At 36.4% G+C, this 72,089-nt stretch overlaps 1 pseudogene; it reads right to left on the minus strand.

The window, feature by feature from the left end:
- Positions 1–36,533: 36,533 nt before the first annotated feature.
- LOC103108441 (synaptophysin-like protein 1) lies at positions 36,534–37,252 on the minus strand (annotated as a pseudogene).
- Between the last annotated feature and the right edge of the window lie 34,837 nt (positions 37,253–72,089).

Raw genomic sequence — 72,089 nt, forward strand, 5'->3', positions numbered from 1 at the left:
GCCTTAGTCTTTTTTGTTATTGGATTCATTTCATTAAAGATGTATTTAAAATTTATGCAGAAAAGAGTTCTGCCAATGTTTTCCTCTAAGTATCTGATAGTTTCTGGCCTAACATCCAAGTCCTTGATCCACTAGGAGTTTACTTCTGTATGTGGTGAAATATAGTGGTTCAGTTTCATTCTTCTGCATGTTTCAATCCATTAATTCCAACACCATTTGTTGAAGAGACTCTGCTTTCCCCATTTAATAGTCTGGGCACCTTTTTTTTAAAAGATTTTTTTATTCCCTTTTGTTACCCTTGGTTTTTTATTGTTGTAATTGTTGTTTTTACTGATGTTATCATTGTTGGATAGGACAGAGAGAAGTGGAGAGAGGAGGGGAAGACAGAGAGGGGTAGAGAAAGATAGACACCTGCAGACCTACTTCACCACTTTGGAAGTGACTCTCCTGCAGGTGGGGAGCCGGTGGCTTGAACTGGGATCCTTATGCTGGTCCTTGTGCTTCACACCATGTGCACTTAACCTGCTGCACTACTGCCTGGCTCCCATCTGGGCACCTTTGTCCAAGATTAGACACCCACAGTTGTGGAGGCTTACTTCTGGGCTCTCAATTCTATTCCACTGGTCAGTGTGTCTATTCATGTTCCAGTGCCAAGCAGTTTTGATGACAATGGCCCTATAATACAATTTGAGATCTGGGAGTTTGATGCTTCCAGTTCTGTTCTTTCTTCTCAAGATGGTTTTGGCAATTCTAGGTCTTTTCTGGATCCAGATAAACATTTGTAGCATTTGTTCTATTCTCATAAAAAGTATAGTTGGGATCTTGATGGGGATAACATTAAATTTGTATATGGTACTGGTTAGTATATACATTTTGATGATGTTAATTCTTCCAACCCATGAACATGGAATGTCTTTCCACTTCTTTGTGTCTTTTTCTATTTCCGTGAGTAGTGACTCATAATTTTCAGTGTACAAGTCTCTCACTTCTTTGGTTAGGCTTATTCCTAAATATTTTATTGTTTTTGTTGCTATAGTAAAAGGAATTGATTTCTGGATTTCAACTCCTTCTAGCTTAGTGTTTGCATAGAGGAATGCCGCTGACATTTGAATGTTAATTTTATAGCCTGACACCTTACTGTATTGCCTGCTGATTTCCAAAAGGTTTCTGCTGGATTCCTCAAGTTTTTTCTATGTATACTATCATGTCATCTGCAAATAGGGAGAGTTTGACTTCTTCTCTTCAAAGATATATGCCTTTATTTCCTTGCTCCTGCCTGATTGCTATGGCAAGAGCTTCCAACACTACCTTGAATAGTAATGGTGATAGTGGGCATCCCTTTCTAGTACCTGATATGAGGGGAAATGTTTCCAGTTTTTCACCATTGAGTATGATGTTGGCTGTAGGTTTGCTATATATAGACTCTACAATCTTCAGGAATTTTCCATCTCTTCCCATTTTCTGTAGTGTTTTGATCATAAAGGGATGTTGTATTTTGTCAAAGGCTTTCTCTGAATCTATTGATATGGCCATATGGTTTTTGGTCTTGCTTTTTTGATTTAGTGGATCATGTTGATTGATTTAAGTATATTAAACCAACCTTGCATCCCTGGGATAAACTCCACTTGATCATGATGAATAATCTTTTTAATATACTGATATATCCAGTTGGATAGAATTTTATTCAGTATTTTAGCATCTATGTTCATCAAAGATATTGGTCTGTAGTTTTGTTTTTTGTTTGTGTCCCTGTCTGCTTTTGGTATCAGAGTGATGTTGGCTTCATAGAAGCTGGAAGGGAATATTCCAGGTCTTCAGTCTTCTGGAGGACTTTTAAAAGTTGAGGTATTAGTTCTTCTTTGAAGGTTTTGTAGAATTCATTTGTAAAACCATCTGGTCCAGGACTTTTATTTTTAGGATTGTTTTTGATAACTTTTTCAATTTCATTAGCTGTCATGGGCCTGTTCATGCTGTCTAGTTCCTCTTTACTTAATTTTGGAAGTTCGTAGGTATCTAGGAACTCGTCCATTTCTTCCAGGTTCTTTAGCTTGGTGGCATATAGTTGTTTATAGAAGTCTAGCATGATTTGCTGAATTTCTGCGGTGTCTGTTGTGAGATCGCCTCTTTCATTTATGTTCTGATTTATTTGGGTGTTCTCTCTATTTTGTTTTGTGAGTCTGGATAAAGGATTTTGTTCACTCTTTCGAAGAACCAGCATTTAATTTTGTTCATCTTTTGTATGATTTTATTATTTTCAATGTTATGTATTTCTGCCCTGACTTTAGTGATTTCTGTCCTTCTGGTTGCTTTAGGGTTCCTTTGTTCTTCTTTTTCTAGGTCTTTAAGATGTTCAGTCAGGCTCTTTATTTGTGTTTTTTCCTGTTTCCTAATGTGTGCTTGTATGGCTATGAACTTCCCTCTCAGTACTGCCTTTGCTGTATCCCAAATATTTTGATAGCTTGTGTCTTCATTTTCATTGAACTCTCAAAATATTTTGATATCTTCCTTTATTTTCTCTTTGACCCAGGAGTTGTTAAGTAGTGTACTATTGAGCTTCCACATTTTGGGACTATTAATAATCTGTTGTTGATTGTGAAGTGTTAGTTTAATTCCACTGTATTCTGAGAAGGTGCTTGGGATGATTTCAATGCCCTTGAATTTGCTGATGCTGTCTTTGTGCCCTAACATATGGTCTGTCCTAGAAAATGACTCATGTGGACTTGAGTAAAATGTGTATTGTAGTTTCTTGGGATGAATGACTTTGAAAATACCCAATAGTTGTAGTTTATCTATCTCTTCATTTAGCTCCCTCATGTTTTTATTGATTTTCTGCCTGGATGATCTGTCAAGTTGAGAGAGTGTGTTGTTGAAGTCCCCTAATATGACTGTGTTGTTAATATATTGCTGTAAATTTTTCAGTAGATGTTTGATGTATTTAGATGGCTTCTCATTGGGTGCATAGATGTTAATAATTGTTAAGTCTTCTTGATTGACTGATCCTCTGAGCATTAAGTAGTGTCCTTCCCTATCTTTTTAAATTTTATTTATTTTAAAGTCTATCATATCAGATATTAGAATAGCTATTCCTGTCCTATTTTTGTGGGCCATTGGCTTGTATGATAGTTTTCCATCCTTTGACTTTGAGTCTGTCCTTGTCTTGTTGAGTTAGGTGGGTTTCCTATAGACAACATATTGTTGGGTTGTGTTTTCTGATCCATCTTCCTAACCTCTGCCTTTTAATAGGGGAATTCAGGCCATTGGCATTCATTAATATCAGAGTGAAGAAATTTTAACGCCATTCTTGTAGATTTTTAGAGTGTTCTGATATTTGGCATATTTATGGTCGTCTGAATGTTTATACGAGACCTTTCAGAACTTCTTTCAGGGCAGACTTCGTGATAGTTGATTCCTTCAACTGTTGCTTGTCTGAGAAGATTTTTATGCCTCCATCTAGTCTGAATGATAGTTTAGCAGGATACAGTAGTCTTGGTTGAAAGCCTTTCTCATTGAGTACTTGATAGATAGCTTGCCAATCTCTTCTGGCCCATAGTGTTTGTGTAGAGAAGTCTGCTGCTAATCTTATGGATTCTCCTTTGTAGGTGAGTCTTTGTTTTTCTCTTGCAGCTTTCAGGATCCTATTTTTATCGTTATTCCTTTCCATTCTAAATATGATGTGTCTTGGTGTCTTTAAGTCTGGGTTATTTCTATTTGGAACCCTTTGGGCTTCTTGAACCTTTATGTTTTTTATGTTGTGTAGACTAGAGAAGTTCTCAGCTATTATGTCCTGAAGAATGCTTTCTTCCCATCCCTCTCTTTCTTGCTTTGGTAAGCCAATAATGCCTATATTATTTCTTTTAAAGTCTTCCCATAGGTCTGTGTTGTTGTTTTCAGTAACTCTTAATCTCTTTTTGAAATCTCTTACTTCTTTTTAAGTTGTCTCTAATTTGTCCTCAATCTTTCTTATTCTGTCATTAGCCTCATTTATTCTATTCTATCTCCCCGCTACTGTTTTCTGGAGTTCATCTAGATTATTACCCTGTTCTGAAACTGTTTTAGCTTGTTCAGCTAGTTGTGTTCTTAGCTCAGCTATTTCTGCTTTCAGATGTCTAATAAGCTTGAGATAATTAGTGTTTTCTTTCAGGGTCTCATTCGTTGTTTCTGCATTTCTGATGACAATTCTTTCAAACTCTTTACTTACTCCTGTTATTATTTCCTTAGCTAGTGTTTGGGTGTTGACCTCATTATTTTGTGCTTCAACCTTTGGGGGGCTTTTGCTGGAATCTTGCCCTGCTTCATTTCTCCAATATTTCTTCTTGTTGGTTTAGCTATTTTATATAGTATGCTATGAGGTCCCTCTCTCAGTTCTTTTCAAATTACTGATCACTCTTGCCTGGATTGAGTTGTGTCTAAGTAAGGTAATTAAAGGTTTTTTTTCTTGCCTGTAGACTATGAGAGCCTGAGGACTTTAAGCTATAAGTAAGCTTCTTAGCTTAATCCCTGATTACTGACCAAGAGATAAAGCAGGGTGAGGCAGAGATAATCCAGTGGTTATGCAAAGAGACTCTCACAGCCCCACTGCTAGGCCACCAAGGTATAGAGCTTCTGAGTTTTCTCATTAGTTCTCAATCCCCTGTTGTCAGCACAGAGCCTTGCCCCTGCTGCTCCAGATTCTGAGGGCACTAGGAATGGAGACACACATTTGCATTTGATGAGTCTTAGGAGAGTCCTCTCCTCCCTTCAGCTGTCATTTGTTGAAGAAACAGACTGGAGGTGGTGTCTCAACTTGCAAACTGCCTGACTCTTACCAGTCACTTAATCTCTCCCTAGGCTCCTCTCTGTCCATGAGCAACATGTGTTTGCACTCACTGGTAATTTGGTGGGTTCCTGAAGGCATTCTAGTCCTATCTTGTTGTGGTCCCACGTGGTCTCATTTGGTATTCCTAGTTAACCCAGGAGAGGAGAGGAGAGAATCCCAGCTGCTGCTGCTCGGTATCCTAGCCTCCCAGATTTTATATTTAATTTGCTTGGTAAAAGAGTGTTGGAATTTGAAGATATTGACATTCAGTGTGGATTTTAAAGCACATGTTAAGTGACAGGTAGAAGTGCAAATAATGAAACTGAATATCTCTACTAGTTGATTTCACATTTTTATAATCAACTAGTAATATCTGGGCACCACATAAATATAAATGAAATATAAGTATAAATATAAATAAATATTAAAAAAGCAAGAATCAAGACATCTTAATAGATATGTACATCTTGAATATGGTCTTTAAGAGACAGTTAATTATTTGGTGACATAATGATAGATTTCATAGAAGAAGGATTTTCTCTTGTGTGGTAATAGTTTAGAGAGGATGTTTATCATAAGGGAGAGTGGCTATTGCAATAGCAGGGAATACAATGTACTAAGTGTTGTGGCTGGGCAGTGGCACACTGAATCAAGTGCACATAGTACAATGTACAAAGCACAGTGATGAGAAATACAGTAATGTATATACTAAATAGGGAATCATTGATACTGGAATAGTATTTTTCAAATGTTGGTTGTACATGTAATTCTATAATGATTTTGTCATATTTTGTTTTCCCAGTACATACTCACCTGCTATATTTTCTATTATGCTGTAACATTTTCTTATTTAAATATATTTACTTTTTTGTCTGTTTTATATAAATTTTTAATTTGTTATTAATAGTTACAATTATCAAATTACAATTCATAGTCCCACAGCACATCCATAACCAAATGTATTAACTTTTGAAGAATTTTATCATGATCTTAAATGCCTTTGAACATGATATAATCATAATACTTACATATTTTAAGAAGTAAACCCATTCAATTTAAAATAATAGACACTTTTAAATTAAAAGCATAAAAATATGTATCTAATATATAAGAGAGCATGAATTGACCTGCCATTGCCCATGTTCATTGGGAAAGCAATTACAGAAGCCAGACCTCCTTCTGCACCCCATAATGATCCTGGGTCTATACTCCCAGAGGGATAAAGAATAGGGAGGACATTGGGACATTGGATTCGGAGTTCTGGTGTTGGTAATTGTGTGGAACTGTAACCCTCTTATCCTATGGTCTTGTCAATATTTCCATTTTATAAATATTTTTTAAAAATAATATTAAGTGTGTGCACATATTTATATGTAATATGTAAATACAAAATATCTATAGATACACTCTAGCTGTTTATGATTATAGTAGAATATTTTACAGTTAATTGGAAACAAATATGTAATTCATAGTTCTTAGTTCAAAATAAGTGGAAACATTATCAATAAAATGACTCAATACCTGCTTGGAAAGGGTAAATCATCCTAATTACATTCACTAGGAACTTGAGGTCCTGAATAGTGATTTTCACTCAAGTCATTTATTGGATACATTTGGTAAAATAATATTTTTAAAGTATTTTTATATTGGTATAGCTGATAATATTGACAAGGAAGATATTAAAGTAAGTTTTGTAAAGTATGACTAAGGGAAAAATCTCTAAGGAATACCATTTTTGTGTTGGATTCCTTAAACCAAGCTTCACATTCTAGCTGAGTCAATAGCACAAATCTCTTTCTTTGAGATGAGAAACTAGAATAGTGTTATTCCAATAAATACCTAGGAGTAGAATTCCTTAATCATATGGCCAATGCAGTTATAATAGTTTGAAAAATCTCCATACTGTTTTCCATAGGTTCTGGACCTATTTACATTTCTACTAACATCACACATAAGTTCCTTATTTTATACATCCTTGTAAGCACTTGTTTATTACCTTTTTCATATGGGTTATACTCACAGGTAGGGGAGAATGGCTTTTAAAAATCAAAATGGTATCAATTTACCTTATGTTATTATGCTTATGATATAAATGGTTAAGTCTCAGTGACCCACCATCAAAACTCTGAGTTTCCTTTGCAGATTGATACCCCTCTACTCTTTTCCTCCTAGTTTCCATCCTAGTTTTCACATCATTTAAGAGTTATCTTTGATAGTATTTTTATTCATTCATTAGTTTAGACTATTTATATTCTATATAAGAAAGAAACTGTCAGTTAATGATTTTTCACTTAATATTCATTGTGTTCTTCCAAAAGGCAATATATTTTTCTTTCTTTTTTTCTTACAGCTGAATAACACTCTATTGAGTACGTATCACATGTATTTATCCAATTGTATGTGGATGATCACTTCGGCTGTTTCCATGATTTGGCTGTGAATAGTGCTACTGTGAAAATAAAGGTACACATATTTTAAATTGGCATTTTTCCTATTACTCTTTACCTAGGAGTGGTCTTAAGTGGATCATATGTATTTCCTTTTGTTTTTTTACTTCACATTTGGCATATTCTTTATTTACTTCTTCAAAGTATACAACTCTTCTTGAAAATACAAATACAAACACACAGGGGTGGGAGATTTTTCTAGTTTGTCAACAGTAATGTTATTTCTTTATTAAGTTTTTTAACTCTAGGCGATTAACATTTTGTTATATTTTTACAATTATTTGCTTTGTTCTTTAGGTAATCTTGGTTAACAAGACTATATATTTTTTAAAATGTAATTTCATATGTATTCATAATGTGTTATCTCACCTCACTCATTATCAAACCATCCATATGCCACCAAAGTCTAGGGATGCCCAATTCCTTTTAATCCCATTTGATAGCCTCAGTTTTGCATTTTAAGTTAAAATAAATGGCATTATAAAAAAAATTAGTACTTCTTCTAGTAGCAACAACTTGAAAGCACAAAACCACGATGAAAACTTACCAAAAATTCATGTAATGTTGCCTTGATCATTATCAGAATTGCATACATATAAAGAAAATGTAGACAAAGTAGAACTTAGAAAAATCTTAGGACACAGTCATCTTAAGCTAACATTAGTGCTAGTTGTCCCATTTTGCCTGAATTCACAAAACTGCTATGTTAACAATATTTTGACTGACTGTGTTCTCTTTAATTTGACAGCTTACTTTATTGAGACTGAAAATGATACCATGATTCAATGCTATCATATTTCGGTGTTCACAATAATCTTTGGATATACTGCTGTTAGTTGACCTACTTTTACTATATTCATTTTTTGCCCCTATAAAACTCTCCTGTCTGTTACCCACCCTCCCTCCTTTAGTTCATCCCTATGGAGGCTGACTTAAAGAATAAATGAGAAAACCCAGCAGAAAAAAGATGCATACATAAGGCTATAGCAGGAGATCACAAACAAAATCAATAATGGGTTGGGAAACATGTATTACTTCTCTTATATATTGTTTTCTTACAGATTTTTCTCAATACATTTTTGATGTGCAATTGAACCTTAGCACAGGAGAGGTAATGGTACACAAAACTGGGTCTTAGAACATTTTAGAAATTCTTAGTATTTTTCTGATCATCTGGTAACGTCTATAAAGCAAGCAGAAACAAGGGCTATTTGCCTTTAAGACTAACTACACTTAATATTGGTGGGCATTCAAACACAGTACATATTGTTGGTTCTTATGACTCCCACACCAAAAAGTTCTTAGATATACAACTATATGCAGACTAATGCATAGAAGCAGAAAAGTTAAAATCAGTTATAGTGATTTGAGCAAAGAACTGGATGATATAGTATATGGGAATTAGTATATAGGATTTCCCTATTTTAAAAGTCTAGTAATAGAATAAAACAAAAAAAGTCTAGTAATAGATTAACAACCATCCACTTCTTAAATAGAAAAGCAATTAGAACTTGTGACATTGATTACACATATCTAAATTCACAGCTTGACATTGCTTACAAAAAGTACTTTTTAGTTCCCTAGCTGTGCTGTCATGTGTTTGTTTATGTATATATCACGGGGCCAAGATTCTAAAATGACCTTTTTATAAATTATTGAGCTAGCTGGAGGGATTTAGAGCTCACTTGCCAAGTGTTGCAGGAGGTATTACCTTACTTGCATCAGCAATCTTATCTAAAGCAGAGGACACTGGGGAAGTGGAGAAGAGATGGGTGGAAGGGATATTGAGGTCCTGGTGTGCCTACTATACACCTATCAAGGAAGATGAGTGGTTGCACATATGTGTTAAAGACTATACTGTTTCTGCAGGTGTCTATCTCCCCCCCCCCACCTCTCCTCCTCTCTTAATTTCTCTCTGTCCTATTCAACAACAACCACCACCACAACAACAATGGAAACAATAACAATAATGACAACAACAAGGACAACAATAAGGGCAACAAAAAATGGGATAAAAATGGCCTCCAGGAGCAGTGGATTTGTGGTGCAGGCACCAAGCCCCAGTGATAACTCTGAAGGCAAAAAACAAAAGAAACAAAAAAACTATACTGTTAACTATTAACCTCCCAATTGGAAAAAAAAAAAAAGTAAAAATGTTAAACTCTTCTATTGTTCTTCACATCATCTTTAGCAGTTAGGAACCCAAAAGCCATAGTTGTTTCAATATATAAAACTGAAAAAAATTATTTATTTATAAAATGGAAACACTGACAGACCATAGGATAAGAAGGGTACAATTCCACACAATTCCCACCACCAGAACTCCATATCCCATCTCCTCCTCTGATAGCTTTCCTATTTTTTAACCCTCTGGGAGTATGAACCCAGGGTCATTATGGGGTGCAGAAGGTGGAAGGTAAATTTTAAGGGGGCCTGAGAGTGGCACACCTGGTTAAGGGTGCTTAGTAAGAAGCGAAAGGACCTGCGCAAGGAATCCGGTTGGAGACACCGGCTCCCCACCTGCAGGGGGGTAGCTTCACAAGTGATAAAGCAGATTTGCAGATATCTATCTTTCGCTCTCCCTATTTTCCTCTCCCCTCTCAAATTCTTTCTGTCCTATCCAAAAAAAAGGAGAAAAAAAATGGTCGCAGAAGCAGTGGATTCATAATGTAGGCACCAAGCCTCAGTGATAACCCTGGAGGGGAAAAAAAAGAAAAGAAAAGGAAGGAAGGAAGGAAGGAAGGAAGGAAGGAAGGAAGGAAGGAAGGAAGGGAAGGAGGAAGGAAGGAAGGAAGGAAGGGAAGGAAGAAGGAAGAGAGAGAGTGAGAGAGAGAAAGGGAGAAAAGAAGAGAAGAGAAGAGAAGAGAAGAGAAGAGAAGAGAAGAGAAGAGAAGAGAAGAGAAGAGAGGGAGAAAAGAGAAGAGAAGAGAGGAGAGGAGAGGAGAGGAGAGGAGAGGAGAGGAGAGGAGAGAAGAGGAGAGGAGAGGAGAGAAGAGGAGAGAAGAGGAGAGGAGAGGAGAGGAGAGGAGGGGAGAGAAAAAGAAAAACTTTATGACCCACCTGGCCATAAAGTAACAGGGTTCAAGCCGGTGGTTCCCACCTACAGGCGCTGAAGCTTCACAAGTGGTTAAATAGAGCTGCAGGTGTCTCTTTGTCTCTCCTCTCTATCTCCTTCTCCCCTTTTAATTTCACTCTGTCTCTACCCAATAATAAATAAAATTAAGTAAAAAAATAAAAAATAAAGTTTCAGAAATCAAACCTAAAAATTATATACTTATTTAAATATGTTTTGTGTCTTTTATTAAAAGTTTGTATTTGTAGGGAGATAGATAGTGGTATACCCAGTTGAGTGCGCAGATTACTGTGTATCCCTGTCCTACTAATATAGAGACTGTCCACACTCCTGCAATCACTAGACTTGCCTACACTGCTTGGGAACCAAGTTGAAGGCCTCCAAGTATTTCAGATTGCCTTTTTAAATTTAGTTTAGTTTAGTTTATGTATAAAATAAAACAGAAAATATTGACAAAACCATAGAATAAAAGGGGTAAAATTCCACACATTTCCCACTACTAGAGTTCCATATCCCATCCCCTCCAGTGGAAGCTTTCCTTTTCGTTTTTTAAATTTTTAATTATAAAATGGAAATATTGGCAAGACTATAGGATAACAGGGGTACAATTAAACATGATCCCCACCCCCAGAACTCCATATCTAGTCCCCTCCCTTGATAGCTTCCCTATTCTTTATCCCTCTGGGAGTATGGACCCAGGATCATCATGAGGTACAGAAGGTGGTTTCTCTACTTCTAGGCTTTTTTTTTCTTTTTTATTTAAGAAAGGATAAATTAACAAAACCATAATTGTGTTTAACAAAACACAATTCCCACCACCCAATCTCCATATCCCACCCCCTCCCCTGATAGCTTTCCCATTCTCTATCCCTCTGGGAGCATGGACCCAGGGTCATTGTGGGTTGCAGAAGGTAGAAGGTCTGGCTTCTGTAATTGCTTTCCTGCTGAACATGAACGTTGACTGGTCGGTCCATACTCCCAGTCTGCTTTTCTCTTTCCCCAGTAGGGTGGGTCTCTGGGGAAGCTGAGCTCCAGGACACATTGGTGGGGTCTTCAGTCCAGGGAAGCCTGGCCGGCATCCTGATGACATCTGGAACCTGGTGACTGAAAAGAGAGTTAACATAAAAAGCCAAAACAAATTGTTGAGCAATCATGGACCCAAAGCTTGGAATAGTGAAGAGGAAGTGTTAGGGGGGTACTCACTGCAAACTCTAGTGTACTTCTGCTTTCAGGTATATATTTTGCACTAGTTTACGGATACGTGTGAACATATGCTCTCTCTCACAGAAACTGGTGTATATCTAGGTTTTGGGACTTTGTTAGAAAGTGAACCACCTGAGATGGAATTAGAGTATACTATGAAAGGAAAGGTCTCACCCGAGTAATGAAGCTGAAGGGTTGTCATTCCACACGTGAAGTCTCTGGACACAGTCTGGAGTGAAGCATGTTGAGGTGGCAATCGTTGCGTTGGTTAGCTTGTGATCGGCAGATGCAATACTATTTGATATGGATTGGGAGAGGCATACGGGAAAGTGGGCCCTATCCAAGGGTTCCAGGACTGGGGGAAGTAGAGGCTCTATAGTGGAGATGTGAGGTTCCTGCTGTCTTAGGGTTCAAAAGACAATGGATAGTTAATGTTATTATCACATTAATTGGTAATTGGGTTAACTTTGAAAAGTCCTTTTGTTAGGATATGTTAAGTGAACTAAGCCAGAAAGATAAAGATGAGTATGGGTTGATCCCACTCATCAACAGAAGTTGAGTAAGAAGATCTGAAAGGGAAACTAAAAGCAGGACCTGACCAAATTGTAAGTAGGGCACCAAAGTAAATACCCTGTGGTGAGGGGTAGACATGCAGCTTCCTGAGCCAGTGGGGGGTGGGAGTGGATGGGAGGGATGGGTCACAGTCTTTTGGTGGTGGGAATTGTGTTTATGTACACTCCTAGTAAAATGTAGTCATATAAATCACTAGTTAATTAATATGAGAGGGGGAAAATCAATTGTATGTCTCAAAGTTTTCCAAAACACAAACTGAATCTTTTTAATATATAGGCTGTGTAATTGATATACAGACTCTCTCAAAAGCCTAGACCAAGTAGATCAGAAGCAACCACTAGCACAGCTATATACAAGATAATGGGTACTGTACAGCAAACCCTAACAAAAGGACTTCTAGGCTTATTTTTAAAATTCTTTGTACATCAGATAGAGACAGAAAGAGCCCCACCCTACTAGGGAAAGAGAGAGACAGACTTGGACTATGTATCAACCAGTCAATGCCCATGTTCAGTGGGGAAGCAATTACAGAAGCCAGACCTTCCACCTTCTGCAACCCACAATGACCCTGGGTCCATACTCCCAGAGGGTTAGAGAATGGGAAAGGTATCAGGGGAGGGGATGGGATATGGAGACTGGGTGGTGGTAATTGTGTGGAGTTGTACCCCTCCTATCCTATGGTTTTGTTGATGTTTCCTTTCTTAAATAAAAAAAAAAAGAAAGATATCACATTTCTTGAGTACCCCCTCCCCCAACAGTAAATGATGTGCTCTACAAGATAAATTATCTTCTGACTCACTTAATATTTTAATTTTTTACAAAATGGATTTTAGGCAAAACCAGAGCAGCATTCAAAAAAAATTTCTTTATTATGGGATTAATGGTTTACAGTTGACAGTAAAATACAATAGTTTATACATGTATAACATTGATCATTTTCCATATAACAGTTCAATCTCCACTAGGTCTTCTGCCTATGTTCCTGGAACTAGTCCCTCTCCCCATCCGCCCCAGTCTTTTACTTTGGTGAAATACACCAATTCCAGTCTAAGTTCTGCTTAGTGTTTTCCCTTCTGTTCTTGTTTTTCAGCTTTTGTCTAGGAGTGAGATCATCCCATATTCACCCTTCTATTTCTGACATTTCATTTAACATGATTTCTTCAGGCTCCATCCAAGATAGGGTGAAAAAGGTGAAATCACCGTTTTAATAGCTGAGTAGTATTCCATTGTGTATATACACCAAAACTTGCTCAGCCACACATCTATTGTCAGACACCTAAGTTGCTTCCAGGTTTTGACTATTACAAATTGTGCTTCTATGAACATAGGTATACACAAGTCTTTTTGGATGGGTGTGTTTGGTTCCTTAGGATATATGCCTGGGAGAGGAATTGCAGGGTCATAGTGCCGGTCCATTTCTAGTCTTCTGAGAGTTCTCCAGACTGCAAAGCACCATTTTAACATATGCAGTGGCTGAGAGTGAACAGGCTACTTTGTATACTCAAATACTTCTCTATACCCTCTGGGTCACCTCCCTGACCACTAAAATTTAATATTGAATAATTTCAGATTTTCTAGTTTTGAGATTGTATAGTATCATTTTGTTGATCAGTTATTTTGTAAAGAACATTATTTTGTTATCAATTTAGATTATTAGAAGATTTCATTGGAGTTAACGTTTTTCTCTACAACAGGAATTTGAGAGTATCTGCACAATATTATGTGTCTCCTCTCTGACTCTATGAAAAATTGCTCTCAGATTTCAATAACAGAAGAACATAAATTTTTCCTGAGCATGTGGCTTACTTTTAATTCACATATTTTGTATATCTTGGCATTATGCCGTTTTTGCTTTAGCCCCAAATAGTTATATATTCAAGGGCTTTCCATTTCTTCTAACCACTCCCAAGCATTGTTGTACATTTGTTGATCATTTTCAAAATGTATTTCTCCTTTGAACTATAACATGCTTATAATCATAAAGCTATATTCTGAAGCTAACCATTTAGCATTATTTGGTCAAATATTAATGAGGAACTGGTGAATATGAACTTAAATCAGGAAGAGCAACATTGGAGGCAAAAATAACCTTTAAAAATGCGACTGTGGTCTGAGGGAGACGATAGTGTTGTTAAGTCAAATGGTATGATTAGAAATAGAAGAACATTTCAATTATCACTAGAGGCAGAATATAACATATTGGACATGAAAATGAAACAAAAGGGATAATGATACTTTAACTTCTCACTTAACCTCTGGAAGTCCAAAGAAGGAAGAATGCTATATTATGATAGAAAACATTTATGGAGGTTCCCGGAAGATGGCGGACTGAGAAGCTGCTAGCGGCGTGAGCTCTGATCACATCTTCTGGAAATGGTAGGATTTTCTGCCTTTAGCAGGCCAGTCAATAAGGGGTCCTAGCAGTGACACCAAGGAGGTGACTATAACTTAATTTGGGTTAAGAATTAGAGTAAAGGTGGCATGAACTAGTGGGCGGCTGCTCCAGACGGCAGCAGGCTAGGCGGGTGCTCCGGGCATTGTCCTCAGCCCAGGAAGGCGGCTCCTCTGCTGGTTGCAGAGCTCTGCTGGGCGGCCAGCAGAGGGCCCAGAGGGAGCACTACAGCTCGGGGGCTTTCTTTTGGGAGTCTCCAGGGACCACCACGACCCTGAGGGCAGATCCAAAGACTTCTTGAGTATAGCTCTCATTGTATCAAAGGACTTGGAGCTAGTTTTCATTTTCGAAAAATCCTTTAAAAAAGTCTGGAGGGGGTGGTTTTCCGGAAGATGGCGGACTGAGAAGCTGCTAGCTGCTGAGCTCCGAACACACTTCCTGGAAACAGTAGGATTTTCTGCCTTTAGCAGGCCAGCCAATAAGGGGTCCTTAGACACCAAGGAGGTGACTATAACTTAATTTGGGTTAAGAATTAGAGTAGGGAAAAAAGGGGAAAAAATTCTTTTTTCTTCCTTTTAATTTTCAAGCATACCTCCTTCCCGCCCCCACCCCATAAGCAATCCCTGGGGACCAGCTCCTAGCAGGATACCCCACACCACCAAACAGGGTGCTTTTTTGAATTCACTGATACACATTTGGGAAGTTCCTTGCACTGCTCTTTAATTACAACTCTTTTTCTTATCTTCTCTCTTTTCTCTCTCTTTTCTCTCTCTCTCTCTCTTTTTTTAATCTTCTCATACACTTCTTCCTTCTTCTTTGCCTTTCTGAATTTGTGAATTATTTTGGGGAAGAAATATGACTCAGAGTGTACTCTCTATGTGTGTATCTCTGCTCTAGTTCTCTTTCCCCTCTTGTTACCCCTAGAATATACAGTGGATAGTAGATTTGCATAATTGTCTATTCTTGCTATCCTCTCTTTCTTTTCTCTTTCTTCACTGGGATTTGGTTACTATTTTTTCACAAACTGGAGAAATTGTTTGGCTAACTGGTAATGATTAAACTACTTCAATACTTACTTCAGTTGCTACTGTAATTCCTGAGGTTGGTGAGTGTAATTGTCATAAAGGTATTTAGTACAGTGTTACTTGTACTCAAGACACAACTGAGGAACAACGGAGCAAAAAAAAAAAAAAAAGAAACACATAAATAAAAAAAATAGGTAGATTTGTATGTTAACTCTCTTTTCAGTCACCAGGTTCCAGATGCCATAAGGATGCTAGCCAGGCTTCCCTGGATTGAAGACCCCACCAATGTGTCCTGGAGCTCAGCTTCCCCAGAGACCCACCCTACTAGGGAAAGAGAGAGGCAGACTGGGAGCATGGACTGACCAGTCAACACCCATGTTCAACAGGGAAGCAATTACAGAAGCCAGACCTTCTATCTTCTGCAACCCTCAATGACCCTGGGTCCATGCTCCCAGAGGGCTAGAGAATGGGAAAGCTATCATGGGAGGGGGTGGGTTATGGAGATTGGGTGGTGGGAATTTTGTGGAGTTGTACCCCTCCTACCTTATGTTTTTGTTCATTAATCCTTTCTTAAATAAAAAAAATTAAACATTTATTGAAGAGTAGGTCTTATACAAGAGAAGCATGGTAAACTCAAATATGTTGAAAGTATTTAAACATCCACTTCACAGATATTAAGTTTTATTTTTTTTGGTATTTTTAACATATTTGTTATTGGGCTGTATCTTAGTGACAGAATAATAATACCAGGCACAGCAGTTTTATTTCTTCCTGGCATATTAAACATTGTTTTTATTGCTATCCTAAAAAAAAAGACATCTGCAATTCCTTAGTATTCCAGGAACTCACCATGCAAGCGCCCTTTATGAATCCTACACAGTTGTCTATTGAAATGTTTAAGAACATCTGTCTGTAAGTTCAAGGAACTGTCAGCATGAAGTTGCAGAATTGTGTAGCAGTTTAGAAAAACATTTGTGAGAGAACACACACACACACACACACACACTGTATTTTCAATACTAGTGCTGTTGCTTTGTTGCTTGTTTGTAATGATAAGCCTGGCCACTCAGAGAACACATCTTTTTACTCAGAGAAACACTGAGAAAGAGGGTGATGACACACTTGGTTAAATGTATATGTTTCATTGCACATGGATCCAGGTTTGAGCCCCAGCTTCTACCTACTGGGGTAAAGCTCTCTGAGTGGTGAAGTAGTGTTGTAGGTGACTCTCTATCCTTCTCCTTTTCTATCATGCTTTTCCCTCTAGCTTCTGGGTATCTCTATCCAATAAATAAATAAGGATAATAAATAGAAGAGAAGATAAGGGAAGAGAAAGAAGAAGGGAGGGAAGGGAAGGGAAGGGAAGGGGAGGGGAGGGGAGGGGAGGGGAGGAGAAGGGAAGGGGAGGAGAAGGGAAGGGGGAGGAAAAGGGAAGGACCATAGAATAGCAAACATTTCAAGCAAAATGCTTATTAAAATTTTTCATCTTCCAGTGAAGAAACTCCTGCTATAGTCAAAGCCAAGTGAAAATATTAGTTTCCCAGGCTTCGGGGTAAGGATCTGCTTGCCAATGTCCATGTCCAGCAGAAAGCAATTTCAGAATCCAGACCTTCCACCTTCTGTGCCCCATAATGATCTTTGGTCCATATTCCCAGAAGGATAAAGAATAGGGAAGCTTCCAAAGGAGGGAGTGGAATCTGAAACTCTGATGGTGGGAACTGTATGGAATTATACCCCTGTTATCTCACAATCTTGTCAATAATTATTAAATCACTAATAGAATAAATTAATTAAATAAAAATATTAGTTTACAAGGGTTTAATTGACAAAAATTTTAATGTCAGTTGAACACTGTGCTAATTTTGACACTACCAGAATCCCAATTTCCATGCAGTTGGTAGACTGAAGAAAATAGCACATAGATGACATTTGCTCAATTTTTTCTAAAGGGATTTCAATCTCCAATGAATTTTTCTGCCAGGTGTTATGCACATTTATTTCGAACAGATGCTCTATGGCCTGCTTCTTTCAAATGTCACAGTTACTCTGGGCATCCTTCCCTAAATTACTTCTTTCTCTGACCAGAGCTTCCCAACTGGAAAGTAGTGGAAGTAGAGACAAGGTTTAAAACTATGCTTGGAATGACTCAAAAATCTTCTTACTTGGGCCTAGTAGATTTTCCTGATGACATCAAACACCTTTTTTCTTTCTCTTGGTAAAGTTTATTTTAGGTTCTTTCTATTCACTGTAATGTGGAGTTGTTTTCAGACTATGGTAAAAATTAAATATGTATATATATATATGGGTTTGAACCTGAATACCTCATTGAACCTTAAGTGACAACACTATTGGAACTTCAGTGGTGGTGGAGTGGGGCTGTGTTTTCTCCTTTCTTTTATTTCTGTCTCTTTTTTTCTCAATAGATTATAGAATGACAATTTTTAGGAAATAGTTTAGAACCCATTGTCTTATGATAGACAAAAATTGCAAGTTAATGAAGAATGCTGTGTGCTGACACGTCATGGGGGAGATAATAAAATATATACAACAAAAATATTGTTAATCATTTCCCTCAACTAGGTGATTTAGTTAAGACATTGGAAAAAGTCTACTTTCCATCCACACAATTAAAACTCTATATGATTTACCCACTAACCCTCAAGTCTCTTGCTCATTGTCACTTGGTATAATTAATACATACAAAATAGTTGATCTGTAAATATTTAACATATTTCTAAATGCATGGTTCTAGTTTGATATGATTGAAAAATTAATACTTGTAAATATGAAAAATTATTTTGTGACATAATCCCAAAAATATATTACTATAAATTTAAGCAAAAGCAGTTATCCAGGGTAAAAAGATGGATTAGAAACTGTCAGTATTATTAAAATCTAAATTTCATTTGATTAAAATAACTGGGCTGGAGAGGCAGCAGAATGGCTATGCAAAAAAGACTATCATGCCTGAGGCACCAAAGGTCCCAAGTATCCCAATTCCCAGCATTACCATAAACATGAGGTGCCTCTGTATTTCTCTCATTAAATAAATAAATAAATATATTTAAAAGATCACTTATATCAGTGTTATTTTAATTTAGGGTGGCTTTAAGGTAGTTCTAAGGTTTTTAAGAAAATTTCTTTGTTCATATTCCAATATAAATCATGAGACAACAGTGTCAATTTATTTCAGTCTCACTTAGAAGTAATGTAATTTCTTTTTTATATATATATTTTTATTTTTTATTTAAGAAAGCATAAATTAACAAAACCATAGGGTAGGATGGGTACTATTCCATACAATTCCCACCACCCAATCTCCATATCCCACCCCCTCCCCTGATAGCTTTCCCATTCTCTATCCCTCTGGGAGTGTGGACCCAGGGTCATTGTGGGTTGCAGAAGGTAGAAGGTCTGGCTTCTGTAATTGCTTCCCCGCTGAACATGAACGTTGACTGGTCGGTCCATACTCCCAGTCTGCTTCTCTTTTTCCCTAGTAGGGTGGGTCTCTGGGGAAGTTGAGCTCCAGGACATATTGGTGGGGTCTTCAGTCTAGGGAGGTCTGGCCGGCATCCTGGTGACATCTGGAACCTGGTGACTGAAAAGAGAGTTAACATACGAAGCCAAACAAATTGTTGAGCAATCATGGACCCAAAGCTTGGAATTGTGGAGAGGAAATGTTAGGGGGGTACTCACTGCAAACTCTAGTGTACTTCTGCTTTCAGGTATATACTTTGCACTAGTTTACGGATACGTGTGAACATATGCTCTCTCTCACAGCAACTGGTGTGTATCTCGGTTTTGGGACTTTGTTAGAAAGTGAACCACCTGAGATGAAATTAGAGTATACTATGAAAGGAAAGGTCTCACCCGAGTAATGAAGTTGAAGGGTTGTCATTCCACACGTGAAGTCTCTGGACACAGTCTGAAATGAAGCATGTTGAGGTGGCAATCGTTGTGTTGATTAAGTTGCAATTGGCAGATGCAATATTATTTGATATGGATTGGGAGAGGCATGCAGGAAAGTGGGCTCTATCCTAAGGTTCCAGGACTGGGGGAAATATAGGCTCTATAGTGGAGATGTGAGGTTCCTGTTGTCTTAGGGTTCAAAAAGACAATGGATAGTTAATGTTATCATCACATTATTTGGTAATTGAGTTAACTTTGAAAAGTCCTTTTGTTAGAGTTTGCTGGATAGTACCCAGTATCTAGAAGTAATGTAATTTCTAACAAAATGGCAATTTTTTGCTAGAACAAATTCATTTTTGAAGAGAGATCAAGTCTTAGTATTGTGAGTAACTGTTTACAAGTGTCAGTGTAAAACCTCAAGAGGTGATTAATATTTTCTTCATGAATAGTTTCCTGTGATGAAGAAAAGCTATATATTGGTTGTCTATAGGTTGACTTCAGAAGGTATAGTTTTTCTCTACCTGTTAAGATGATATCTGTTAAGAGCAGGGGCTTCAGAGTCAAATATAAATGTTATTCTCTCATTTATTAAAGGACAGTGGTAGTAATACCTATTATAATTTCTGAATAAGAAATGAGATCATCTATATAATATGCACTTAGAAAAGTACAAAAGTACTCAATATTTCCTATAATAATTATTACTGTAAAATTTAATTTAGAACTCATTCTTTTTCTAGTATCTATGTATGTAAATCACTAAATTTGTTAAAATTATAATGTACGTGTAGCAACAGTAAAAGAGGTGGGTAAGAAAAGCAATTCTGTGAGCATAGGTAAATATACTAGAGTATTTGAAATGTTGAAAATACTGGTTTTATTTTTATTTAAGCTGATGCCAGGTAGTTTGCTACCTTAGAAAAGTCAAATTACCTCTTAAACTTATAAACAGTATATCAGATATTTATCTTGAAGGTTACTTTGCCAAAACCTATAATCTTGAGTGACCTTTAAATCTCTAGTGGCTGCCCTCATTCTAAAACCTCTCTTGGCATAAGTATTTCTATCACCACAGGAGTTATCTGTTTGGCCCTTGTAAAACAATACATATATATATATATATATATATATATATATATATATATATATATATTGAAATTATGTTCATCTTGTCTTACCTTCAACTATAGACAGAGTCCAGAACTTAGATGCCCCCCTTTCTTAGTATTGGTAGTTCCTTCCTTAGAGTAGTTACTAAATTGTTTTTCTATTTTCAATGTTCATTGAATAATACAGGTTAAGTTGAAACACTACTGAAAGCAGAGTCAATGAAACTGAAAAGAAACAAGGAGAACACTTAACCCATCTTATCACAGCAGATTAATTCTAGAAGTGATTGGGTTGTTTAAGTAACATTTTATTTTGTGTGCAATAAAATGATTGCATATTATATCATTGTAATGTTTCAGTACTTAACCTATTAAACAGAGTCATCTGCCTTCTCTTTGAGAAAACAAAATACATCTGTCCTGTGCTTGGGTAACTCTAAGTACTTGAATGCAAGATGATCAGTTTTTGAAATCTGTCAAACAGTTCTCTTAAATAGCTAGTCTTCACAGGAAACCATCCCTTCAAATAAGATTGCCCCATCATTTTTATCCAGGAGTTTCTCTCTCTGAAAAAAGAAATATTCTTGTTCTTTTGTATATATAATACCAACTGGACCTTATAAACAAACCAACTAATAAGAATTGGAAATATAAACAACTATGGATTTATTTAGCATTCAAGACTGTCAAGCTTAAATGTAAAATCTCTGCTATCATAAACAGAAATATTTATATCTGCTGATAGGTAAATAAGAGACAACGCTTTCTATTGAAAAACTATTTTGATCTGATTGCATCTCCAGATTCACAAATTCTTTTTTTCTTTTATAAATATATTTAAAAATTTTATTTATATAATGGAAATATTAACAAGACTGTAGGATAAGAGGGGTACAACTCCACACAATTCCCACCATCAGAACTCTGTATCCTATTGCCTCCCTAGCTTTTCTATTCTTTAACTGTCTGGGAGTATGGACACAGGCTCATTATGGGATGAAGAAAATAAAGATGTAGGATAGGAGGGGTACAACTCCACACAATTCCCACCACCCGATCTCCATATCCCATCCCCTTCCCTGATAGCTTTCCCATTCTCTATCCCTCTGGGAGTATGGACCCAGGGTCGTTGTGGGTTGCAGAAGGTGGAAGGTCTGGCTTCTGTAGTTGCTTCCCAACTGAAAATGGGCATTGTCAGGTCTATCCATACATACTCCCAGCCTGTCTCTCTCTTTTCCTAATGGGGAAGGGACCTAGGGAGGTGAGGTTCCAGGACACATTGGTTGTCTGCCCAGGGAAGTCTGGTTGGCAAATTCTCACAGATTCTATAAAGTTTATGTTATCAACATTCATGGAAGATGAAAGGAAAATATAGTTTCTTCCATTAGGTAGAGTAGAAATGATAGGCTTCATGTCCCCTACTTCTTTCCATCTTTAGATCATCATCAGCATCAGGACATTCTGAGAGTTAAGGAGAATGATTATTTCCTTAAATAGACATGTTCTTTCTCATTATTCAGTACTTTGATTACACATGTCCATCCAATGCTTTCTTAGCAACAGCTACAATAAATACTGAAATAAAGGAAATAGAATTTCTTTGAATACTATGAAAAAGTTACAATGAGCAATATTTGTTTAAAGACCTGAAACTAAAGTGCCTCAAAGGAAATATAAGCTGTGGATGTAGACCTTGTCAAAGCATTATTTAAGACGCAAAAAAATCTGTAAGTCTCTCAAACTAAAAAGCTTCTGCACAGTAACAGAAATAGTAGATTATTAAAAAGACTAGAAAAATAAATGCTAGATGGGGAGAGAAGGTAACTCTTTTCCTCTGTTAAAATAAGTATAAACTGGAACAAATACTATGAATAACAAACTTTTTACTTAAAAAATGAAAAGTAAGTAGGTGGTGCCACGCCTGGTTAAGTACACACATTAAAATGTGACAGGACCCAGGGGTGAGTGGCGGGAGAGTACAGGTCCTGGAAAAGGAAGATGGAGGACCTACTGGGGTTATATTGTTATGTGGAAAACTGAGAAATGATATGCATGTACAAACTATTGTATTTACCACTGAATGTAAAACATGAATCCCCCAATAAAGGAAAAAAATAAAAATAAGAGAGAGAGAACTACTGTGAGGCTGGGTGGTGGTACACTTGGTTGAGTTCACATGTTACAATGCCCAAGGACCCAGGTTCAAGTCCCCAGTCCCCACCTGCAGGAGGAAAGCTTTGTGAGTGTCGAATCAATGTTGCAGCTGTCTCTCTGTATATCTCTCTCTCTCTCTCTCTCTCTTTATCACCCCCTTGCTTCTCAATTTCTGGATTTCTATCAAATAAATAAATAAACACAAAAATTTAAAAAATAAAAAAGAGAAGGAAATGTTGCTATTTGGCATCAACTTGGAATGAACCTGGGCGGCATTATTGAGAAAAGATTCTATTCAAGTATGGATACCTCTTCCCTCAAAAAAGAAAAGCATATTTGTGAGTGACCAATAATTTCAAGCTAGTGAAAACATTAGCTCTAAGGGTAAATGTTGATTTGGTAAATAAGTTGTGAAGTTGGAATAAAAACAAGGCCAAGCTCAATATCCCTTGATATCTATTGTAGAATTTTCTTTCTTTCTTTTTTTAAAATAATAGCCAGAAGTTTTTGAAGTAGGAAAGTAACAGTACTTAATTTTAGGTTACTTCTTTTAAGTGGTAACAAGGAAAATGAAGCTAATAGAGGAATAGGGAAAGGTGGCTGCATCAACCCAGAACATAAAAGTTAACAGTTTTGAATTCACATTGAGATTAACTTTTCCTGAAGAATCCATACATCTCTATTTTCCAGATCTAAATACATTTTTTAGTATTTTGGGCAACTACATATCTCCAAGTCTAAGTGATGAATTATCAGAATCATACTCCCAATATTTTAGAAATAAAAACACGAGACAGGAAAAAAAACAACAACTGTGATTTCGATGTGAGAGGGATGAAATAAAAGAAACAAAAGCTTAATGATACTCAAAAATATTATAATATCATGATTCAAACTTCATTTTTAAAAAAGTCTTTTGTTTTATTATTTCTCTTAGGTAGCAACAGAGTGGTCAAGAGGCAGAAACAGATTGAAAGAGGCCACAACAATGATGCTTCCTTCAGTGCAGTGAAGGCCAGATTCATACTTGGTTCATGCACATGGCAAAATAGTGTGCTATACAAGTGAGCTATTTGTCTGGCCCTATACTTAGTTTAGATGAAAAAAGTTTTTGGTCATTCCATATAAAGAAGTTTGCAGTGCACCATGTATACTTTATCTCTAGGTATAATACTTTTACCTTTTTTTTTTTCTCAGTAGCAACAGAAGTTGAACCACTCTTCTCTTTTTTTCCCCACATTAAAATATGAACCAGAGTCTCACTATGTAAAGCAGATGAAAGTTGAGCAGTTCAATTAGAGGCCAGGGTGCAAAACCTTCAGTTCCTTCCTGATGGTCTCATCTTCATTTCCCTAGTAGCCCTTGAAGTGACTAAGTGGAAACTTAGACTCTGCAAAGCATTTGTAAACATTTTCCTTAATGTTGATGATTCTATTGCCTGGTTTTATGAGAACTAGTTTAAGCATAGATGAGGCAGAGTACAATAAATATAACTGAGTGGAAAGGTGAAGTGGTTTAGAAAGTGGCTAAAAGAAAATAAGGGCTTTTTTATTTTAATGAAGTTTATTTTATTACTTTGCAGTTTTGGTGAAGTTTCTGAGTTTGTACTCATGCAAAAAGCAATTATTGAATGTCTCCTGCAGGCAGAACAATGATCTAGCCTCAGCTTTTATTTTTATAACCAGGACACAAAACATCATGCCCTTTCTACCATTTTTTTCTAAGAAATTTCTCCCATAAAATGTATGGCGACAACTAGACATGACTGGTAGAGACAAGAGAAAACAAATTTATTATATTTAAAATCAATTGACAATCTTTTATGCATATCTTTATGAATATTTTTGAAATTTACAGTCAGTTTTAATCATGCAATGGGTTTTCTCTCAGCGCAAATAAATGCCTTTGGTGGTGAGCAAGAGCCAAGAATTATTGTGACAACAGGGGAGCATTTTTTTTTTATCTTTTGTTGTTTTTGATCTTTTATTTAAGAAAGTAGCATGCTGATATTCAATGTCAAATAAATTTTAACTGGTTGGTTCTTCTAGGATTTTCTTTCCTCTCCCTAGATCTTTCCTGCTCTTTTTATAATTTCCCCTTCTCTCTATAGCTTTGTATCCAAAAACGTAAAGTGTCATGGTTAATTTGAACTCCTGTATATCATAATGTATTTTCTGGAGATTCAAATGCTAGTTGTAGATTATTGAATGACATATGATTTGATGCACAAGTAAAGGTACATGTTCTTTTTGACTTATACAAGTGCGCAAATGGGTAAACTATTTCTAAAGTTGAAGGCACTTCTTGTTATAGGTACAAAAGAACCTCTTTTTTTCTGGACCATTTCAGTTGAAAGAGAAAAAATTAAGTCAAAGATTGTATGAGAGAGAGGAGAAGAGAATAAATGTGTTGAATAATAAGAAACAAAATCACAGAAATAAAACTTGCTTTATACGGACCCAAATAGTAATTTTACAGCAGTTTATTTGTGTTTTTCAGAGACTTTTCAGTGTGTTGGGTTCATTTTCAACCTGCCTGCTGCCTTTGTGAAATTATACCTTGTAGCAGTTCCACATTTATATCTTATGAATTCAGTATGATTAGTAGAATGGCTGTACTTCTCCTTTTCCACCTCCACTTCCTCCCTAGAACCCACTGATTTCTAGTTATTGTTGTTAGGAATGATCAAACCTGGTGCCTTTCATATACCTGCTGGGTTTATTGCCACTGAGTTGTCTTCGCATTTTCTCAGCCCTTTAGTTCATCTTTTTAAAAGATCCATAAAAGACCTTGGCATCTATTTTCTTTAGCCTATACAAGGTCATGTGCCCGTTTCTGGTCTATCACTTTGTCTAGGGCCTGGGTCACAAATCAGCTCTTCAGAGTTGGTAGTCATATTAGCACATCATGAAATTAATGGTGTACTAGATAATATAATTGTTTGTGAAGAAGTACAGGGTGTACATTCCCAAATATTGTAGTGTTCTGTTTATAAGAGGGAAATGTAACTTCTATATTGTATAAACAGCTCAGTTGCTTTCCTTCTATTTAATTTCTCTATTCAGACACCTTTTACTGCCCTATGATCTATTCTTCCTTTGTTATTGTCTAAGGGGCAAGGATGTGCTTGGCCAATTATCTCTATTATAATCACCTCTTAGCAAAACATGGCATAAATCTACCAGTTGGGTATAAAGAAGATCCTTTTGCTCTCATACACTCCCACTTTCATCAGACTACAGTGACACCAGAGAAAAAAAACTATACACATTTATTCTCTGAAAGTCTTATGTGGACCCAGATTTAATGGATCAAAGGCCTAAAGGTATTTCTATATCATGTGACACCTTGCTCATTCTGATGTCTGAAAAATTACCATAGCTTTAGAAATTGGAGTTTTTCATTCCTGCAGATTGGTACTGCATAGGTACTTGGACCCATTCTGTGCGTTGATATTTATATCCTATGTTATAAGTCTAGTGATTGGTTGGGGAACTTGAGCAGAGGTAACATACTGGGATTACACACCCAAAACCCCAGAGGTCCTAGGTTAAATTCACTGTGATGCTATGTGGCAGAGTTCGTATTGCTCCTCTTTCCTCATGAAAATATCTAAATCATGTTTTTTTTTTAAAACCAGTCACCTTTTAATTATTTACTTTCTATTGTCTTTACAATAATTAGAACAAGTTTTTATGTTTGTTCTGTCTATTTTTCTACCTTGTGTTTTTTCTTTTAACTTCTTTATTCAGTCAGATGCATAAAAGATATGCATTCTTATATTGACAATTCTTGTCATGACCAAAAGCAAACAAAAACAAAGCAACAGCAAGATGTGTTTCACATACAACCATATTGTAATAGGAAAATCTTGTACAATAGAAAAAAGCAAGATATGAATAAACCTTCTATTCAAAATATACCCAAATGTGTACTTTATTAATACAGATCTCAAGTTTCTTGTTTACAATGCAAAATTCCTTAACCATCCATTTGTGAAGAATGAATATTAAGACACATGAAATCTAATTCTTCTACATTTACACAATATCAACATGAAACTCAAAATAGCAACTTCAGGGGTTCCCGGAAGATGGCGGACTGAGAAGCTGCTAGTGGCTTGAGCTCTGACCACAATTCTGGAAACAGTAGGATTTTCTGCCTTTAGTAGGCCAGTTAATAAGGGGTCCTAGCAGTGACACCAAGGAGGAGACTATAACTTAATTTGGATTAAGAAATAGAGTAGAAAAAAAAAGGGAAAAAATTCTTTCCTTTTAATTATTAAGCACACCCCTTCCCCCTCCCACCACCCCCCCCATAACCAGTCCCTGGGGACCAGCTCCTAGCAGGCTCCCCTGATGAGCTTCTGTCTTTACCAAATTCCTGTCCCACCAGGGAGTATTATTTGTTCTAAGTCTATACCCTTCTGAAACCTCTGGCCTTTTTTCTTTCTAAGTAGCCAACTCCCCTCCACCTCACCATGCATAGCTTATTAAATAATTAAAAATAAATAAATAAATAAACTCTTTCCTTTCACCGCTCTTTTATGACTGTTCCTTTTCTTATCTTTTTCTTTCTTCTCTCTCTCTTTCTTTTTTTTTTCTTTTTCTCATTCTTGTCACCGTTTCTTCCTTAATCCTAAAGCTTCCAAAGCCACAGGCCCCAGCCCCCACACCACCAAACAGAGTGCTTTTTCGAATTCACTGAGACACATTTGGGAATTATTTAAGAATTCTGAGTCAGTGTGGACTCTCACTGCCAGTGTCTCTGCTCAACTTCCCTTCCTCCTTTAGCCACCCCAAGAATATACAGTGGATAGTAGATTTGCATAACTCTCTATTTCAGCTATCCTTTCCTAGTCCTGAGCTTTTTTTTTTTTCTCATTCTTAACAATCAGCTGCCTCTGATCATGAGGTTTGAGGTAATCTGGGAAAGGGTTTTTTTTTTTTTCCCAGCTCTATTTTATTATTAATATTATATAAAGGCATATATCTCCCCCCCTTTAGGTTGATCAGATTTAACTCTTAGGGTATCTTTCATTGCTAGGGTAGTGAGCATCTTATCTATTGTGGGAGGAACTTGTCTCCTTACTCCAACCTCCTTTACAGACTCTCCCCTCCCTTCTCCTCCTAGCTAATTAAAAAAATCAAATTAAATTAAATTAAAAATAAAGTAATAAAAAAAAACGTTCCTTTCACGGCTCTTTAATTACAGCTCTTTTTCTTATCTTTTCCCTTTTCTCTCACTTGTCTCTTTTTTTCTTTTCTTTTCTTTTCTTTTTCTTTTTCTTTTTTTTTTTATCTTGTCATACACTTCTTCCTTCCTTCTTCTTTGCCTTTCTGAATTTGTGAATTATTTTGGGGAAGAAATCTGACTCAGAGTGGACTCTCTATGTGTGTATCTCTGCTCTACTTCCCTTTCACATCTTGTTACTCCTAGAATATACAGTGGATAGTAGATTTGCATAACTGTCTATTCTTGCTATCCTTTATTTCTTTTCTTTCTTCTTCATTGGGATCTGGTTACTATTTTTTCATGGACTGGAGAAATTGTTTGGCTAACTGGTAGTGATTAAACTGCTTCAATACTTGCTTCTGTTGCTACTGTCATTCCTGAGGTTGGTGAGTGCAATTGTCATAAAGGCATTTAGTACAGTGTTGCTTGTGCTCAAGACACAACAACTGAGGAACAACAGAGCATAAAAAAAGAAACACATAAATCATAAAAATGGGTAGATCAAAAACAAATAAAATTGCTACTCCAATGAATGAAGACAAGAGGCCAGAAGAAACTACTAATCAGCCAGAAGTAACCATAGACAAGAAAAGTATGCAAGCAATAATAAACTTATTAATCACAGAAATGAAAACAACATTGGAGGAAAGGAATGGCAGTATTAGGGAAACAACAGTTGAGACCCCCAAGGAAAAATACTGATTATCTTGAGGCAATTAGAGCACTGAAAGCTGAAATAGCTGTAATGAAGAAAGAAGCTGAGGCAAGGGAAAGCAGACTAACAGAAGCAGAAAACAGAATTAGTCAGACAGAGGATGAGTTAGAGAAAACAAAGAAAGATGGGAAAGAGCTTAAAAAGAGATTGAAAGACACTGAAAACAACAACAGAGACATATGGGATGATCTCAAAAGAAGTAACATTAGTATAATTGGCCTGCCAGAGGAAGAGAGGAAGGGGAAGGAAACATTTTAGAGGAAATAATAGAAGAAAACTTCCCAGACCTGAATTACAGAAAGGACAACAAGATTGAAGAGGCCCAGAGAGTACCAAACAGAATCAACCCAGACCTGAAGACACCAAGACACATCATAGTCACAATGAGAAGGAGTAAGGATAAAGAAAAGATCCTAAAGGCTGCAAGAGAGAAACAAAAAGTCACATACAAGGGAAAATCCATAAGATTATCTGCAGACTTCTCCACTCAAACTCTAAATGCCAGAAGAGAATGGCAAGATATCTGTCGAACCCCGAATGGAAAAGGGTTTCAACCAAGGATAATATATCCTGCTAGACTTTCATTCAAACTAGATGGAGGGATCAAAACAAAACCTTCTTAGACAAACAACAGTTAAGGGAGGCAACCATCACCAAACTGGCCCTGAAAGAGGTTCTAAAAGACCTCTTATAAACAAGAACATCACTACAATACTGGCAATATATCAGAGCAAACAAAAAAAAATTTTTTTTTTGAACAATGGGACTAAAATACATTAAATCCATGATATCAATACATGTCAATGGCTTAAATTCACCTATCAAAAGGCACAGAGTTGGGGTATGGATCAGAAAACATAATCCAACCATATACTGCTTGCAAGAATCCCATCTGTCACAACAAGATAAACACAGACTTAAAGTGAAAGAATGGAAAACTATCATACAGGCTAACGAACCACAAAAAAGGGCAGGAACAGCAATTCTCATCTCAGACACGATAGATTTTAAATTAAATAAAGTAATAAAAGATAGGCAAGGACACTACATAATGATTAGAGGATCAATCAGCCAAGAAGACTTAACAGTCATTAACATCTATGCACCCAATGAGGGACCATCTAAATATGTCAAGCATTTACTGAAAGAATTTCAAAAATACATCAATAGTAATACAATAATAGTGGGAGACTTCAATACCCCACTATCACACTTAGACAGATCAACAAAGCAGAGAACTAACAAAGATACAAGAGAATTGAATGAAGAGATTGACAGACTAGACCTCTTGGACATTTTCAGACTCCTCCACCCCCCAAAACTGGAATACACCTTCTTTTCAAATCCACATAACACATACTCAAGGATAGACCACATGTTAGGCCACAAAGACAACATCAATAAATTCAAGAACATTGAAATCATCCCAAGTATGTTCTCAGACCACAATGGAGTAAAACTAACATTTAACAACAAACAGACAATTTGTAAAAGTCACAGAATTTGGAAACTAAACATCATACTCCTTAATAACCACTGGATCAGAGATTAACTCAAGCAGGAAATTCAAATGTTCCTGTAAACTAATGAAAATGAAGACACAACCTACCAAAATATTTGGGACACAGCTAAAGCAGTACTGAGAGGGAAACTTATAGCCATACAATCACATATTAAACACCAAGAAGAAGCTCAAATGAGCGACCTTACTGCACACCTCAACGACTTAGAGGAAGAGGAACAAAAGAACCCTAAGCAACCAGAAGGACAGAAATCACTAAAATTAGAGCAGAAATAAACAACATGGAAAATAAAAGAACCATACAAAAGATCAATGAAGCCAAATTTTGGTTCTTTGAAAGATTAAACAAAATTGACACACCCTAGAAAGACTCACCAAAAAAAAAAGAGAGAAGACTCAAATGAATAGAATTGTAAACGATGCAGTAGATATCACAACTGACACCACAGAAATCCAGAGAATCCTGCGAAACTTCTATAAAGAACTATACGAAACCAAGCTAGAGAATCTGGAAGAAATGGAACAATTCCTAGAAGCATATGCCCTTCCAAAACTGAACCAAGAAGAATTAAAAAATCTAAATGCACCAATCACAGACAAAGAAATTGAAATCGTTATTAAGAACCTTCCCAACAACAAAAGTCCTGGACCAGATGGCTTCACAAACAAATTCTACAAAACTTTCTGGAAACAGTTAGTACCCATACTTCTTAAGCTTTTCCATAAGATTGAAGAAACAGGAATACTCCCTTCCATCTTTTATGAAGCCAACATCACCCTGATTCCAAAAGCTGATAGGGACAGAACAAAAAAGGAAAACTACAGACCAATATCTCTGATGAACATAGATGCCAAAATATTAAACAAGATCTTGGCCAACCGGATACAGCAACACATCAAAAAGATTGTTCATCATTTCCAAGTGGGAAACCAGAAACAATCAAATACTTAGAGGAAAACATTGATAAAACAGTTTCCCACCTACACCTCAGGGACATCTTTGATGAATCAAACCCAATTGCAAAGAAGACTAAAGCAGAAACAAACCAATGAGACTACATCAAATTGAAAAGCTTCTGTACATACAAAGAAACTATTAAACAAACAAAGAGACCCATCAGAATGGGAGAAGATCTTCACATGCCAGACATCAGACAAGAAACTAATCACCAAAATATATAAAGAGCTCAGCAAACTTAGCACCAAAATAGCAAATGACTGCATCCAAAAATGGACAGAGGATATGAACAAGACATTCACCTCAGAGGAGATCCAAAAGGCTAACAAATATATGAAAAACTGCTCTAGGTCACTGATTGTCAGAGAAATGCAAATTAAGGCAACCCTAAGATACCACCTCACTCCTGTAAGAATGGCATACATCAAAAAGGACAGCAGCAACAAATGCTGGAGAGGTCGTGGGGACAGAGGAATCCTTTTACATTGCTGGTGGGAATGTAAATTGGTACAGCCTCTGTGGAGAGCAGTCTGGAAAACTCTCAGAAGGCTAGACATGGACCTTCCATATGATCCAGTAATTCCTCTCCTGGGGTTATACCCCAAGGATTCCATAACACCCAACCAAAAAGTGGTGTGTACTCCTATGTTCATAGCAGCACAATTCATAATAGCTAAAACCTGGAAGCAACCCTGGTGTCCAACCCCAGATGAATGGCTGAGAATGCTGTTGTATATATACACAATGGAATACTATGCAGCTATAAACAATGAACCAACCTTATCTGACCCATCTTGGACAGAGCTAAAAGGAATTATGTTAAGTAAGCTAAGTCAGAAAGATAAAGATGAGTATGGGATGATCCCACTCATCAACAGAAGTTGAGTAAGAAGATCTGAAAGGGAAAATAAAGCAGGACCTGACCAAATTTATGTAGGGCACCAAAGTAAAAACCCTGTGGTGAGGGGTAGACATGCAGTGTCCTGGGCCAGTGGGGAGTGGGAGTGGGTGGGAGGGATGGGTCACAGTCTTTTGGTGGTGGGAATAGTGTTTATGTACACTCCTAGTAAAATGTAGTCATAGAAATCACTAGTTAATTAATAAGAGAAGGGGAAAATTAATTGTATGTCTCAGAGTTTTTCAAAACACAAACTGAATCTTTTCAATATATAGGCTGTGTATTTGATATGCAGACTCTCTCGAAAGCCTAGACCAAGTAGATCAGAAGCAACCAATAGCACAGCTATATACAAGATACTGGGTACTCTACAGCAAACCCTAACAAAAGGACTTTTCAAAGTTAACCCAATTACCAAATAATGTGATGATAACATTAACTATCGATTGTCTTTTTGACCCCTAAGACAGCAGGAGCCTCACATCTCCACTATAGAGCCCCTACTTCCCCCAGTCCTGGAACCCTTGGATATGCCAGTTTCCTGTATGCCTCTCCCAATCCATATCAAATAATATTGCATCCGCCGATCACAACCTAACCAACGCAACGATTGCCACCTCAACATGCTTCACTTCAGACTGTGTCCAGAGACTTCATGTGTGGAATGACAACCCTTCAGCTTCATTACTCGGGTGAGACCTTTCCTTTCAGAGTATACTCTAATTTCATCTCAGGTCATTCACTTTCTAACAAAGTCCTAAAACCTAGATATACACCAGTTTCTGTGAGAGAGAGCATATGTTCACATGTATCTGTAAACTACTGCAAAATATATACCTGAAAGCAGAAGTACACTAGAGTTTGCAGTGAGTACCCCCTTAACACTTCCTCTCTACTATTCCAAGCTTTGTGTCCATGATTGCTCAACAATTTGTTTGGCTTAATATGTTAACTGTCTTTTCAGTCACCAGGTTCAAGATGTCATCAGGATGCCAGCTAGGCTTCCCTAGACTGAAGACCCCACCAATATGTCCTGGAGCTCTGCTTCCCCAGAGACCCACCCTACTAGGAAAAGAGAGAGGCAATCTGGGAGTATGGACTGACCAGTCAACGCCCATGTTCAGTGGGGAAGCAATTACAGAAGCTAGACCTTCTACCTTCTGCAACCCACAATGACCCTGTGTCCATGCTCCCAGAGGGATAGAGAATAGGAAAGCTATCAGAGGAGGGGGTGGGAAATGGAGATTGGGTGGTGGGAATTATGTGGAATTGTACCCCTCCTACCCTATGGTTTTGTTAATTAATCCTTTCTTTTATAAAAAATTAAAATAAATAGCAATTTCATTTAATTTAAGTGTTTAAGAAAAATTCTTATTTTTTTTATCCTGTAAATAGGATTTATCCCTCCCCCAAAAGAGCTGTATCATTTTATTCCACTTGGAAGAAGACTAAGTCTCTGTTTGTACTTAACTGGCCTGAGAAACAAAGGACTGCAAACAGATAAGAGTAATGCCCATACACATCAAAATATCTAGATGAACTATGCTCTATTTATATAGCAAGTCTATTAAACAAGCAATTTAATGGATACTTATCCCTCATATGACCGAATTACTAATTCAACTATACATCCACTAGAAACTTCCAAATTTTGCTCCCTAATTTCAGTACGCCAATTGGTACTATAGGTCATTTAGAAAAACAGTAATAAAATATACCTCAGCCTTTGCAGTTAATTAATTAATTAAAATATACCAGATATAAATTATGAAGTAAATATGCTTTTTCTAAATATGACTTATGTAATCAAGGTTCTCATAAACTAGATAAGTCTTAGACATATGATCTATACAAATTTATAATAGTGTGTATTCCAAAAAGAGATTTTTTTCCTATAATGAGGACAGTATCATTCTTTTCTGAGTGAAGATAAATGTTAAGGGTGTAAACAACTTGGAAGGCAAACAACTTAGTGAAAAAATAACTGTTCATTTAAAAATATGTATCATCTTATAATAGGCCCCTGAATTTTAAAGTTTACACCTGTAGATACATTTATATCTTAAATTCCTAAGACATAGGCTTATATTAAAAGCAGAAAAATCTTAAATCTGCCAATTTATTGAAAAGTCATTATTAGAAACAGATAATGGTTCTCAAGATGTTGGCACCAGGTCATAGCATGAAGTATTTTTCATCCAGTGTATTTCTCCCTTAAATTATATTCTGTCAGATACTAGACAGGGCTCCCCTCTTATCACCATTACTATTCAACATAGTGTTGGAAGTTCTTGCCATAACAGTCAGGCAGGAGCAAGGAATTAAAGGCATACAAATTTTAAGAAAGGAAGTCAACCTCTCCCTATTTGCAGATGACATGATAATATACTTAGAAAAACCTAAGGAATCCAGCAAGAAGCTTTTGGAAATCATCAGGAAATACATTTTGGAAATACTTTTGGAAATCATCAGTTGTCAGGCTACAAAATTAACATTCAAAAGTCAGTGGCATTCCTCTTGCAAACACTAAGTTAGAAGAAGTTGAAATCCAGAAATCAATTCCTTTTACTATAGCAACTAAAACAATAAAATATCTAGGAATAAACCAAACCAAAGAAGTGAAAGACTTGTATACTGAAAATTATGAGTCACTACTCAAGGAAATTGAAAAAGACACAAAGAAGTAGAAAGATATTCCATGTTCGTGGGTTGGAAGAATTAACATCATCAAAATGAATATACTACCCAGAGCAATCTACAACTTTAATGCTATCCCCATCAAGATCCCAACCACATTTTTTATGAGAATAGAACAAATGCTACAGATGTTTATCTGGAACCAGAAAAGACCTCAAATTGCCAAAACCATCTTGAGAAGAAAGAACAGAACTGGAGGCATCACACTCCCAGATCTCCAATTGTATTATAGGGCCACTGTCATCAAAGCTGCTTGGTGCTGGGACATGAATAGATGCACTGACCAGTGGAATAGAATTGAGATACCATAAATTAGCCCCCACACCTATGGACATCTTATCTTTGACAAAGGTGCCCAGACTATTAATGGGGAAAACAGTCTCTTCAACAAATGGTGTTGGAATAAATGGGTTGAAACATACAGAAAAATGAAACTGAACCACCATAATTCACCAAACACAAAAATAAATTCCAAGTGGATCAAGGACTTGGATGTTAGACCAGAAACTATCAGGCACTTAGAGGAAAATATTGGCAGAACTCTTTTCCACATAAGCTGTAAAGACTTTTTCAATGTAACAAATCCAGTGACAAAGAAGACTAAGGCAAGCATAAACCTGTGGGACTACATCAAATTAAAAGGCTTCTACACAGCAAAAGAAACCAGTACCCAAACCAAGAGACCCCTCACAGAATGGAGAAGATCTTTACATGCCCTACATCAGACAAGAGGCTAATAACCAAAATAAATAAAGTGCTTGCCAAACTCAACAACAAGAAAACAAATAACCCCATCCAAAAATGGGGAGAGGACCTGGACAGAATATTCACCACAAAAGAGATCCAAAAGGCTGAGAAACACATGAAAAAAATGCTCTATGTCCTTGATTGTCAGAGAAATGAAATAAAGACAAAAATGAGATACCACTTCACTCCTGTGAGAATGTCTTTTAATTTGATGTAGTCCCACAGGTTTATGCTTGCCTTAGTCTTCTTTGTAACTGGATTTGTTTCATTGAAAAAGTCTTTACAACTTACGTGGAAAAGAGTTCTGCCAATATTTTCCTCTAAGTGCCTGATAGTTTCTGGTCTAACATCCAAGTCCTTGATACATCAGAAAAGGTAAGAGCAGCAAATGCTGGAGAGGTTGTGGGGTCAAAGAAATCCTCCTGCACTGTTGGTGGGAATGTCAGTTGGTCCAACCTCTGTGGAGAACAGTCTGGAGAATTCTCAGAAGGCTAGAAATGGAACTACCCTATGATCCTGAAATTCCTCTCCTGGAGATATATCCTAAGGAACTCAACACATCCATCCAAAAAGATCTTGTACACATATGTTCTTAGCATCACAATTTGTAATAGCCAAAACCTGGAAGCAACCCAGGTGTCCAACAACAGATGAGTGGCTGAGCAAGTTGTGGTCTATATACACAATGGAATACTACTCAGCTATAAAAAAAAAAATGGTGACTTCACCATTTTTAGTTATCTTGGATGGACCTTGAAAAATTCATGTTAAGTGAAATAAGTCAGAAACAGAAGGATGAATATTGGATGATCTCACTCTCAGGCAGAAGTTGAAAAACAAGATCAGAAGAGAAAACACAAGCAGAAACAGAACTAGAATTGGCGTATTGCACCAAAGTAAAAGACTCTGGGGTTTGTCGGGGGTGTGGGGGAGAGGGGAATACAGGTCCAAAATGGATGATACCGGATCTAGTGGGGGTTGTATTGTTATATGGAAAACTAGAAAATGTTATGCATGTAGAAACTATTGTATTTACTGTTAAATGTAACACATTAATTCCCCAATAAAGAAATAAAAGAAATTATATTCCTATAGGAGGTGGCATGAGTCCTTGGTTATAGGAAGCAGTATTCAATGGACTGTGTAAGCTGGCCTCCTTATACACAAACCGTGCTTTTCCTCCCCCAAAATATCATGCTCAGGAAAGATCACAGATACATTTAGAGATACCATACTAATCACAGAGATAAAGTGACAAGGACTTGACTAGCACAGGGCTTAAGTTACTGGATGATTCTGTAACTGGTAGTTATTTTAATATCTGTAAGAGTTTTAGCACAGGCTGAAGTGCTCACCAACCACAAAAAAAAAAGTGGCAACAAGAATTACAGTGAAGTCAGCCATGGGAAGTTTCCGACTATCTAGATACAAGTTCATATAATAGACATAGAACAGAAGAGCAGCAGTGCAGTACAGAAAGATAAAGACTGCAAATGATACATAGAATTGTGCAGAAGAGTAATCTCCAATAAGGACATGCTAACCCCACACTACAGCACACACATTTAGTTCTGAAGGTGCATGAGATGATGCCTGATTCAACCTAAATGGATAACCAAAAGCAGCAGTAACTGTCTTATTTTCAGGATGTTTCGGACATGACACTAGAATTTCTGTTTTGCCCATATAGCCTCCTTAGGTAGCAAAAGGAAAGATAGAAGCAGCCCACTCAAGGACCTTGATGAGTCCCTGTGTCTCCTTGACTGGGTTGAGATTGAGCTGCAAGGAGGACGTCCTCTGCGGAAAGGAGGGAGAGACAGGATGGTGGGGAAGAGGTGGGGAAGGGTCTGTTTTTAAGACTGATTATTATAAAACCACTCTCTGACAATGACAAGAAATAAGGAAAAAATAACTAAATCTAATAACCAAGGAACAGTTTAAACAATTCAATTCATATCCAAGTCTCATGCAGGCATACTTTAATGGAAATATAAAACAAAAAGTATGCAGTAAAATGGATCTTTACAACTCAGCACAAAAGGAGAACAGCAAAGGAAGAATATTAAAATACTGTTTAAATAAAACACATTAGATTTGCTCTTCTTATTCTCCATGTTTTATGAATCAGCACTTTGTATTTTAATGGATAATGTTTGAACCATTCTTGAAATAACTTACCTTTGTGATAATAGATTATAAAATAAAATTAACTTTACTAAAATTTTCTGAAGAGACTAAATAAGCACCAAGATATGATTACTTTTTAATATATATATTAATTAGGATGTAACTAATGACATTTTAGTAATTAGTTAAAAATCTTTAAACTGTTGGCTCTGGACAGTGGCACATACAGTTGGGTGCACATATTACCATGTTCAAGGATATGGGTTCAAGACTCTGGTCCTCACCTAAGCTTTATGGTTGGAAAAGTGGAGTTGCAAGTGCTTGAGGTGTCTCTCCAATGAAAAGTAAGGGAAAAGTAGAGGAATAAAAGGATACTGGGCATGGTGGTTTCGTTGTGCAGGCACCAGCAATAATCACGGTGACAATAAAAAAATGAAAAATATAAACAAAGAAACCAAAATCTTTAGACTCTTATTCTCAGAATATTTAGAATTGAAAATGAGTACATCATAAATTTATTTAAATTATCTCTGATAACTATAATTGGGAAATAATTATTTTATTCCCTCTAAGTTTTGACACACTATTAAAATATAAATTGAATATCAGACTATATTACTAAATTTCATTTCTGTCTTTAGTAAAAAAAATAATAAAGAGGGAGTTGGGCGGTGGTGCAGTGGGTTAAGTGCATGTGGCGCAAATTCAAGCCCCCGGCTTCCCACCTGCTGGGGAGTTGCTTCACAGGCAGTGAAGCAGGTCTGCAGGTGTCTATCTTTCTCTTCCCCTCTGTGTCTTCCCCTCCTCTCTCCATTTCTATCTGTCCTAACAACGATGATATTAATAACAAAAACAATAAAAAACAACAAGGGGGAGTCGGGCTGTAGCGCAGCGGGTTAAGCGCAGGTGGCGCAAAGCACAAGGACCGGCATAAGGATCCCGGTTCGAACCACGGCTCCCCACCTGCAGGGGAGTCGCTTCACAGGCGGTGAAGCAGGTCTGCAGGTGTCTGTCTTTCTCTCCCCCTCTCTGTCTTCCCCTCCTCCATTTCTCTCTGTCCTATCCAACAACAACGACATCAATAATAACTACAACAATAAAACAACAAGGGCAACAAAAGGGAATACATAAATTAAATTAAATTTAAAAAGATTAAAAAAACAACAACAAGGGAAACAAAAGGGAAAAATTAAATAAGTATAAAATAATAATAATTACATTTCCAGATGATTAATTAAACTTTGCAAAAAAAAATTAAAAACAGAAAGCATAGTTAAGCTGGAAAATTTGACAGCCTTAAGAAATTACTTAAGGTTTTTACAAAAAAGTGTTTTAAAAATCACTCATGGGGTAGGAAAGATTTTTCTTTTTTTTAATATTTATTTATTTTGGAAGGAGAAAAAGAAATTGAGAGAAGAGGAGAGGATTAAGAGGGAGAGAGACAGGGAGATGGTCAGTACCACAGCAGGTTAAGCGCACATGCCTTGAAGCACAAGGACTGGCATAAGGATCCCGGTTCGAGCCCCTGGCTCCCTACCTTCAGGGGAGTCTCTTCACAGGCAGTGAAGCATGTCTGCAGGTGTCTATCTTTCTCTCCCCCTCTCTGTCTTCCCCTCCTCTCTCCATTTCTCTCTGTCCTATCTAACAATGACAACATCAATAACAACAACAATAATAACTACAACAACAATTTTAAAAAGGACAACAAAAGGGAACATAAATAAATTTTTTAAAAAAGAGGGAGAGAGACACCTACAACCCGGTTTCACTACTTGTGAGGCTCCCCCCTTCCCCACTCCCCAGGTCCTTGTGCATGGAACTGTGTATACTCCAAGAGGTACAACACCACCTTACTTTCACGAGAGATACCTGACAATATAAAGCACATACATTGGCATGTACAAAACACAGATTTGAGACCCATTTTGTAAATACCAATAGCATTGTATACTTTAAGACACTTGGGTTTGTAACTCTTTTCAATAGAAGTCTATTTTCCCAGTAATTAGAAAAAGGATTGATTGATGATATATTTGAATTATGAGTAGAGATTTTATAAAATATTAATAATTATTTACAAATTATGTTATCAATTTATTAGTGGATAGGTTTGTCTATACATTTTATAATAAATCAGTTTGTTTCATATTTCTGAGTATTTTCACATAGGACATGGGGATCCAGGCTAATTCAAGTTTCATTAAACAACATGACATATTTCTATGCATAACTAAACACAGTGTAACTGATATACTCTAGAAATAGACCAGACAATGATTGAAATCTGTATCTGATATGCTGTCTAAACTGAAGGTAATATTTTTATATTTATGCACCTTAATTATTACTTAATTTCTTATCTTTTTATTTTTGTGTTAGTGATTTAATACTGATTTACAAGATTGTAAGATAGTAGGAGTGTGATTCCATAGTTCCTACCACCAGAGTTCTTTGTCCCATTACCCTTTATTGGAAATTCCCCTATTGTTTACCCGTCTGGGAGTATGGACCGTAATTCTCTCTGGGGTGCTGAAGATGGGAGTTCTGACTTTTGTAATTGCTTCTCTGCTGGGCATGACCAACATCAGGTCAATATATACCCTCATCTTGTTTCTATCTTTCCCTAGTGGAATAGGGCTCTGGAGAGGTTAGGTTCCAGGAAGCACTGTTGAGATCATTTGCCCAGGGAAATCAGGATAGAATCAGTGGCATCTGCAACTCAATAGCAGAAATGAAGTAAGATAGGAAGCAGGGCAAATGTTTAATAAAGAGGAACCAGAAAGTAGGAATAGAGAGAATGAAAGTAGGGACATTAGGGTAGAAGGAAGCTAGGAAGTCCATTTTAGGAAAAGTTCCTAGTAGTATATGTCTTAATAATCTTTGCTTGAGTTTGACAGCTAATGTGGGGGTGAACTAGAAATATTGTCTGAGAAGATAATATCAGAGTCGAGAGGAGAACTAAAAAGCAGAATTAGGGCAAAGAGTTGCTCACAAACTTGAATAAGGTATATAAATGCAATTAGGAGTAGGATGTTGGCACACCTGGTTGAGTGCACATGTTACAATGTGCAAGGGCCCAGGCTCAAGCCTTCATTCCCCATCTACAGAGGGAAAGCTTCGAGAGTGGTGAGGCAGTGCTGCTGGTATCTCTCTGTCTCTCTCCATTTCTGTCTCCCCTTCCCTCTTGATTCCTGGCTGGCTCTATCCAATAAATAAATAAATAAAATTCATAAAAATTTTAAAATAAAACAATTTATAAATAAATTGATAATATAAATTAATAATTTATAATTATTAATAAGTTAATAATAAATAAATTTAGTTAACTGTTTAATACAATGATCTAACCTAGGCCCCGTATCTATTCATAGCACAGAAGCATGTACAACGGAGTCTCTGTCATACTGAACTCATAGTCCATAATAACAGTTAAGAACAATCTAGGTTGCACTAAGAAGATTAAAGTCTTCCTTTAGTGACAAAGTAGGATGACCCAGCTTCCCTTTGGAGATTGGGGTAGTCTCTACCATGCTAGTTCATAGTGAGGGTACAGTCTGGAAGAAGCCTACTAAAGGGCTTATAATGATGTTCACAACAGGTTTGACCAGTGATGGTAGAGAGAGAGATCTCAGAGATGTAGGTCCATGTTATCTATAGGGGAGTCCAACAGTTCCCTGTTTAGGGCCCCGGGTGATTGGGTGGCATGATAATGGCAAAAAAAGTCATCATTAAACGAGCCAGTCTCTTGCCCTTATTCAGCTTTTGTAGTCATTTCTTTACCTGACAAACTTCTCCCAGTTGTTCAAGTGTTGAGTGTCATTTGTTGTATTCAGACCAGTATAAATTTATGTTATCTGGCTTAAGTTGAAGTAAATAGACCTAGGGTTTTAGTGGGGTCTTAGTTAACCTCAAGTTTTTCTATGTTTATTTGTTTGATGATTCTAGCAAATGTTGTCATAGGGACAATAATTGCCCTTTACTTGATATGTAGTTTTTGGCAGTATAAATCTTGGCCAGTTGAATAGTATTTCTTCTATAGTTTATCAAGGGGTAAAATAGTGCTAATTTCTTATCTGTATTTGATTTATATATGCATATACTTATATAACTTACAATAGATAACTTGTATCTAATTATCATATTTGATGTATTCAAGTAATGCTTGTTGAACATCTTTTATATGTAAATGCCAAGCATACATACAAAAACTACTTCAAGTCAATATGCAGAAAGTTTTTCATACTATAAACTTCCAACTCATTTATACTTATCTCAGTTTTTAAATAAATTCACAGTTGGAAAATAGGACTGAAGTTAACCTACCTAATATGTTTGAACCACGTCACCAATATCTGCTGTGGAAGGAAACAAAACCAACAAAGTAAGGAAGAGTGAAATTTTTTCCTTGTTTTACTTTTTTTCCCAAAAGGTCACAGGGCTGATGAGTAAGACTAGCAAAAATGTGTGGACACGCACTTATGTTAGTACAACTTATGGGACTTTATAATTATGGAGTATTAACTTTATTTTCAGTTAAGATTTGAACCTGCAAAATTTCACCCCAATTAATAACTATTCCAGGTTCTGAGAAGTAGACTTCAATACCACTTCTATTTACTGGTACCTGACTATTACTTAACTTACTAAAAATTTGGCTATATCAATTCTTGTAACTCATTTGAAAATCATTGGAGACAATACCTTTTAGAGAAAGACTGAACATTTTCTAGAAGACATCAGACATTGTGCATTCATTTTTTTTCTGGATTCTTTACAAATTATGCCTAAACAATTTGGAAACTGCATAGAACTGCAATTTTAATAAATGAATGCCTGATTTTTTTCCAAGACTGAACACCTTTTGTATATGTGTGTAATTTACTTTTTGAGGAGAGTTAATAAAGCAGAGAAATGTGGTTTTGTATTGTGAGAGATAGTTAGGTCTTCTTTTCAAAGGAACATGAATAGAACAACCTTTTAGCACAAATATTCTTTTTATAAATTGTTATCTATGACCACCTGTGGCCAGTAGTTTTGTATTCTTTAGGTCAGCTCCTTACAGTGCTTGCTAATCCTCTAGCAGAGACCCTCAGATTCTCTTCCTCCTTTCCTTATTTAGACAATGGGGAGATTGTGAGCTCTGAAGCCCAGCCCAGGGGTGGAGGAGACAGTTCTGCTTCAGGTATAAAAATCAGAAAAACGCTGGGGGGTGGGTGCGTGCTGCTGCCTGAAGGCCACAGTTGGTGGGCATGCCCTTTTGCAAAAGAATAAATGGCTTGCTTCAACTCCTTATTTTTTGCTTTGACATGTAATTTTAATTGGATGCCATTTACAACAATATTACACTCTGTGTAGTCTAAGAACATGCAGTCTAAAATAGATTTGGTTATCAGCTCAGTCAATTCTAATCTCTGACTTTAGATAAATAGTTTACCTTTCCTCAGTTATAATTTTATTATTTATCAAATCATGATAAGCCTTATTAATCACATATGATGCCGACTAGACTTCCCTGGACATACAACCCCACCAATGTGTGCTAGAGCTCTGATCCCCCCAGAACCCTACCCCTCTAGGGAAAGAGAGAGACAGACTGGGAGTATGGATCGACCTATCAATGCCCATGTTCAGCGGGGAAGCAATTACAGAAGCCAGACCTTCCACCTTCCACCTTCCACCTTCTGCATCTCTCAGTGACCTTGGGTCCATATTCCCAGAGGGTTAAAGAATAGGAAAGCTATCGGGGGATGGGAGGGCATACAGAGTTCTGGTGGTGGGAACTGTGTGGAGTTGTACCCCTCTTATCCTATGATTTTGTCAGTGTTTCCTTCTTATAAATAAAATAAAAAATAAATTGAATAAATAAATAAAAATTGTGTTTGAATACTAAGCAAGAAGATAGATATTAAAAACTCAAAGGAGGGGGCAGAGTCAAAATATCAAGAGAAATAATATGAATGTTAGTAATTAATTTATTATATGTAGAAATAGTTAATTTGCAGATACTGCCTTTTAAGCAATGTTGAAGTTTTCTAATCTCAGACTTCCTGATATTTGTTCTTAGAACTTCTAGACTGTTACCTTTGCATTTCTGTTTGCAAAAATATGTTATTTGTCTAGAAGGTCAATTCCTTTGACTAAGTTACTATGAGGCCTGTATATCAGGCCTGATATCTCATTATCACAAAATCCTACTCTAAGGAGAAGTCTGAATATTTCAGATACTTTTGCCCACAGGCAGTAGAGGGTTGGATTTCTGCAGCGATCACCCATACATCTGAATGTCTGGCTGATGCCCTAAGCACTGGAGATTGTGCATGGGATAACTGGAATAAACTCAATATCTTATGCCATCAAAGGAATGTACCTGAAATAATAACACTTGGATAATGACAGTTTTAAGCACCCTAACCCTGATATTTTCTCCCCTAGAAATATATTCTGATCTTTGTGTATGTAATGTATAACTACCTGCTGTTTTGTCTGAATAGTGTTATGTAATGCATAAATTTTACGAATAAATAATCCTTGAAGCTTGGGGTGAGGAGGCACGCAGGAATACTGTCCTAGCTAGGGATATTGTGTGTACGCGCGTGTGCTTGTTAATGTGCGTGTATGTGCTTATGTGTGTTCCCACCTAACCTCTTCTGATCAATTGTGTGGTGTCTGGCTGTGGTTTTTCTTTCTCCACCTTGGGATGAATCTAATCTCAGGGCCCTGACAAATGACTATGGTTCTCTACCTGTGTGTTCTCCATAAAGTGGTGTTTTATACCTTACTTTATCACAGTGATTAGTAATTATAACTTCACTACATGTCTTGTCAGCTGGAAACACATCTCTTTGGCCCTGCCACATGTTAACATACAATCCTTTTGAAAATCCCCTCAAAATAATTTGGTTTTTGTTGTGATAGAACTTATCAAAACACCTTTCTATGTGTTCATCTTTCATAGAGGTACTGTAGTCTGAATTGCAAGATATGTTTTATTTAAGCAATAAATCTTTTATTTTTTTAAAAATGTATTTTTTAAAGATTTTTTAAAATATATTTATTTATTTATTTAATTTAATTTATTCCCTTTTGTTGCCCTTGTTGTTTTATTGTTGTAGTTATTATTGTTGTTGTCGTTGTTGGATACGACAGAGAGAAATGGAGAGAGGAGGGGAAGACAGAGAGGAGGAGAGAAAGATAGACACCTGCAGACCTGCTTCACCGCCTGTGAAGTGACCCCCCTGCAGGTGGGGAGCCGGGGTTTGAACCGGGATCCTTATGCCGGTCCTTGTGCTTTGCGCCACCTGTGCTTAACCCGCTGCGCTACAGCCCGACTCCCAAAAAATGTATTTATAAAAAGGAAACACTGACAAAAACCATAGGATAAGTGGGATACAACTTCACACAATCCCCACAGCTGAGCTCCGTATCCCATTACCTCCCCTGTTAGCTTTCCAATTCTTTAACCCTCTGGGAGCAATAAATCTTTTCTAATTAGATGTTAGCAGTTTCTCTCTATTATTACACAGGTTCAATTTCTTTTAACTATGAGTTTGTATTGTCTGTAGAGATCAAATATCACTATGTATCACTAATTAAATCACCAATAGCTGTATTATTAATATATAATGACAGTATATAACTAATGTAATATAGAAAGTCAGTATATATTTTGACTTATATGATATTTAAATTATTATAAAAGCAGTTGATAAACTAGTTTTAAAACTTTTAAGATTTTTCAACACACATTTTTATCTTATATTATTATCCTTCAGATTTTAAAAGTAGGATATTTGATAGAAAATATGATTCCTAACATTTATATATCTAAATTGAACATCTGAAACATGTTTCTGTTTTGTTCCAACAGGCACTATTTATTTTTCCCCTTTGCTTTGGAGCTCCACTTTGACCATCTGAAAACCATGTGTACACCCCAACATTTTCTCTACTCCCTTCCATTCCCACCTTTCTCAGAGTCCATTACTTTGGAGCAATACACCACATCAAGTCTAAGTTTTTTTTTTTCTACTTTGCATGCCCAAGGCTCTGGATTCTATCCCTGGAACTATATTATCTCTGGCTGCTTTCCCTCTTCTTCTTGTCCCTCCTCAACAAAGGAAACTATTCATATTAAAAACTGTTTTAAAAAGTAATTAGGAGAAATGTTTTTACTTCAGCAACAGATCTAAACCCTATAATTAGACAATGAAAATTATGAGAAACATGTTCTTCTTATTTTTATTGATTGTCAGAGGAGCCTGCTTTAAATGTATGGAGTCCCATGCTTTTTACTCTATGATATCTAAAGCAACAACCCATTCTCTTTGGATTCTTTCATCCACCTCATAAACATTTTCTGTCCTATATATACTTAATATGCCCATATACATTTTTTCATGATGTCCATGGTTTTATTAAAAATGGTTTTATCATAAGTGATCTCTCCAAGTGGAAGGGTATCAATAATTGATGAGTGGTTGTACAAAGCCTATGTTATTAAGATTGACTTGTTCTCTCTATCAGTTACTAGTTCCCAGCACAGCATTATAGCACTGTGTTGCTTAAAGTCATGTTTAAGTATTTCTCTAATATTTATATGCATTTTTATATTCACTACAACAATTTTACTGAAATCCAATTTCATGTGAAACTGTTTTTGTTATTTAGATATGTCAAGATATTATTCTTTTCATTAAGACAAAACTTTTGAGGTAAGCCTTTCATATTACATATGATGAAGAGAATGCATCTCTAATCACCTCTTTGCTCATTTATAATGATAAAAATTAAGCCTATATACAAAAAGATTTTTATGAGGCCATTTTTATGCTGCTTACCTTATCTTAAGTAGGTCTAGACTTTGACTTTGTAGAGAACATGCAGATTTTAAGAGTAAAGAGTATTTATGGGAGAGTGAACTTAAAAATTGAAAGTAAAATTCTAACTACTTTGCTTCAGTAAGAATGATGAAACTACTGACTAACTTGAGCTTTCTTGAATAAAAATGGAGTAAATATGGGCAAGCAACCTCAGCTGTTAGTACACAGGTACCTTATAAATCAACTTTGAAAATAGCATAGACATATCTCAGGCCCTCAAGTAAAGACAATTTTTTTTGCTAGTAAAGATATAAGTCAACATCAGCCCTTAACTATATAAGCCTAAAACAAATTTTTCAAAAATATGTTATTAAAAAGTCCCAATAAAAATCATTTTGGAAAAAAGTTTTCAGATATATGAAATACATGCTGCTCTATTATTTTACCTTTTTAAATTTAACTAGAATTTTTGCAAGGGGATGTAAATTATGCTTGAATGAACTCAAGTGAAGATTTTTTATGTCATTAAGTTTACTTTGCTAACTGAATGGTCAAAGACATTTTACGAATTCCAGTCTTGTTTCTTTTTTTAATTTTATAAGTTGCTTTAATTTTTTATTTGTTATTAATAGTATGTTACAATATTGTAAGATTAAAATATATATATTTCCACATCAAATGCACCACCAAAGTTCTATACCCCACCCTCTAACCTCCTAAAGATAATCACAAGTCTTAAAATTTTTTTCTTGCTTCTGTTTTTGTTTGTTTGATTGTTTATTATTTCAAGCTCATGTGTATCTTATCTCTAGATACACATATGAGTGAAACCACCAGATAGTTGTCTTTCATCTCTTTACGTACTTCACTTCTTCTTCTAGCGTTTGCCCATGTACTTCACTGAGCATAATTATCGCCAGTTTAATCCATTTCATCCCAAAGGACACAATATCATCATTTTTTATCACAGGATAATATTTCAGGGGATATGTATCTTATAATGTCTTTAACCAGTCATCTGTTGATGGACAGTTAAGCTGTTTTCACTCTTTGGTTACTGTGAAAAATGCAGCTATGAACATTGGGGTGCATCTGTCTCTTCTAATTAGTGTTTGATAAATGCCAAAGAGTGAAATTGCTGGATCAAAAGATATTCCCTTTTTATTTGTTTATGGGTTCTACATAAAGGGGCTGCACCAATTTACATTGCCACAAGCAGTGTAGCAGGGTTTCTTTTTTCACAACTTTAACACCTGTTATTTCCTGGTTTGTTGAAGTAAACCATTCTCTCAGCTGTGAGATGGTATCTCAGTGTAGTTTTAATTTGCAGTCCTCTAATGATAAATGATGTGGAGCATTTCTTCATGTGTCTGTGGGTCATGTGTATCTGTATCTAGAAAACTGTTTAGTTCTTTGGCCACTTTTTAATAGGTTCCTCTTGCTTCTTTTGTAGATCTGTACCAATTCTATATAGATGTTTGATATACATTGCTTGTGGGATGTGTGATATGCAAAGATCTTCTCCCATTTACTGGGTTGCCTCTTTATCCTTGTGTAGTTTGCTTTTGATGTATGGAAACTTTTTAGTTTCATATAATCCCATTAAGTCACTCATGTTTTCATTTTCCATGCCCAGGGGTTGAGTCTCTAAATACATCTTAGATGTGAAGATCTTAGAAAGTTTCACCAACATTTTTTTTTCTATAAATCGTATAGCTTTGGTCTAATATCTAGATCTATAATCAATTTTAATTTGACCTGTTGTATGGTATTGTGGTGGTTCAGTTTCATTTTTCTACAAATGACCATCCAATTTTCAGAGACCATTTGTTGAAGAGATCTTTACCCCACTGAATGATGTCGGCCTCTTTGCCTTGTGTTAGGTTGTTGTATAAGTGTGGACCCATTTCAGAGCTTTAGATTCTGCTTCATTAATGAAAATTTCCATTTTTATTCAAGTACCTATTTTTTTTTTAGTATAAGGAGCTCCATATTTTGCTAATTGAATTGTCAAAAACATTTCATGAATCCCAAACTTCTTTTTAGGTTTACCAGTTGCTCCATGCTTTTCCTTATTTTTTTTTTTTTCAGAAATACTTTGGGAATTCGCAGATTTTTGTAGTTCAGCACAAATATTTAGACAAGTGGTTTGATGTGATTGAAAAATGCCATTGTGGTCTTGATTGGGATTGTGTTGAAACTGCTTTTGTAAAATGGCTATTTAAATAATGTTTATTCCTGGAGTTGAGGAAGCAATTTCTTCCACTTTTGTGTGACCTTTGCTATTTCTTTTAACAATTTTCTATAATTTTCACTGTAAAGGTCCTTCACTTCCTTCATGAGATTCACCTGGAGGTATTTTAACTTTATTAGTTTGGTTGTAAATGGGATTTTTGTCCCCCTCCCCTTTTCTCTCCTTATACAGAAATGCCCTAGATTTATATGTATTGATTTTATATCTTTCTACTTTACTGAATTTATTAATTATTTTCATTATTTTTGGTGGATTCTTTAGGGTTCTCTAGGTATATTGTAATGTCATTAGCAAATAGAGATTGTTTAATTTCTTCCTTTTTTACATTTTGTATCTCTGTCTTGTCTGATTAAAAAGGTGAGGATTTGAGGGCTATGTTGAATAATAATGGAGATAGTGGACATCTTTGACTGATTCCTGATTTTATAAGTAAATTTGCAGATTTTCCCCATTGAGAATGCAGTTAGTTTGGGGTTTGTCAAAAATGATCTTTATTATGTTAAAGAATGGTCCTTCTATTCCAAGTTTCTGAAGGACCCTTTTCATAATTGGGTGTTGAATCTTGTCAAATGCCTGTTTGGAATCAATTGAGATAACCATGTCATTTTTATCTTTCTTTTTTGTTGATATGATGATTAGTTGATTTGTGGTTACTGAGCCATTTCTGCTCCCAGGGATAAATCCCACTTGGTCTTGGTGGATTATTATCTTGATATGTTTTTGTATTTGATTTTTCAAGATCTTATTCAGCATCTTTGAATCAATGTTCATCAAGAATATAGGTCTATAGTTTTCTTTTCTGAGAGTCTTTTCCTGCTTTGGGTATCAATGTGATGTTTGCCTGATAGAGCATGTTTGAGTATTTTTACCCCTCTTCAACTTTCTGGAATAGTTTGAGGAGAATTGATATTAGTTCTTCTTTGAAAGTCTTATAGAATCCATTAATAATGTTATTATTATCTGGTCCTAAGCTTTTACTCTTGGCAAAATTTTTCATGACTGATTCAATTTCTATACTACTGATTAGATTGTTTAAGCTATTGACCTCCTCTTGGGTTAGGCTCAGCAGGTGATATGATTCTAGAAATGCATCCATCTCTTCTAGCGTGGCCAATTTATTTGCAAAGAAGTATTCATAATATTCATGCATGGTCCTTTGTATCTTCCCATCTTCAGTTGTAATTTCATCTCTCTCATTACTGATTTTTTTTTTTCTTCCCTCCATGGTTATTACTGGGGCTCAGTGCCTGACTACAAATCCATTGCTCCTAGTGGCTTTTTTTTTCCCCTTTTGTTTGTTTTGTGTTTTGTTTTTTATTGAATAAAAGAGAAATTGAGAGGGGAGGAGAAGATAGAGAGCAGGAGAGAAAGATAGACACCTGCTGACCTACCTCACTGCTTGTGAAGCAACTCCCCTTTAGGCATGGAGCAGAGGGCTGGAACCTGGATGGTTGTGCTGATCCTTGTGCTTTGTGCTTTGTGCTATGTGTGCTTTAACCCAGTGTGACACCTCCCAATCTACCTGCCCCAATTGTTTTTTATCATAATCATCATCATCTCTCTTTCTGTCTATCTCTATTTCTAATCTAGCCAGTGACTAATTTTATTTATCCTTCTGAAGAGTAACCTCTTAGTTTCATTAATCTTTTGAATTATCTTTCTGGATTCTATTTCACTGAATTCTTCCCTGAATTTTACTTTTTCTTTCTTTTTATTTATTTATTTTTATGTATAAATCTTTTTTATTAATCAATACAATATCTTTTTTTATTAATGAAAAGGAAACACTGACAAAACCATAGAATAAGAGGGGTACAACTCTATACAGTTCCCACCACCAGAATTCTGTATCCCATCCCCTCCCCTGATAGCTTTCCTATTCTATAACCTTCTGGGTGTATGGACCTAAGATAATTAATGCAGAAGGTGGAGGTCTGGCTTCTGTAATTGCTTTCCTGCTGAACATGGGCATTGATAGGTCAATCCATACTCCCAGCCTGCCTCTCTCTTTCCCTAGTGGGGTGGGGTTCTGAGGAATCAGAGCTCCAGAACACATTGGTGGAGTTTTCTGTCTAGGGAAGTCTGGTTGGCATCATGCTAGCATTTGGAACCTGGTGGGTGAAAAAAGAGTTAACATAAAAAGCAAAACAATTTGTTGACTAATAATAAACCTAAAGGCTAGAACAGTGCAGATGAATAGGGGGGGGGGTCTCCATTTTGTAGGTAGCTAGTAGACATATTTTAGCTATATTCCAAAGGTCCTGTGGCTATACTAGTTTTTTTTTTTCCCCTGAGCCTGAAATCTGATATGTAGGTGAATCCAAGTTATTGTCTGGGGAGATGATGTCATGGCTGGAAAAAGGACCAGAAAGTTGAATCAGGGAACAGAGTAGCTCCCAAATATGGGGAAGTTGTATAGATATTGTTGACTGTAAATCCCATTAATTTAATTTGTTCTGGGGGCCATATTCAGTATATAGTAATAGTAATAATAAGATAAAATAGAGTTAAAAAAAACAAACCCTAACAGTCAGTCTGCTGCTTGGACCGTTCCGAATTGGCTGCAGGCAGCCAGAGCAAAGACAGCCAATTGTAAAAAATATAAAATAAATAACTAAATAAATAAGTAAATAAATAAATAAAATAAAAAAATAACCTCCAGGTAGTCTTTCCCAGGCAGGGCTGAGGCTGTGATTGGTCAGCTATTTGGTAACTCAAATAGAGCTCCAGCCACCTAAAAAAAAAGAGAGAAGGGAAACAAAAAGAAAAAGGCTTCTAATGACACCCCTGGTGAGCCAGGAGTCTCGGTAAAGAAAATAGCTCAGTGGGAAGCCTGCTAGGAGTGGCTGTCTAGCCCCTGGGGGCTGGTTCTGGGGTGCAGGGGGAGGGGTGAATTCAGAAATAATCAAGCCAGAGATTTTCCTTTCTTTGTCCTTTTGGCCTCCATTTGCCAACCCAGGAGTGGGTTACAGGACTCTTTTTTGGTTTACCAACACTTGTTCACCCTCCCACTGATGGCCCAGTATCCTACCTTATTCAGAGAATCTCAGGTCGTAAGCTGCTTCTTTGTGGAGATCAGGCCAGCTGCTGCTTCCAAGTTGCCATCTTGCTCCAACTCGATCTATTTTCTTTATCTATTCCCTTTCATTGTCCTTGTTGTTTTATTGTTGTAGTTATTGTTGTTGTTATTGATTTCGTTGTTGTTGGATAGGACAGAGAGAAATGGAGAGAGGAGGGGGAAGGTAAAGAGGGGGAGAGAAAGATAGAAACCTGCAGACCTGCCTCACCCCTTGTGAAGTGACTCCCCTGAACATGGGAGCTGGGGGCTCAAAATGGGATCCTTATGCTGGTCCTTGCACTACAGCCCGACTCCCTGAGTTTTACTATTTCCATACAGCCTGTCATCGTGCTTATCTTTGCTCCTCTATGTTGTTTGTGTTTCCTGGATATATATGTTAGACTGATTGCTTTTTAATCTATTCAGTCACTCTGAATATTTTGTATGGTGAATGTGAGCCATTCATATTTTGGGTGATTATTGATAAATGTGGTTTGCTTAAAGCCATTCTGTTTTTGGTTTTTTTTTTTTTGGTATTTCTTTGTTTTTGTTTTTTTAGTTTCTTTTATATCCTCATTAACTTTTTTTCTGTTTCCCATCATTAGTTACCTTATGTGTATTGTTTACTATTATGATCTTCCCTACTGTGTATATGTTTCCTATTTGTCTTTGTGCTAAATTTTGTTTTGTGACTATGATGAATATTGTGTCTTTCTTACAGTACATACAAGAGTCTTTTTTTAAGTTGGCCTTAGTTCATCAACATCAGACTGTACTGCTCTGTCTATTTTGCTATCCTTTTTCCTGTGTCTGGTTTTCCCTGTTGTTGTGGTGTTCGTGTTTACATTAAATTCTGGTCATCTCATGAAAATCTGGGATTTTCTTTTTTTTGCTTTTGCTTCTCCTTTTCATGTGGGACTCCTTTTGCTGATTCTTGCAAAGCAGGATTGGTAGTGGTGAATTCCTTCAGTTTCTGAATATTTTAAAAGATATTTACCTCTCCTTTATACTTGATGGATATAGTACTCATGGCTGGTAATTCCTTTCTTTTACTACTTTGAATATTGCATCCTACTCCCTCCATATCTCTAGGATTTGTGATGGTAAATCTAATGAAAGGATGACATTTCGTTCTCTTTTCTTCCTTTCCCTAGCAGACTGTAATAAATAAATAAATAATTTTTGTCCTTGTCCTTGGTTTTGGATGGTTTTACAGTGATGTCTATTGGTGTGGACTATTTTGGATTCTGTAATGTAGGTATGTCTTCTTGTATTCCTGTTTTGAAAATTACTCGTGTGGAAATTTGTCTCCTAAATTCTGAAATGTAAGTATCAAAAAGTATACTTTTGCATTGGTGAAAAATCATAATTTGATATTACTATTTAATGGTTTTGTTTGGGGAGATAGTTTTGAGACAAATATATGCATTGTTACAATCTGATGAACAGAACAGAATATGCACCATTCTGTGTTTGCTTTCTGGGTGCTGCCTTGTATCCTTTAAAAAGTAATGTGGGGGTGTTCCTGAAAGATGACGGACTGAGAAGCTGGTAGTGGCTTGAGCTCCGATCACATCCACTGGAAACGGTAGGATTTTCTGCCTTTAGTAGGCCAGTCAATAAAGGGTCCTAGCGGTAACACCAAGGAGGTAACTATAACTTAATTTGGGTTAAAAAATAGAGTAAAAACAAAGGGAAAAAATTTTTTTCTTTTAAATTATTATTCCCAAAGCGCACCCCCTCCCTCTCCCCCCCCCCCCATAACCAGTCCCTGGGGACCAGCTCCTAGCAGGCTCCTTGCTGAGCTTCTTTCTTTACCAAGATTCCTGTCCCACCAGGGGGTATCATTCATTCTAAGTCTATTCCCTTCTGAAACCTTGGCCTTTTTTCTTTCTAAGTATCCAACCAGCTGCCTCTGCTCAGGCAGCTCCCCTCCCTCCCTTCCCGCCCCTGCATAGCTAATTAAATAATAATAAAAATAAATAAATAAAAAACTCTCCCTCCCCCCACATAGCTAGTTAAATAATAAAAAATAAATAAATAAACAACTCTTTCCTTTCACTGCTCTTTTATTACTGTTCTTTTTCTTATTTTTTTCTCTCTTTCTTTTTTTTTTCTTTTTCTCATTCTGTTCTCCTTTCTTCCTTAATCCTTCAGCTTTCTGAATTCACTGATACACGTTTGGGAATTATTTTGAGGAAGAAATCTGACTCAGAGTGGACTCTCTCTGTGTGTATCTCTGCTCAACATCCCTTCCTCCTTTAGCTACCCCTAGAATATACAGTGGATAGTAGATTTGCATAACTCTCTATTCCTGCTATCCTTGTCTAGTCCTGAGGTTTTTTTTTTTTTTTTCTCTTTCTTAACAATCAGCTGCCTCTGTGCAGGAGGCTTGAGGCAATCTGGGACAGGGTTTTTTTTACCATGCTCTATTTTATTATTAATATTATATAAAGGCATCTATCTCCCCCCCCCTTTAGGCTGACCAGAATTAACTCTTAGGGTATCTTTCATAGTAAGGGTAGTGGGCATCTTATCTATTGTTAGAGGAACTTGTCTCCTTACTCATACCTCCTCTACAGACTCTCCCTTTATTCCTCCTCCTAGCTAATTAAAAAAATAAATTAATTAATTAACTAAAATAAAAAATAAAGTAATCAATTAAAAAAACTTTCCTTTCACTGCTCTTTAATTACAGCTCTTTTTCTTATCTTTTCTCTTTTTGCTCTCTTGTTTCTCTCTTTTTTTTTTATCATGCCATATATTTCTTCCTTCCTTCTTCTTTGCCTTTCTGAATTTGTGAATTATTTTGGGGAAGAAATCTGACTCAGAGTGGACTCTCTATGTGTGTATCTCTGCTCTGCTTCCCTTTCTCATCTTGTTACCCCTAGAATATACAGTGGATAGGAGATTTGCATAACTGTCTATTCTTGCTATTCTCTCTTTCCTCTTTCTTCTTCACTTGGACTTGGTTGCTATTTTTTCATTGACTGGAGACATTATTTGGCTAACTGGCAGTGATTAAACTGCTTCAATACTTGCTTCAGTTGCTATTGTCATTCCTGAGGTTGGTGAGTGCAATTGTCATAAAGGTATTTAGTACAGTGTTGCTTGTACTCAAGAGACAACAACTGAGGAACAACAGAGCATAAGAAAGAAACACATAAATCATAAATATGGGTAGATCAAAAACAAATAAAACTGCTACTCCAATGAATGAAGACAAGAGCCCAGAAGAAACTACAAATCAGCCAGAAGTAACCATAGATAAGAAAAGTATGCAAGCAATAATAAACTTATTAATCACAGAAATGAAAACAACATTGGAGGAAAGGAATGGCAGTATTAGGGAAACAACAGTTGAGACCCCCAAGGAAAAATACTGATTATCTTGAGGCAATCAGAGCACTGAAAGATGAAAAAGCTGTAATGAAGAAAGAAGCTGAGGCAAGGGAAAGCAGACTAACAGAAGCAGAAAACAGAATTAGTCAGACAGAGGATGAGTTAAAGAAAACTAAGAAAGAGGTGAAAGAGCTCAAAAAGAGATTGAGAGACACTGAAAACAACAACAGAGACATATGGGATGATCTCAAAAGAAGTAACATTCGTATAATTGGCCTGCCAGAAGAAGAGAGGAAGGGGAAGGAAACATTTTAGAGGAAATAATAGAAGAAAACTTCCAGACCTGAATAACAGAAAGGACATCAAGATTCAAGAGGCCCAGAGAGTACCAAACAGAATCAACCCAGACCTGAAGACACCAAGACACATCATAGTCACAATGAGAAGGAGTAAGGATAAAGAAAGGATCCTAAAGGCTGCAAGAGAGAAACAAAAAGTCACATACAGGGGAAAACCCATAAGATTATCTGCAGACTTTTCCACTCAAACTCTAAAAGCCAGAAGAGAATGGCAAGATATCTGTCGAGCCCTGAATGAAAAAGGGTTTCAACCAAGGGTAATATATCCTGCTAGACTTGCATTCAAACTAGACGAAGGGATCAAAACATTCTTAGACAAACAACAGTTAAAGGAGGCAACCATCACCAAACTGGCCCTGAAAGAGGTTCTACAAGGCCTCTTGTAAACAAGAACATCACTATAATACCTGCAATATATCAGAGCAAACAAAAATTTGTTGAACAATGGCACTACAATACATTAAATCCATAATATCAATAAATGTCAATGGCTTAAACTCACCCATCAAAAGGCACAGAGTGGGGGGATGGATCAGAAAACATAACTCAACCATATGCTGCTTGCAAGAATCCCATCTGTCACAACAAGATAAACACAGACTTAAAGTGAAAGGATGGAAAACTATCATACAGGCTAACGGACCACAAAAAAGGGCAGGAACAGCCATTCTCATCTCAGACACAATAGATTTTAAATTAAATAAAGTAATAAAGATAGGCAAGGACATTACATAATGATTAGAGGATCAATCAGCCAAGAAGACTTAACAATTATTAACATCTATGCACCCAATGAGGGACCATCTAAATACGTCAAGCACTTACTGAAAGAGTTTAAAAATACATCAATAGTAATACAATAATAGTGGGAGACTTCCCCAGAGACCCACCCTACTAGGGAAAGAGAGAGGCAGACTGGGAGTATGGACCGACCAGTCAATGCCCATGTTCAGTGGGGAAACAATTACAGAAGCCAGACCTTCTACCTTCTGCAACCCACAATGACCCTGGGTCCACGCTCCCAGGGGGATAGAGAATGGGAAAGCTATCATGGGAGGGGGTTGGATATGGAGATTGGGTGGTGGGAATTGTGTGGAGTTGTACCCCTCCTACTCTATGTTTTTGTTAATTTATCCTTTCTTAAATAAATAAAAAAGTAATGTGAATTTTCTTTATTTATGGTAATATTTAAGCTAAAATCATATGTCTTAAAGTAAATCATAAGTATTTATTATTTTTATTATTAACTTTGGTTCACAGATTTAACAATATGAGTGAAACTTCACAGTTATATCTTCAATTTCCTTTGTGACATCTAGATTATTTGAAATAGTGTTATTTTGCAGTTTCATAAAAACTGCTTTAGAACAGATAACAAAGTTTTGATTTTGTCTTCTGGATAATGTTTTGAGACTGCCCTTATACTAAAATTTTCCTTGCTTATTCAGTGTCAAGTCAGATAACAATCATAATTTCCTTTGAAATGAAAAGGACAGAAAATATGTGACTGTTTAAGAATTACACAAAATGAAAGTTTTCATTTTTAAAAATATGGCATGTTTCCCTGACAAGCTTTTCTTCCTCAAACAACTTTCCACTTACTTATTGTCGTTAGTTCTTCTGCATTTCCAGGGACTATTACTTGGCTTATTTTATTATGTTGAAGTCGTGGGAAAAATATTATACTATGCATCACATTATAGTATTATTATTAATTATGAAGGTCCAATCTATTTTAAAAATACTTTATTATGAAAATGAAAGAGAGTTCATCAGAACTCACTGTGATAGATGTGTTTGTGGGGATAAAACTTGAGTTCTTGTACAAGCAAGGAATGTGCTCTACCCTCTAACTCAATTCCATGGTCATTCAAGTTAGTTACTATGATCATAAGCATGCTATACCCTATATTACTAATGTTTTCCTCTAGACATTACAAATCTTATTGTTTCTTTACTAGACTAATTGTCAATTTATATTCATATGTAATATAAAATTTATTCAAAATTTCCTATCCATTTTCCTCCTGATACTGTAAATATTGTTGGGACTCAATAATAGCGAACCTTTGGACATTCAGTCACACATGGTGCTGGGCAGTGGTGCAGTGGGTTATGCGCATATAACAAGAAGTACAAGGACTGGCATAAGGATGCCGGTTCAAACCCCAGCTTCCCACCTGCAGGGGGGTCACTTCACAGGTGATGAAGCAGGTCTGAGGTGTCTATCTTTCTCTCTCCCTCTCTGTATTCCCCTCCTCTCTCCATTTCTCTCTGTCCTATCCAAAAACAATACTACTAACAATAATAATGATAACAGCAAAGATAACCAACATGGACAATAAAGGGGGGAAAATAGCCTCCAGGAACAGTGGCTTCATGGTGCAGGCACCAAGCCCCAGAGATAACCCTGAAGGCAAATTTAGTTAATTAATTAATTAAATAAATATGGTCACACAAAGAAAAATTACAATTAGTTAATCCAAGTCTAAAAATTGAAAATATCTAATTTAACAAAATTTACAGTAAGAACTGAAGTGTGATGGAAATACGGTGGCCTCACAAGAGGAGAATAGAATCACCTTAACCTTAGTGATCAAGGAATCCTTGGTTGTTGTTGTGTGTGGGCCACGGAAAAGAGAGAGAGGGGGTCTGGAGCGAAGAGGAAACACAGATCTTTATTTGCACTGGAACCTCAGAGTTGGGGGCTAGAGAGGCAGGTTGGGCCACATGGAGGTAGCAAATATGGCCGCCTCACGCAGTAACCTTTCCTGCATCTGAACACCGGAGTGAAGCGCTGGCAAGAGAGTGAGGTGCGGAAGAAGAAGGGCTTTTATAGGAGTAGCTTTCGGGAGAATGGGAAGGGGGAGGAGTAACCATAGCACTCCAGGATAGGATAATAACTCTCATGAGAATGGGAGGGGGGAGGAGTAACCAAAGCACTCCAAATATCCCGGGGATATAGACAATGCCCTGAGGGCACAACATGGCTTAACAGGCACTCAGAGAATGCCCCAACTCTCACGAGAACTAGCAGTAGCCTGAGGGGACAACATGGCAGATGTGACTGCATCGGCACAATTTCCCAGCACTTGGTGGAGTGGGGAAATAATTAGCCTGAGTCCTCAAAGATGACTAGAATTCTCAGAGAGGTAGATTTTTATGAAGAAAAATGGTAGAAAATTCCAAGTAGAGTCAATTTTGTGCCAAGATATAAATATACAGGTCTAGAATGATTTCACTGTTGTTTAATGATTTAAAATGCAGATTTTTAAAAAAATATTTATTTATTCCCTTTTGTTGCCCTTGTTTTATTGTTGTAGTTGTTATTGTTGTTATTGATTTCATTGTTGTTGGCTAGGACAGAGAGAAATGGAGAGAGGAGGGGAAGACAAAGAGGGAAAGAAAAAGACACCTGCAGACCTGCTTCACCACTTGTGAAGTGACTCCCCTGCAGGTGGGGAACCAGGGCTCAAACTGGGATCCTTATGCTGGTCCTTGTGCTCTGCACCATCTGTGCCTAACCTGCTGCACTACCACCCGACTTCCCAGAAATGTGTTTTTCTGAAAAAGTATTTGAGTGAGGATGTTGGATAGAAGTAAAGAAGTCATAGCAGTAAGGGCCATAAGTGTTGTTTAATGAGCTTGGACTTATTTTAGTATGCATTGAAATCTAGTCTATGGAAAGAATTGAAAAGGAGAACTTAAAGATAACATGAGTTAGGTAATTAATTCAGTGAAATGAGGCAAGAATTAATGGGGTTCTGAAATACAGAAATAGTCTTTGGATGTGACAGAACAAAATGGAGAATGGGGGTAGTCAACAAAATGTGAGTATTTAACTGACTCTAAAATTCTCTTCAGCATCTGGGTAGAAGGCAGAGTTAGATAAGAGAGGTGCTAACATCATTGGGATTAAGAAAGAATGTTAAAACAACATTGGGTTATAGATGTACTTGGACATTTCTCAGCATTATGTCAGTATTGAAACTGGAACATTCAACTGTGAATAAAATCTGAAAGTCTTTAATAAATGAATAGTAGTTTCTGAAAGGCTTTAAGGTAGTGGTTTCAAAAGAAGGATGGCAGTCAGACAACATAGTCTTTTGTAGCATAAATTTTTTAAAAATTAAGAATGTATAATAAAGAACACTAAGCATCTTATACCCCTCCTTCTCTGGAAAGATATATTCTGAAATTAGAAGGGTTTTTCTAAATCCTTTTTATTTACTTGATAAGTGCTAGATTAGCTGTCCTTTAAGATATTTCATAACACTAAGATGTACTAAGTCTGAAAAATGCCAGACAACTAGAATGTTCCTAGTTATGACCATGGAATGTGAATTAGACTGACAGGGATGCAGTGGTTACACATGTTTCTGTGCTAAATATAAAAAGACACGTACCTTAGGTTAGATTGCTGGGGTTTGTAGTTAACAGTATTTATATACTTTTCTAATATTTGGGACCTACTCTCTGCCCTGATTCAGCTTTCTAGTCCTATTCTCAGCATCAACAGCATCTTCCCAGACAATACTTTCAGCCAACCTGCATGCTAGCTAGCAGGCTCAGACCAAAATTATTAAAGTCATGGGCCCCTTCGTATATATTGAATAGACCGACTAGATTTTTCCAAAATGGAGACCCAAATCTTTTCTGCGATATTGTTACCTTTAAGCTCCTTATTATTAAATAATTAGTTCTGCTTTATATCTTTTTAATTTATATATATATAGAATTTTTATTTATAAAATGGAAATATTGACAAGACCATACAGGTTAAGGGGAATTTCCCCACAGTTCCACCACCAGAACTCCATATCCAGTCTCCTCCTTTGATTTCTTTCCTATCTTTATCCCTCTGGGAATTTGGACCCAGGATCATTATAAGGTGCAGAAGGTGGAAGGTCTGGCTTCTATAATTGCTTCCCACTGAGCATGGGCATTGGCAGGTCAATCCATATTCCCAGCCTGTCCCTCTCTTTCCCTAGTGAATAAGAATCATGTATCCACATGTTGGGGAAAAACATATACCTTAAAACAAAAGTGCACAATGGTTTGCAGAGAGAATCAATAAGTGAAACAAGCGAGTAGAAAGACCTTAAAAAAATAAAAACATAAAGTACCTAATCAAATAGTTTCTACTTAGACCTAGATACCCTCCTCACCTCATATTACACATTCCTCAATCACTCCAAAGCTAACCTTGTTAGACAAAGTAAGGACAACAAAAGTTGAATAAGGGCAAAAGACTGGCATACTTTAATGATGACTCTTTAGTTTCTACCAGACCACCCCATCACTTGGGGCCCTAGTCAGGGAGTCTTGGGATTCCCACACAGACATGATGGGCCTAGACCTCTAACAGATCCCTCTAGCCACTGTCAGTGGTCATCATCATCAAGAACAACATAATGGACAAAAGTTCCTATATTATAAATTCAGACAGGCCTTATATATTGAACAAGCAAAGATTTTGTATTATCTTTGTAAGACTTCTGATCAAATCATAGATGCAGAAGCAAATTGGCTATGATGCATTTTAAATGTATTTCATTTTTATTTCACAATTAATATTTTTTCATTAACTATAGAAGTGAATTCCATAGACTATTTGATTTCTAGATAAGTTAAATTTGACTTCCAAATGTAATTACATATTTGTATATACAAACTACAGGATTAGAACTTTGGGAAAGGTCATCTAAGACTCAAGTTGCCACAGGTTATTTTATCTTTGCATTCAGAATCCACGTTCATAGATTTTTAGATTTAGAATTTATTGTCAGTCAAAATACATATCAAAAGAAAACTAGAAATGTTTAATCAAATAGTTCAGATTATTTTAAGATTAAAGACAACCAAGGGAGAAATTTATATAGATAATTTTGAACTAGTTGTACACACTGTGCTGTGCAAGGTAATAATTTTATTGTTTTGGGACCTGGGACTATAAAATTCTGGTCTAGTTCATGGGAGTTACATTAGAATCATTAGTTGTTGCCTGGCATTTTCTTTTCCTTTTTTTCACTTTTCTATTTATTTTAGAAAAAGAAATGAGAGATGAGAGAGAAAGAGAAGAGCATACAGCACAGCTGTACCGTCTTCAGAATTTTAGTGCCATGGTCCTCCCAGGTGGTCTCAGGACTTGAACCCAGGGCCTTGCACATACTCCATTGGGTAAGCTATCTTCCGGATCCTGGAAACCACTACATATATATGATTTAAAAGTATTCTAAACACTTAAAAAACTAGTGCAGACCTTCTTTCCAAGTATATTTACTATCACTTATGACAAAATAAATCTTAAAAATAAAATAGTTTAAGAAGTTTCAAGCATTTTGTTTATGCCCTACAACATTATATAAGTTTCAGGTAGGAATCATGGAGAATTAGCATGTAAACATAATACATAATAAATTCTCTACTAAAAATCTAATTCTAGATTGGACACTTTTTCCTAGTTTTCCCACACTCCTCCCCTTTCTGGTAAGGGCTAATTGTTCTAATGGTCTAAGAGTTTATGTTGGCTTTATCTACTCTGTTTTCTCTACTTTCCACATGAATGAAATTATACAGTGTTTCATTGTTTGTCTGGCTTACTTCATCGAGCATAATACCAGACAGTTTAGCATAATACTATTTGTTACTTTTGTACCATGAGTTTGTTTTCAGTTCTAGGGTATTGTTTAAACTATCTGCTTGCTCATGGGTAGCTTGGCAGGTGGTATGAGTCCAGAATGCATTATTTTAGATTGTCCAGCTTATTCCCATAGAGATGTTCATAATATTCACATATGAATCTTTGTATTTCTCCACCTTGAGCCATTCACATTTTGGGTGATTATTGATAAATGTGGTTTGCTAATAGCCATTCTGTTTTTGTTTGAAGGTTCTTTTATGTTCTAGTTGACTCTTCCTGTTTGTTTCTGTTTGTTTTTTTATATGAATGATTTTATATAATGGTCTTGCCTACTGTATATATGTTTTCTATTTCTTTTTGTACTATATTTTGTTTTGTGGTTATCCTGAATATTTTTAAAAATTATTTTTTTTTAATTATTATTATTTTAATTTATTTATTGCATAAAGACAACCATAAATCAAGAGGGAAGGTGGTGATAGAAAGGGAGAAAGATAAACACGTGAAATACTGCTTCATGAGTCACAAAGCTTTCCCTCTGTAGGTGGAGACGGGGAGAGGGGAAACTTGAACTCAGGGTCTTGTTCATTGTAACATGTGCACTCAACCAGGTGCACCATCACCCAAGCCCACTACAAGAGCCTTTTTGAAGTTGGCCTTGTTTCATTAAAATGAGACCATGCTCTAACTACAAAAAAGTTTAGAAGCCACTATTTTTTGTGAATAGTGAGTCAGAAATATAAATTTTCCTATTGCCAAAAGGAAACATCAAGTGAATATATACACATTCTCTATTCCATATTTTTTTCTTGTTCTTCAGTCAAAATTATAGATTGAGTGTTATGATATTACAAATAATAATTTAGGCACTACAGAAACAACAATAAAAACATTAAATGCATTTTCTTTTGTCATCTTTTGCATTTTTTCTAATAGAGGAGGTAGGAAATAAATATACAAGATAAATAGTTTAATTAGCATGTGTTCCTGAAAATAATAAAAATCAAAGTAAAAATTAAGTAGAAATAGGAAATAACAAGATCATGAAAAGTTACTGCTAAACACAAAGGGCTGAAGATTTTTTTTTTTAATTTACAAGAGTACTGTTCAGCTTTGACTTTTGTCAAAACCGTTTAAAAATAAGGACTATAGAGAATGTCAACAAGAATGAGACAGACAATGCTCTATGTTTTACTCCCAAGAGGAGCAACAATTAACATAGAGAGTTCCATAGTTTGGGTTAGACACATCATTATAGGGGCTCGCTGGTGGTGCACCTGGTTGAGCACACATATTAGTGTATAAGGATCCGGTTCAAAACCCCCAGTTTCCATCTGCAGGGGGAAAGCTTTGTGAGTAGTGAAGCAGGGCTGCAGATGTCTATGTCTTTCACTCTCTCTCTACCTCCCCCTTCCCTTTCAACTTCTGGCTGTCTTTATTCAATAAATAAATAAAGATAATTAAAAATAAAAAAACACATCACTGCAAAACTATTCAAAATAAGGGACATGAAAAAAATGAAGAAAGTCATATACAAAGGGAGAATCATTATACTTTTACTGGATTTCTTTTTTTTTTAATTTTCAAATATTAATTTACTTTTTATAGAAGCAGGTGCAATTTATGCTTCACATTAGAACAATGCAATAAAGCCAAGAAAAAGCTATGGAAAACAATTGGGCGTTTTGTTGTTGTTGTTGTTGTTTTGTTTTGTTTTTTAGTGATTCAATATATACCCAATTGCACATGTCCTCATTATAGTTAAGTCTATCTGGATTTTCACCCACCATTATTTACAGAACACTGTTAAAATTTAAAGGTGTTATATTCATGCTCTCCCAGACCACTAGCCAGATATGTAGAATTATTTTGGAGAGTCTAGCATTAAACTCAAGAAGTAGAAATCCGGATCCTTACACACTGTAATATGTGTGCTCAACCAGATGCACCACCAATCAGCCCCTGTAACGATGTGTGCACTTCAGGTGGAGGAGAGAATATCAGCACTAGAAGATACAACCACCACACTCTGTGATTTTAAAACTCTTAGAGATGAAAGTTTAGGGGAAATGAAGCACTTTTCTCTGAAACAACAAGATTCCATCAGAAAAATGAACATCAAAGTTATTGGGATTCTTGAAGATGAGAGGGTGAGAGGAAGAGAGGACATAGTCTAAGAAAAATTAGCAGAAATTTTTACATATCTGAGCAATGTTCAAAATATAAAAATCCAAGAAGGTGAAGGCATACCTAAGTTTTTGAATCCAAAATGACATTACTAGTTAGGAGAGAGAGAGAGAAATTGAGAGAAGACAGGGAGGCTGAATGAGAGAGAGAGAGAGAGAGAGGGAGAAAGAGAGAGAGAGAGAGACCTGTTGATCTGCTTCACCGCTTGTGCATATTTCTTGAAGTGCAAAGCAGGGATTAGAATCTAGGACTTTGCTCTTGGTAATATGTGTGCTTTATCTTGTGCACCACCACCCAGCCCCCTCGTTAGATTTCTCATCACAAATCCTAGAGGTAAGGAGGAAGTGGAATGGCATATTCAATGTATTAAAATATAAGAATTGCCAGCCACAAAGTCTGTATCCCATTAAATTATCCTATTAAATAAATATCTTTCCAAACATTCAGAAACTGAAAGAAATTGCTACTACCAAACCTGCCTTGCAAGAACTGCTGAGAGAAGTCTCACATGAAAAGAAACAAAGGAATTGCAACGTTTAATGAGATGATCAATATTAGAACAGAACCAAGAACATAACAACAACAAGAAAAACCTGATGCAAGAGAGAGCAAAATACTTCAAGGTTCATATAAAATTGACTAGTTAGTACTATATATGTAGATTCATTTACTAGATGATGAATTTAAAATGATCATGTATTTTTATGGCTAGTATACTCGATACACTATGTTAAATACTTTATTTGTATAACTTATTTTTTAATTTTTATTATCTTTACCTATTTATTGGATAGAGACTACTAGAAATTGAGAGGGAAAAGGGAGATAGAAAATTAGAGAGACAGAGAGACACCTAAAGCCCTGCTTGACTGCTCGTGAGACTTACAGTCTGCAGGTGGAGGCCAGTGGCTTGAACCCAGGCCCTTGTGCATTGTAACATGTGTGTTCAAACAGGTGTACCATCACCTGGTCCCTAACTTCTGTTTAATTATTACTAATTTTTATTAATTTTTAATATGAGTAGAATCTAATAGTGAATATATGCTGCTGTTAGCTTGGATTTGACTTTTTCCACCTCCCATAATGTATCTTTTCTCTAGATCACATTTCACTTTTTCCCTTCAGCGTGTAAATCTATACTCTCCATCCTTCTCCCCTGCCATATACTACTGAATGTGCTAAAAATGCTAAAATTTCACCCCTACTACTCCTTTAGCCATTAGTATGATCCAAGGTAATCTTTCACATCCTTGTTTCAAAATTTCTCAAGAACATTGACAAATCTGGTGATTCAAAAGAAAGATTCATAGCACAAAGCAGGTAGCTCTTTCATGCTAATATTTACTAGAATGATTAAGTAAAAATCTACATATGGACTAGTAAGGAAAAAGACCTAGAAAAAAGAAAGAAAGAAAAGAAGGAAGGAAGAGAGAGAAAGAAAGAAAGAAAGAAAGAAAGAAAGAAAGAAAGAAAGAAAGAAAGAAAGAAAGAAAGAAAGAAAGAAAGAAAGGCCTAGGTGGAATCTGGAAAAATACATGCTCGGGCTTCCAAGATTTTGGTTTCATCTTTCCCTCCTCCTCCCCCTCCCCTCCCCCTCTCCCCCCTCCTCCTTTTCCTCCTCCTCTTTCCCAGAATGCCACATAAACTGTAACATTTCTCTGTCAATGAAAGTACAGTCACACATATATGGTATTTATGCTTACTGAAGTATTTTTGAAACTGAGGGAATGGAGCTGGGTAGTGGAACACACTTGATATAATGGGCAAGGACAGGAGTTCAAGGCTTCAGTCCCCATCTGTAGGGGGTAAAGTTTCAAGAGTGGTGATACAGTGCTGCAGATGCCTCTCTGTCTTTCTCCCTCTCTCCTCTCCCCTTCCCTCTCATCTTCATATTTATCTTATAAATAAATAAACATCATAATTTTAAATATTATTTAAAAAAGAGGTTATATTGATGGATGATCCATACTCTTTGCTCAGCAAATGTCATAATTCTTGATTCCTAGAAGGAAAGCTTGTGCAAATAAATTCTGCCTATAAATTAGACATTGGAATAAATTATGTAGTCTTTCTAAATCTTATATGTTTATGTGTAAAGTGATAATGTAATAGCCTCGGTATTAGATGACTGTAAAAAAGCAGTTGAGGCAGTAAATATAAAACCTTAAAGCACAATATCTAAGAGCACTAATGTTAATTATTAGTATTTTTATACCATGATAGTTAAAAAATTAAAGTATTAGGGCTAGAAGATAGCTCACCCAGTAAAGAGCACACTTTACTGTTCAGAAGGACCTGAGTTTGAGCTCATAGATCTCACATAGAAGTAACATGCAAATGAGAAAATTCATGAGTAGTGGACTAATGATGTCTCTGTCAACCTTCCCTATCCTCAGTGCCCTTCAACTATGGCTTGGATAAAAGATAAAAATGTTGGCTATGGCAATGGAATCATGCAGGTTTAAAGCACCATTAGAATAAAAATAATTCTTATATCTACAAATAATATATATAAAGATACATCAATGACATCACTGAATAGTACCAAAATAAAAAGTTATAAAGATTTTCAGAATACAGTCATAGTTCCTTACCTTAATCTTCTTTTCTCATAATACTATGTAATCATCCATATGTAAAGTTCCAAGTGAGTCAAATTTTGACTTTTCATTTAAGTGTTTCTACATCCTAGTTCTTTCACCTTTTCCCTTTCTTCTCATGACCATTTTTTTCTCAGTAACTCCTCATCAAAATATTAAAACTGAAATATTCATTCTTGAGTAAGAGTCCACAGATATGCCAGGCTGAATTATATGTATCATGCATAACTGCAACTATCTGCTCATTTGTTTATCGTCACAATTAGACCTGAAATTATTGAGCATAAAGGCTGTATCCTATTCACCTTTTTGACTTCCTCTCAGTTTAGGCTTGATACAACTAAAATGTCTGATATGTTCTCAATCAGTAAAATCAAGTTTTTAGAATACAATGTAGCAAGGCTTACACATTTAGAAAAAAAGTAATTGACTCATATTAAGAGACTCCAAAGAACAATTGAAATGTTCTTTCTAAATAACAGGATCTCATATTTAACTATTTATAAATATATATATTCATATATATCTTAATGTAAGTCAGTTGGAGACACTTTTACTTGAGAAAGATATTGCTAAGAAGATTAGTATGATATGCATTTTCTATTTCTTTACACAAACTCATCTTGCTTTAGTACTCAGCATAGACACAAAGCATCTTAACCTGACTGTGTCATAAACAATTTTAATAGCACTGATTTCAATGTCTACTTCTGAATTGGTCAGAATCTCTTTACGTGTGTGTGTGTGTGTGTGTGTGTGTGTGTGTGTGTGTGTGTGTGTGAACAATATCTCTGAGAATGATTTCACAGGGGAAACATCTGAGTATCTTGAGGAGAAAATAGTCAGTTCTTGAGCTGTCGTTATCCTAGTGTACAAAGGCAGGTAGTGGGCCCTACTCTTGTGTTAGACATATTTACATTTTGAACAGATTTTTAAAAGTTTTATAGTATCTTTCCATTTTTGAAATAAACAGGAAAGGAATAGAGATGATCCTTAAGTTTTATATACACATTTATTTTCAGACCTTAAAACAAAACAGGCCAGTTAAAATTGACTCAAACTCATAAGAATCATGGTACTCTTAGTGTCCTGGAGGATGGAAGATGTTCCAGACGTTGGATCCATAGGACTGCACATAGTGAATTGGTGTTACCACCTTGCTCTCCCATGAGAAAAAATAATATTTTAAAACTCATGGTTCCACTATAGTTCAGATATTTTAGTGTCTTCATTCCCTTTGCTGCCCCACATTTTAATATGGTGTATCATTCAGGTGCTTTATTTAAGAATCAGAACCTCCTAGCATCTGGAACCTGGTGGCTGAAAAGAGAGTTAACATACAAAGCCAAACAAATTGTTGAACAATTATGGACCTAAAGGCTGGAATAGTGTAGATGAAGTGTTGGGGGGGGGGGTACTCACTGCAGACTGTGTACTTTTGCTTTTAGGTATATATTTTGCCCTAGTTTATGGATACATGTGAACATATGCTCTATGTCAGGGGACCTCGTCTATATCTAGGTTTTGGGACTTTGTTAGGAAGTGAACCACCTGGAATGGAATTAGAGAATACTATGAAAGGACCAGTCTCACCCGAGTAATGAAGGTGAAGGGTTATCATTCTACACCTGAAGTCTCTGGACACGGTCTGAAGTGAAGCATGCTAAGGTGGCACTCGTTGCGTTGATTAGGTTGTGATTGGTGAGTGCAATATTATTTGATATGAATTCAGAGAAGCATGCAGGAAAGTGTGCCCCACCCTAAGGACTCGGGAAATATAGGCTCTATAGTGGAAAGGTGAGGTTCCTGCTGTCTTAGGGGTCAAGAAGACAATAATAGTTATTGTTATCATCACATTATATGGTAATTGGGTTAACTCTGAAAAGTCCCTTTGTTAGGATTTGCTGTACAATACCCTACATCTTGTATATAGTTGTACCACCGGTTGCTTCTGTTCTCCCAAGTCTAGGCTTTTGAGACAGTCAACATATCAGAGACTCAGCCTATATATTAAAAAGACTTAGTCTGTGTCTTAAGAAGTTCTAGACATCCAATCAATTTTCCCCTCTCATATTAATAATATTGATTTATATGACTACAATTTAATAGGAGTGTACATAGACACCATTCCCACCACCAAAAGACTGTGTCCCCTCCCACCTCCTAATCCCATCCCCCTTAACCCCCCACCCCATGTCACCCCTGGCCACACCAGGAAGCCAAATGTCCACCCTCCCCCTCACCACAGGGTTTTTAATTTGGTACCCTACTCAAGATTTAGTCAGATCCTGCTTTTAGTTTCCCTTTCTGTTATTCTTTCTCAACTTCTGTTGATGAGTGGAATCATCCCATACTCATCCTTATCTTTCTGACTTAGTTCACTTAACATAATTCCTTCTAGCTCCATCCAAGATGGGTCAGAGAGGTGGGTTCATTGTTCTTAATAGCTGCATAGTATTCCATTGTGTATATATACCACAGCTTTCTCAGCCACTCATCTGTTGTTGGGCACCTGGGTTGCTTCCGGGTTTTAGCTATTACGAATTGTGCTGCTATGAACATAGGAGTACACATATCTTTTGGGTTGCGTGTTATGGAGTCCTTGGGGTATATCCCCAGGAGAGGAATTACTGGGTCATATGGAAGGTCCATGTCTAGCCTTGTGAGAGTTCTCCAGACTGCTCTCCAGAGAGGCTGGACAAATTTACATTCCCACCAGTGCAGCCACTAGGTTCCAGATGACAGCAAGATGCCGACCAGACTTCCCTGGAAAGATGACCCCACCAGTATGTCCTGGAGCTCCGCTTCCCCAGAGACCCAACCTACTAGGGAAAGAGAGAGGCAGGCTGGGAGTATGGATCGACCAGTCAACGCCCATGTTCAGCGGGGAAGCAATTACAGAAGCCAGACCTTCCACCTTCTGCAACCCATAATGACCTTGGGTCCATACTCCCAGAGGGATAAAGAATAGGAAAGCTATCGGGGAGGGAATGGGATATAGAGATCTGGTGGTGGAAACTGTGTGGAGTTGTACCCCTCCTATCCTACGGTTTTGTTAATGTCTCCTTTTTAAAATAAATAAATAAATAAAAATACTAAAAGCAAAAATTAAATAAATAAATAAGTAAGTAAAAAAAAATCAGAACCTCATCCTGCTATGTTTCCTAGGTATAAGGATTGCTGATTATTGACTGAGAGACAGAGTTTATATTTCTAGAGTCCCCTCAGATGATGAAAATTACTTGATCTTTTGATTCTTGGCTATGGTCAGTTCATATTTACAAGACTGATTAAGAGTTATATCCTGTAGATGGGTGGCAGTGAAGCTGGTAGAGAGCATATGTTTCCATTCAAAAGGATCTTGGTTCAAGCCTTAGCTTCTCACATGCTAGGGGGCAGCTTTACAAGTAGTGAAGTGGTACTGCAGGTGTCTTTGTCTCTTATTCAGCCCATCCCTTCTGAGTCTCAGTTTCTCTCTGTTCTATCAAATAACAGAAAGTAAAACTAAAGGGTAAAAAAACTGTTTGCCAGCAGTGGTGGATTTATTGTGCAGGCATAAAGCACCAGGAATAATGCTAGTGGCAATTAAAAACAATATTATATACTAAATTCTAGTCAATTGCCTCAATCTGAGACAATTTTGAATGAACATTTCAGTTCTGAGTCCCAGTGCAATTGACAACAGCTCCTGTTGCAAATGTAGTACTAAAATTTGTGGTAGAATTTCTTCTTTATATTAATGTTTTTTCTCATGTCTTTAACGGTTGATGTTCCCCTAAGTGTACTTTCTTTTCACTGACAAAATAAACATAATTTTCTCTATATAACATAATATCCAAAAGATCTAAATTCCAGAGAAAACAATTAAGGAAATGATGAAATGGAATTTTCTGCAGCATTTATTGATACCAAATATATCTTTATCTGGCAAATCAGGTAGTAAAGATGAATAAGTAATGGAACTGAAATGACTTGCACTTTGAAATATTAAATGTAGAGAAAACAACTTAATATTTTATGAATAAAATATGATATCATATGTAACAATTTCAAGGAAAGAAATATAGCAAAGTTGATTAGTTTAAGTTTATAACATGCAATATATTGCATTTTTATTTCATTTCTGCTTTATAGTTAAAGTAGTTTTGATACAGCTATTCAAAAATCACAGTCACTACTGAATTTTTATTGTTCTTTTTCTCTCCTAGACACACCATTAATCATCTTATGTTTTCTTTGCTTTTTTCTCTTGTTCTTCCTAATGTATTCATGAAATTTTATCTTAATCGTAGAAATCAGACTTTCAGAACTGGAAGAGTTCTTGAAATTCCTTTTTTTAAAACACCTCACTATGTGAATGAGAACAGAGGGCTTTGGAGAGCTTATGAAGTCTGACATGATATGACTCCTTCCTTCTTTCTCCTTCCCAATTAATGATCCAACTACACTGGTTGCTAAAGTCTTCCAAGCATATAACCCCAAAGAGCCCTTTCTCTACCTCAGATGTTGAATTTACAGAAGTTTACATTGAAACTCTACTAGTAAATCATTCAATAGATTAATCAACTTGCTTAACTATGGATTCTCTCTCTTTTTATTTCATGGAACAGAGAAATTGAGATGTGAGGAGGAGATAGAGAGGAAGAAAGACAGGGAGACACCTGCGTTACCCATTATGCAACCCCCCCATGAAGATGGGGAGTAGGGGCTCAAACCCATGTCCTTGCTCATGATAACCTGTGTGCTTAACCACAGCCTAACCCCCTATGGAATGTTGTGTGTGTGTGTATGTGTGCTATTTTTTTTATCAGTATAAAGTTCTTTTTATCTAAGTTTTCCATTTTTTGTTTTGAAAGAAGAAAAGGGTATGAGGAACAAATATCATAGTAGTGTTCCACTGTGACTGATGGTGCTTCAATATAGTACTATGTTTGAACCAAGAGCCTAAAGCAGCATGGCAAGATGTGCCCTCTATTGGGTGAGTTATCTCTCACCCTTTTCTGACTATTAATATGAACTTTTTTCTTTATGCCAATAAAAATTGAATGCCCACATATTTTATTTATATGCCTATCATAGTGGGAAAATTAGATATTTGTGAGATAAATGTGTATAAGTATCACATATTTCTGATATAAAAAAATTAATTGAGTGACTGACTAGGATAAAGTTCCATACCTGATCGCAATAAGAGGTGTACTCAATTTTCTTATTTCTCAGTTCCTGTTTCCTTGTTTATTTTTTATTT

This window comes from Erinaceus europaeus, chromosome 1, assembly GCF_950295315.1.
Source record: "Erinaceus europaeus chromosome 1, mEriEur2.1, whole genome shotgun sequence".
Taxonomy (NCBI): Eukaryota; Metazoa; Chordata; class Mammalia; order Eulipotyphla; family Erinaceidae; genus Erinaceus; species Erinaceus europaeus.